This window comes from Leptodactylus fuscus, unplaced genomic scaffold (assembly GCF_031893055.1).
Source record: "Leptodactylus fuscus isolate aLepFus1 unplaced genomic scaffold, aLepFus1.hap2 HAP2_SCAFFOLD_244, whole genome shotgun sequence".
Taxonomy (NCBI): Eukaryota; Metazoa; Chordata; class Amphibia; order Anura; family Leptodactylidae; genus Leptodactylus; species Leptodactylus fuscus.
The window spans coordinates 113340-164443 of record NW_027440267.1 but is presented as its reverse complement, the minus strand read 5'-3'; the positions used below and the strand labels follow the sequence as shown (position 1 = coordinate 164443).

General features: G+C 52.6%; 1 protein-coding gene across 1 annotated transcript; it reads left to right on the top strand.

Annotated features, from left to right (window-relative positions):
• Positions 1 to 31484: 31484 nt before the first annotated feature.
• Positions 31485 to 50487, top strand: LOC142187820 (cytochrome c oxidase subunit 6A, mitochondrial-like). The gene is made up of 3 exons (XM_075261644.1): positions 31485 to 31653; positions 47905 to 48047; positions 50316 to 50487. Exons 1-3 carry the CDS (start codon positions 31569 to 31571, stop codon positions 50409 to 50411), a joined length of 324 nt encoding a protein of 107 aa, XP_075117745.1. The 5' UTR covers positions 31485 to 31568; the 3' UTR covers positions 50412 to 50487.
• Positions 50488 to 51104: the final 617 nt, after the last annotated feature.

Sequence of the window (51104 nt, the reverse complement as noted above, 5' to 3'; positions counted from 1 at the left end):
TGTCTAGAAGGTTAACCGTCCTGTCTTGAGTAAGGCTGAGGGTCTAGAAGGTTCATGTCTTGGGTAAGTTGAATGTCAGCTTGGTTGGAGACAATAGAGGACTAGAAGGTCCATTACATGTTTGGGTCCACAGTGGATAGTTTTGGGTGGATCTGTACTGTTCTACTCTTCCTCTTGTTACTCGTCACTATTTATCTTGCAGGATATGGGAACGGTGCCGGATTCTTTCCGAGTTCTGCTGGTCTACAAGGTCAGTGCCCAGATCCTGCTGCCTACAGTTTGCCCCACCATGTTATACCTGAGGGCGGGGGCTGCATTGGGGGTAGTTATGTAATATGATGTATTGTTATGTAATGTTCATATATTTTGTATTTCAGGTGGACTTGGAAAACCTTCTAAAGCAGGTGCGTACCATGTGTACCCTGTGATGGAACAGTCAGGCACCCATCACTAAAACGGGGTCCAGTTCAAGATGCCCCTGACCCTTGTCATTAATGATGAAGCCCTGTCCATCTCCATGTGCGTCCCCTGTAGACTCATCATTGTCTCTTCTGTCTCTGCAGCTGCTGCTGGATACCCAAACAGCTTCTACCCACAAGGTAATGCTGGGTGTAATGGGGGCTCTATAGGAGAGGTCACCGGTATATAGGTGGGGACTGTTATAGGAGAGGTCACCGGTATATAGGTGGGGACTGTTATAGGAGAGGTCACCGGTATATAGGTGGGGACTGTTATAGGAGAGGTCACCGGTATATAGGTGGGGACTGTTATAGGAGAGGTCACCGGTATATAGGTGGGGACTGTTATAGGAGAGGTCACCGGTATATAGGTGGGGACTGTTATAGGAGAGGTCACCGGTATATAGGTGGGGACTGTTATAGGAGATGTCCCTGGTATATAGGTGGGGACTGTTATAGGGAGAAAGTCACTGGTATATAGGTGGGGGCTCTTATAGGAGATGTCCCCGGTATATAGGTGGGGACTCTTATAGGAGATGTCCCCGGTATATAGGTGGGGGACTCTTATAGGAGATGTCACTGGTATATAGGTGGGGACTCTTATAGGAGATGTCACTGGTATATAGGTGGGGACTCTATAGGAGATGTCACTGGTATATAGGTGGGGACTCTTATAGGAGATGTCACTGGTATATAGGTGGGGACTCTTATAGGAGATGTCACTGGTATATAGGTGGGGACTCTATAGGAGAGGTCACCGGTATATAGGTGGGGGCTCTATAGGAGATGTCACTGGTATATAGGTGGGGACTCTATAGGAGAGGTCACCGGTATATAGGTGGGGGCTCTATAGGAGAGGTCACTGGTATATAGGTGGGGACTGTTATAGGAGAGGTCACTGGTATATAGGTGGGGGCTCTTATAGGAGATGTCACCGTATATAGGTGGGGACCCTTATAAATGATGTCGCCAGTGACCGGTATATAGGTGGGGACTCTTATAGGAAATGTCACCGGTATATAGGTGGGGACTCTTATAGGAGGGGTCGCAAGTGACTAGTATATAGGTGGGGACCCTTATAAATGATGTCGCCAGTATACAGCTTCTCATTTTGTTTCTTACAGGTCTGGGAGCCAAACCAGCAAAAGCAGGTAACATAGAGATTCCCCCTCCCCAATTGTACAAGAGACTATACTCCCCCCTATTACCCTCACATCCTCCTAAATCTCCCGGTGTTACCCCTCATAGTTATCCCTGCCCTACTGTTTTATCCCACCAATGGCGTCTGATCTCTCAACCTCCTTTTTCTCTAGGTCTGAATCAGCAACCTTACCCTAATGGTAAGTCACCCCCCCATTATGTCATAACACCTGATGATATGTAACCCCGTTACCACTGACCAGTGTCCATTGTCTCTCCTCTCATTTCAGGTTTGTCCAATTTTCAAGCCAATGGGAAAGGTCAGTCTAAATAATCCATAACATCATCTAAAGATGTATATATATTAACGGGGTGGAAACCCTAGAGAACCAGAATCAGTCGCCCATCATGGAAGTGTTTAGACAACCTGACATGGCTGATAACAGATAGTAATAGATTGTATTCCCCTGTCCTACAGTCGGCCTCTCCTCTCCTGACATGGCTGATAACAGATAGTAATAGATTGTATTCCCCTGTCCTACAGTCGGCCTCTCCCCTCCTGACATGGCTGATAACAGATAGTAATAGATTGTATTCCCCTGTCCTACAGTCGGCCTCTCCTCTCCTGACATGGCTGATAACAGATAGTAATAGATTGTATTCTCCTGTCCTACAGTCGGCCTCTCCTGACATGGCTGATAACAGATAGTAATAGATTGTATTCTCCTGTCCTACAGTCGGCCTCTCCTCTCCTGACATGGCTGATAACAGATAGTAATAGATTGTATTCTCCTGTCCTACAGTCGGCCTCTCCTCTCCTGACATGGCTGATAACAGATAGTAATAGATTGTATTCTCCTGTCCTACAGTCGGCCTCTCCTGACATGGCTCATAACAGATAGTAATAGATTGTATTCTCCTGTCCTACAGTCGGCCTCTCCTGACATGGCTGATAACAGATAGTAATAGATTGTATTCTCCTGTCCTACAGTCGGCCTCTCCTGACATGGCTGATAACAGATAGTAATAGATTGTATTCTCCTGTCCTACAGTCGGCCTCTCCTCTCCTGACATGGCAGATAACAGATAGTAATAGATTGTATTCTCCTGTCCTACAGTCGGCCTCTCCTGACATGGCTGATAACAGATAGTAATAGATTGTATTCTCCTGTCCTACAGTCGGCCTCTCCTCTCCTGACATGGCTGATAACAGATAGTAATAGATTGTATTCTCCTGTCCTACAGTCGGCCTCTCCTCTCCTGACATGGCTGATAACAGATAGTAATAGATTGTATTCTCCTGTCCTACAGTCGGCTTCTCCTCTCCTGACATGGCTGATAACAGATAGTAATAGATTGTATTCCCCTGTCCTACAGTCGGCCTCTCCTCTCCTGACATGGCTGATAACAGATAGTAATAGATTGTATTCTCCTGTCCTACAGTCGGCTTCTCCTCTCCTGACATGGCTGATAACAGATAGTAATAGATTGTATTCTCCTGTCCTACAGTCGGCCTCTCCTCTCCTGACATGGCTGATAACAGATAGTAATAGATTGTATTCCCCTGTCCTACAGTCGGCCTCTCCTCTCCTGACATGGCTGATAACAGATAGTAATAGATTGTATTCCCCTGTCCTACAGTCGGCCTCTCCTCTCCTGACATGGCTGATAACAGATAGTAATAGATTGTATTCCCCTGTCCTACAGTCGGCCTCTCCTCTCCTGACATGGCTGATAACAGATAGTAATAGATTGTATTCCCCTGTCCTACAGTCGGCCTCTCCTCTCCTGACATGGCTGATAACAGATAGTAATAGATTGTATTCCCCTGTCCTACAGTCGGCCTCTCCTCTCCTGACATGGCTGATAACAGATAGTAATAGATTGTATTCTCCTGTCCTACAGTCGGCCTCTCCTCTCCTGACATGGCTGATAACAGATAGTAATAGATTGTATTCTCCTGTCCTACAGTCGGCCTCTCCTGACATGGCTGATAACAGATAGTAATAGATTGTATTCCCCTGTCCTACAGTCGGCCTCTCCTCTCCTGACATGGCTGATAACAGATAGTAATAGATTGTATTCCCCTGTCCTACAGTCGGCCTCTCCTCTCCTGACATGGCTGATAACAGATAGTAATAGATTGTATTCTCCTGTCCTACAGTCAGCCTCTCCTGACATGGCTGACACCAGAGAGCAGAGGGGTTAATCAGACTGTTCTCTGTCGCCCTCTATAGGGATAAAGTCTCCCCTCGGCGCCTTCCAGGGTCCTGCAGGAGAAGGCACAAAGCCTGGTAAGTCTCTTCTGCTTTCTTCCACCTCCTTCTTCCTCCCAGTATTTCCTCACCACGTCCTTCCTCCATTACAGGCGGCTTTGGGAAACTTCCATACAGGTCCCAACCTCTGGCTGCAGATTCACTGGGTTATGACACCAAATCTACCAAATCAGGTGAGGAGATGACAAAGCCCTAAAGAGGTCACTGCTGCCTGGAGCGGTCAGTCTCATGTGCTCGCTCTGTCTCCAGCAGGAATGAAGTCTCCTTATGGCTCTCAGGCAGCATATCCAGATCCAGCCAGCAGTAAATATGGTGAGATATCTGCTGTATACCCTATGGATAGGACACTATATACAATCTGCTCCTCTATAACCTGTAGATAGGACACTATATACACCCTATAGACAGGACACTATATACACCCTATAGACAGGACACTATATACACCCTATAGACAGGACACTATATACACCCTATAGATAGGACACTATATACTCCCTATAGACAGGACACTATATACACCCTATAGACAGGACACTATATACTCCCTATAGATAGGACACTATATACTCCCTATAGACAGGACACTATATACTCCCTATAGACAGGACACTATATACACCCTATAGACAGGACACTATATACACCCTATAGACAGGACACTATATACACCCTATAGATAGGACACTATATACTCCCTATAGACAGGACACTATATACACCCTATAGACAGGACACTATATACACCCTATAGACAGGACACTATATACAATCTGCTCCTTCCTTACAGCTGGGGCCGGACAGATCCCGTTCTCCTCTCCGCCGCTATCTCAGGGTGCACTAGAAGGTAATGTAACCTCTGGAGTCTCTGTCTAAATATTTCAGCTTCTCTTCCTAGGCAATAGTGAAATGATGGCTGACGCCCCCCGTCCCCCCCCCCCCCCCCCCACTCTGACACGTGTCCCCCTCCTCAGGACCCTCGTTTCCCCCGCCCTTTCAGACCCATGTCCCCCCCGGCCACTTCTTCTTTTGTTGTTGGTTATTATGAATACTGCTCCATCCCCACCTTAAAGGGGTTGTTCAGGAATGTGTTGTTGAGGACCAGTCCTTATGATAAACAATGGCACCTACTAAGGGGCCCGACTTCAGACACCTCTGCTGATCAGCTGTTTGCAGTGTAGCAGATCTAGCGCCATGTGGTGTATAGTGTCCGGGGAAGGTACTGCAAGCTCTGTCCCATCAAGTCAAACCTCTGACTGGCAGCTGGCTGGCTAAGAGAGGTCGTCAGGGTCGATTCCTGGACAATCCCTTTAAGAGACTGCAGACTCTGATCTCTCCCTAAGAGCCTGTGACCACTGCCGCCGCCGCAGTTCACCCTCCACCTACCTGAGCCCCCTTAGGACCTTAATGGGACTCCGACACCTGAAAACTGCCCCCTGTGCCCCCCTATAAGTGGCCCCATCTCCTGCGTCCTTACTTCCTCCTCCTCGCTGTAACCTTGTTTTTGTCTTCACAGAAGAAGTGACGGCTGCGTCTCCAGTGGACGGTAAGTGACGGCTGCGGCATTTGTCCTGGCACTTGTAGTTCTCCACATCTCGGCTGTCTGACTCCCTCCCCATATATATATATATATATATATATATATATATATATATATATATATATATATATCCTTAGATCCCATAGTGTATCAGAGTCTGGGACACTAGTCCCCCAAATATGTCCCCCACACCCAGTATCCCGAAACCTCAGAATGGGAAGTCTTATCAGGGCAAGCCAGGCTGGACCCCCCCCCCCCCACACACATCTAAACTGTACCCCACTCATCATACAGACCCCACTAGACTGGACCCCACTCATCATACAGACCCCACTAGACTGGACCCCCACTCATCATACAGACCCCACTAGACTGGACCCCACTCATCATACAGACCCCACTAGACTGGACCCCCACTCATCATACAGACCCCACTAGACTGGACCCCCACTCATCATACAGACCCCACTAGACTGGACCCCCACTCATCATACAGACCCCACTAGACTGGACCTCCACTCATCATACAGACCCCACTAGACTGGACCCCACTCATCATACAGACCCCCACTAGACTGGACCCCACTCATCATACAGACCCCACTAGACTGGACCCCCACTCATCATACAGACCCCACTAGACTGGACCCCACTCATCATATAGACCCCACTAGACTGGACCCCACTAATCCTACAGACCCCACTAGACTGGACCCCCACTCATCATACAGACCACACTAGACTGGACCCCACTCATCATACAGACCCCACTAGACTGGACCCCACTCATCATACAGACCCCACTAGACTGGACCCCCACTCATCATACAGACCCCACTAGACTGGACCCCACTCATCATATAGACCCCACTAGACTGGACCCCACTAATCCTACAGACCCCACTAGACTGGACCCCCACTCATCATACAGACCACACTAGACTGGACCCCACTCATCATACAGACCCCACTAGACTGGACCCCACTCATCATACAGACCCCACTAGACTGGACCCCCACTCATCATACAGACCCCACTAGACTGGACCCCCACTCATCATACAGACCCCACTAGACTGGACCCCACTCATCATACAGACCCCACTAGACTGGACCCCCACTCATCATACAGACCCCACTAGACTGGACCTCACTCATCATACAGACCCCACTAGACTGGACCCCACTCATCATACAGACCCCACTAGACTGGACCCCCACTCATCATACAGACCCCACTAGACTGGACCTCACTCATCATACAGACCCCACTAGACTGGACCCCACTCATCATACAGACCCCACTAGACTGGACCCCCACTAATCATACAGATCCCACTAGACTGGACCCCACTCATCATACAGACCCCACTAGACTGGACCCCACTCATCATACAGACCCAACTAGACTGAACCCCACTAGACTGGACCCCCACTCATCATACAGACCCCACTAGACTGGACCCCCACTCATCATACAGACCCCACTAGACTGGACCCCACTCATCATACAGACCCCACTAGACTGGACCCCCACTAATCATACAGACCCCACTAGACTGGACCCCCACTAATCATACAGACCCCACTAGACTGGACCCCCACTAATCATACAGACCCCACTAGACTGGACCCCCACTAATCATACAGACCCCACTAGACTGGACCCCCACTAATCATACAGACCCCACTAGACTGGACCCCACTCATCATACAGACCCCACTAGACTGGACCCCACTCATCATGTAGACCCCACTAGACTGGACCCCCACTCATCATACAGACCCCACTAGACTGGACCCCCACTCATCATACAGACCCCACTAGACTGGACCCCACTCATCATACAGACCCCACTAGACTGGACCCCACTCATCATGTAGACCCCACTAGACTGGACCCCCACTCATCATACAGACCCCACTAGACTGGACCCCACTAATCCTACAGACCCCACTAGACTGTACCCCACTCATCATACAGACCCCACTAGACTGGACCCCCACTAATCATACAGACCCCACTAGACTGGACCCCCACTAATCATACAGACCCCACTAGACTGGACCCCCACTAATCATACAGACCCCACTAGACTGGACCCCCACTAATCATACAGACCCCACTAGACTGGACCCCACTAATCCTACAGACCCCACTAGACTGGACCCCACTCATCATACAGACCCCACTAGACTGGACCCCCATTAATCATACAGACCCCACTAGACTGGACCCCACTAATCCTACAGACCCAAGTAGACTGGACCCCCACTAATCATACAGACCCCACTAGACTGGACCCCACTAATCATACAGACCCCACTAGACTGGACCCCACTAATCCTACAGACCCAAGTAGACTGGACCCCCACTAATCATACAGACCCCACTAGACTGGACCCCACTAATCATACAGACCCCACTAGACTGGACCCCACTAATCATACAGACCCCACTAGACTGGACCCCACTCATCATACAGACCCCACTAGACTGGACCCCACTCATCATACAGACCCCACTAGTTATACTGTACCGTCGCCCACCATATGCTCTGTCCTATAGGTGGATATCAGCAGCTCGGAGGAGGTCAGAGCCCCTGGACGTTTGGTACGTAATACTTGTGTGATATTACCGGTCCGCTACGGGCTGTCCTGTCCTGTGACCTGGGTGCGGCTCTCAGGGGCCGATTCACTCCACTTGCTCATAGAGCGTAACTTGTACCCCAACACAGTCTACACACCCCAAATACACGCTGGCTCCACCTATTGTATTCAGGATCAATAGGAAACCAGGCCACACAGGCAGACTGCGGAATACACAAGAGGAGCATGGTCTGACACCACATATATACACACCCCTAACCTATATATATACTGCACTAGGGGTATATACAGGTGTACGCCGATGACACATATATACACAATATGTACCTGCAGGGTTCTTTCATTAGAGGGGTAAGCGGGGGATTTCTGCCTTGTCTCACAGTTTGGGGTTTGTTGTGCAATGAGACAGTGCTGGGGGGGGGGGTGACCCCGATGTGTACGGTGGGGGGCCGCACTAATCAATATTTATTATTCCAGCCCCCGAGGAATCTTCATATGGACAGACTGGATATTATGGAAATGGATACAGAGGTGAGAGAACTAGAGGAATAGGAAGACGGTATACGGTATATAGAGCAGGAGGGCAGTATATAGGGCAGAGGAGGAGGGCGGTATACGGTATATAGGGCAGAGGAGGAGGACGGTATACGGTATATAGAGCAGAGCAGGAGGGCAGTATATAGGGCAGAGGAGGAGGGCGGTATACGGTATATAGGGCAAAGGAGGAGGGCGGTATACGGTATATAGGGCAGAGGAGGAGGGCGGTATATGGTATATAGGGCAGAGGAGGAGGGCGGTATACGGTATATAGGGCAGAGGAGGAGGGCGGTATACGGTATATAGGGCAGAGGAGGAGGGCGGTATACGGTATATAGGGCAGAGGAGGAGGGCGGTATACGGTATATAGGGCAGAGGAGGAGGGCGGTATACGGTATATAGGGCAGAGGAGGAGGGCGGTATACGGTATATAGGGCAGAGGAGGAGGGCGGTATACGGTATATAGGGCAGAGGAGGAGGGCGGTATACGGTATATAGGGCAGAGGAGGAGGGCGGTATACGGTATATAGGGCAGAGGAGGAGGGCGGTATACGGTATATAGGGCAGAGGAGGAGGGCGGTATACGGTATATAGGGTAGAGGAGGGCGGTATACGGTATATAAGGCAGAGCAGGAGGGCAGTATACAGTAGATAGGGTAGAGGAGGAGAATAGCTGTATACAGTATATAGGGCAGAGGAGGGGGCTGTGAGTATGGGGTCTATAGGAGATGGGGTTGCGTCTGGTCCTTTTTGGGGTGTCTGATTATCTGACCTCTCTTTGCAGGCTGCTCGGGGAAGTGCTGAGCCGGTGATTGGGGCGCTGCAGTCTCCGCCCTGCGCGGGTATTTGGGGTGTCATTGTACATACGGAGGGAGATCAATAAAATGTGGTGTAATGCGGGCGAGTCTTAGTTTGTGATATCCGCGGAGGAGATTCTTACCAGAGTGTAGGCTGGTCGCCGCCCATGAGGAGCCACAGTGAGGAGGGAGAACCTTCTAGAAGGCATTAGATGACAACATGAACTGAACCAAGAAGATTCTGGGCCCCTGAGCCGGAGCCGCATCAAAGCACCAAGGATGTCCTGCAATGTGAATGTGATGCCAAACGTGTGGACTCTGTATACAATAATAAAACCATGTGACCTCAAAGCCACGCCCTCTGCCGTATGTCAGAATAGCACCCCAGGATGGCGCCCTCTGCTGTATGTCAGAATAGCACCCCAGGATGGCGCCCTCTGCTGTATGTCAGAATAGCACCCCAGGATGGCGCCCTCTGCTGTATGTCAGAATAGCACCCCAGGATGGCGCCCTCTGCTGTATGTCAGAATAGCACCCCAGGATGGCGCCCTCTGCCGTATGTCAGAATAGCACCCCAGGATGGCGCCCTCTGCAGTATGTCAGAATAGCACCCCAGGATGGCGCCCTCTGCCGTATGCCAAAATAGCACCCCAGGATGGCGCCCACTGCCGTATGCCAGAATAGCACCCCAGGATGGCGCCCTCTGCCGTATGCCAGAATAGCACCCCAGGATGGCGCCCTCTGCCGTATGTCAGAATAGCACCCCAGGATGGCGCCCTCTGCCGTATGCCAGAATAGCACCCCAGGATGGCGCCCTCTGCCGTATGTCAGAATAGCACCCCAGGATGGCGCCCTCTGCCGTATGTCAGAATAGCACCCCAGGATGGCGCCCTCTGCCGTATGTCAGAATAGCACCCCAGGATGGCGCCCTCTGCCGTATGTCAGAATAGCACCCCAGGATGGCGCCCTCTGCCGTATGTCAGAATAGCACCCCAGGATGGCGCCCCCTGCCGTATGTCAGAATAGCACCCCAGGATGGCGCCCTCTGCCGTATGTCAGAATAGCACCCCAGGATGGCGCCCTCTGCCGTATGCCAGAATAGCACCCCAGGATGGCGCCCTCTGCCGTATGCCAGAATAGCACCCCAGGATGGCGCCCTCTGTTGTATGCCAGAATAGCACCCCAGGATGGCGCCCTCTGCCGTATGTCAGAATAGCACCCCAGGATGGCGCCCTCTGCCGTATGTCAGAATAGCACCCCCAGGATGGCGCCCTCTGCCGTATGTCAGAATAGCACCCCAGGATGGCGCCCCCTGCCGTATGTCAGAATAGCACCCCAGGATGGCGCCCTCTGCTGTATGTCAGAATAGCACCCCAGGATGGCGCCCTCTGCCGTATGTCAGAATAGCACCCCAGGATGGCGCCCTCTGCTGTATGTCAGAATAGCACCCCAGGATGGCGCCCTCTGCTGTATGCCAGAATAGCACCCGAGGATGGCGCCCCCTGCCGTATGTCAGAATAGCACCCGAGGATGGCGCCCCCTGCCGTATGTCAGAATAGCACCCCAGGATGGCGCCCCCTGCCGTATGTCAGAATAGCACCCCAGGATGGCGCCCTCTGCCGTATGTCAGAATAGCACCCCAGGATGGCGCCCTCTGCCGTATGCCAGAATAGCACCCCAGGATGGCGCCCTCTGTTGTATGCCAGAATAGCACCCCAGGATGGCGCCCTCTGCCGTATGTCAGAATAGCACCCCAGGATGGCGCCCTCTGCCGTATGTCAGAATAGCACCCCCAGGATGGCGCCCTCTGCCGTATGTCAGAATAGCACCCCAGGATGGCGCCCCCTGCCGTATGTCAGAATAGCACCCCAGGATGGCGCCCTCTGCCGTATGTCAGAATAGCACCCCAGGATGGCGCCCACTGCCGTATGCCCGAATAGCACCCCAGGATGGCGCCCTCTGCCGTATGCCAGAATAGCACCCCAGGATGGCGCCCTCTGCCGAATGTCAGAATAGCACCCCAGGATGGCGCCCTCTGCCGTATGCCAGAATAGCACCCCAGCATGGCGCCCTCTGCCGTATGTCAGAATAGCACCCCAGGATGGCGCCCTCTGCCGTATGTCAGAATAGCACCCCAGGATGGCGCCCTCTGCCGTATGTCAGAATAGCACCCCAGGATGGCGCCCCCTGCCGTATGTCAGAATAGCACCCCAGGATGGCGCCCCCTGCCGTATGTCAGAATAGCACCCCAGGATGGCGCCCTCTGCAGTATGTCAGAATAGCACCCCAGGATGGCGCCCTCTGCCGTATGTCAGAATAGCACCCCAGGATGGCGCCCTCTGCCGTATGTCAGAATAGCACCCCAGGATGGCGCCCTCTGCCGTATGTCAGAATAGCACCCCAGGATGGCGCCCTCTGCCGTATGCCAGAATAGCACCCCAGGATGGCGCCCTCTGCCGTATGTCAGAATAGCACCCCAGGATGGCGCCCTCTGCCGTATGTCAGAATAGCACCCCAGGATGGCGCCCTCTGCAGTATGTCAGAATAGCACCCCAGGATGGCGCCCTCTGCTGTATGTCAGAATAGCACCCCAGGATGGCGCCCTCTGCTGTATGTCAGAATAGCACCCCAGGATGGCGCCCTCTGCTGTATGCCAGAATAGCACCCCAGGATGGCGCCCTCTGCAGTATGTCAGAATAGCACCCCAGGATGGCGCCCTCTGCAGTATGTCAGAATAGCACCCCAGGATGGCGCCCTCTGCTGTATGTCAGAATAGCACCCCAGGATGGCGCCCTCTGCTGTATGTCAGAATAGCACCCCAGGATGGCGCCCTCTGCTGTATGTCAGAATAGCACCCCAGGATGGCGCCCTCTGCCGTATGTCAGAATAGCACCCCAGGATGGCGCCCTCTGCCGTATGCCAAAATAGCACCCCAGGATGGCGCCCACTGCCGTATGCCAGAATAGCACCCCAGGATGGCGCCCTCTGCCGTATGCCAGAATAGCACCCCAGGATGGCGCCCTCTGCTGTATGTCAGAATAGCACCCCAGGATGGCGCCCTCTGCCGTATGCCAGAATAGCACCCCAGGATGGCGCCCTCTGCCGTATGTCAGAATAGCACCCCAGGATGGCGCCCTCTGCCGTATGTCAGAATAGCACCCCAGGATGGCGCCCTCTGCCGTATGCCAGAATAGCACCCCAGGATGGCGCCCTCTGCCGTATGTCAGAATAGCACCCCAGGATGGCGCCCCCTGCCGTATGTCAGAATAGCACCCCAGGATGGCGCCCTCTGCTGTATGTCAGAATAGCACCCCCAGGATGGCGCCCTCTGCTGTATGTCAGAATAGCACCCCCAGGATGGCGCCCTCTGCTGTATGTCAGAATAGCACCCCCAGGATGGCGCCCCCTGCCGTATGTCAGAATAGCACCCCAGGATGGCGCCCTCTGCTGTATGCCAGAATAGCACCCGAGGATGGCGCCCCCTGCCGTATGTCAGAATAGCACCCCAGGATGGCGCCCTCTGCTGTATGTCAGAATAGCACCCCAGGATGGCGCCCTCTGCCGTATGTCAGAATAGCACCCCAGGATGGCGCCCTCTGCCGTATGCCAGAATAGCACCCCCAGGATGGCGCCCTCTGCCGTATGCCAGAATAGCACCCCAGGATGGCGCCCTCTGCCGTATGTCAGAATAGCACCCCAGGATGGCGCCCTCTGCCGTATGTCAGAATAGCACCCCAGGATGGCGCCCTCTGCCGTATGCCAGAATAGCACCCCCAGGATGGCGCCCTCTGCCGTATGTCAGAATAGCACCCCAGGATGGCGCCCTCTGCCGTATGTCAGAATAGCACCCCAGCATGGCGCCCTCTGCCGTATGTCAGAATAGCACCCCTGGATGGCGCCCTCTGCCGTATGTCAGAATAGCACCCCAGGATGGCGCCCTCTGCTGTATGTCAGAATAGCACCCCAGGATGGCGCCCTCTGCCGTATGTCAGAATAGCACCCCAGGATGGCGCCCTCTGCCGTATGTCAGAATAGCACCCCAGGATGGCGCCCTCTGCCGTATGTCAGAATAGCACCCCAGGATGGCGCCCCCTGCTGTATGTCAGAATAGCACCCCAGGATGGCGCCCTCTGCTGAATGCCAGAATAGCACCCCAGGATGGCGCCCTCTGCCGTATGTCAGAATAGCACCCCAGGATGGCGCCCTCTGCTGTATGTCAGAATAGCACCCCAGGATGGCGCCCTCTGCTGTATGTCAGAATAGCACCCCAGGATGGCGCCCTCTGCTGTATGTCAGAATAGCACCCCAGGATGGCGCCCTCTGCTGTATGTCAGAATAGCACCCCAGGATGGCGCCCTCTGCTGAATGCCAGAATAGCACCCCAGGATGGCGCCCTCTGCTGTATGTCAGAATAGCACCCCAGGATGGCGCCCTCTGCTGTATGTCAGAATAGCACCCCAGGATGGCGCCCTCTGCTGTATGTCAGAATAGCACCCCAGGATGGCGCCCTCTGCTGTATGTCAGAATAGCACCCCAGGATGGCGCCCTCTGCTGTATGTCAGAATAGCACCCCAGGATGGCGCCCTCTGCTGTATGTCAGAATAGCACCCCAGGATGGCGCCCTCTGCAGTATGTCAGAATAGCACCCCAGGATGGCGCCCTCTGCTGTATGCCAGAATAGCACCCCAGGATGGCGCCCTCTGCTGTATGTCAGAATAGCACCCCAGGATGGCGCCCTCTGCTGTATGTCAGAATAGCACCCCAGGATGGCGCCCTCTGCTGTATGTCAGAATAGCACCCCAGGATGGCGCCCTCTGCTGTATGCCAGAATAGCACCCCAGGATGGCGCCCTCTGCTGTATGTCAGAATAGCACCCCAGGATGGCGCCCTCTGCTGTATGTCAGAATAGCACCCCAGGATGGCGCCCCCTGCTGTATGTCAGAATAGCACCCCAGGATGGCGCCCTCTGCTGTATGTCAGAATAGCACCCCAGGATGGCGCCCTCTGCTGTATGTCAGAATAGCACCCCCAGGATGGCGCCCCCTGCTGTATGTCAGAATAGCACCCCAGGATGGCGCCCTCTGCTGTATGCCAGAATAGCACCCCAGGATGGCGCCCTCTGCTGTATGTCAGAATAGCACCCCAGGATGGCGCCCTCTGCTGTATGTCAGAATAGCACCCCAGGATGGCGCCCTCTGCTGTATGTCAGAATAGCACCCCAGGATGGCGCCCTCTGCCCTATGTCAGAATAGCACCCCAGGATGGCGCCCCCTGCTGTATGTCAGAATAGCACCCCAGGATGGCGCCCTCTGCTGTATGTCAGAATAGCACCCCAGGATGGTGCCCTCTGCTGTATGTCAGAATAGCACCCCAGGATGGCGCCCTCTGCTGTATGCCAGAATAGCACCCCAGGATGGCGCCCTCTGCAGTATGTCAGAATAGCACCCCCAGGATGGCGCCCTCTGCAGTATGTCAGAATAGCACCCCAGGATGGCGCCCTCTGCCGTATGTCAGAATAGCACCCCAGCATGGCGCCCTCTGCCGTATGTCAGAATAGCACCCCAGCATGGCGCCCTCTGCAGTATGTCAGAATAGCACCCCAGGATGGCGCCCTCTGCAGTATGTCAGAATAGCACCCCAGGATGGCGCCCTCTGCTGTATGCCAGAATAGCACCCCAGGATGGCGCCCTCTGCAGTATGTCAGAATAGCACCCCAGGATGGCGCCCTCTGCAGTATGTCAGAATAGCACCCCAGGATGGCGCCCTCTGCAGTATGTCAGAATAGCACCCCAGGATGGCGCCCTCTGCCCTATGTCAGAATAGCACCCCAGGATGGCGCCCTCTGCAGTATGTCAGAATAGCACCCCAGGATGGCGCCCTCTGCCCTATGTCAGAATAGCACCCCAGGATGGCGCCCTCTGCCGTATGTCAGAATAGCACCCCAGGATGGCGCCCTCTGCCGTATGTCAGAATAGCACCCCAGGATGGCGCCCCCTGCCGTATGTCAGAATAGCACCCCAGGATGGCGCCCTCTGCCGTATGTCAGAATAGCACCCCAGGATGGCGCCCTCTGCCGTATGCCAGAATAGCACCCCAGGATGGCGCCCTCTGCCGTATGCCAGAATAGCACCCCAGGATGGCGCCCTCTGTTGTATGCCAGAATAGCACCCCAGGATGGCGCCCTCTGCCGTATGTCAGAATAGCACCCCAGGATGGCGCCCTCTGCCGTATGTCAGAATAGCACCCCCAGGATGGCGCCCTCTGCCGTATGTCAGAATAGCACCCCAGGATGGCGCCCCCTGCCGTATGTCAGAATAGCACCCCAGGATGGCGCCCTCTGCTGTATGTCAGAATAGCACCCCAGGATGGCGCCCTCTGCCGTATGTCAGAATAGCACCCCAGGATGGCGCCCTCTGCTGTATGTCAGAATAGCACCCCAGGATGGCGCCCTCTGCTGTATGCCAGAATAGCACCCGAGGATGGCGCCCCCTGCCGTATGTCAGAATAGCACCCGAGGATGGCGCCCCCTGCCGTATGTCAGAATAGCACCCCAGGATGGCGCCCCCTGCCGTATGTCAGAATAGCACCCCAGGATGGCGCCCTCTGCCGTATGTCAGAATAGCACCCCAGGATGGCGCCCTCTGCCGTATGCCAGAATAGCACCCCAGGATGGCGCCCTCTGTTGTATGCCAGAATAGCACCCCAGGATGGCGCCCTCTGCCGTATGTCAGAATAGCACCCCAGGATGGCGCCCTCTGCCGTATGTCAGAATAGCACCCCCAGGATGGCGCCCTCTGCCGTATGTCAGAATAGCACCCCAGGATGGCGCCCCCTGCCGTATGTCAGAATAGCACCCCAGGATGGCGCCCTCTGCCGTATGTCAGAATAGCACCCCAGGATGGCGCCCACTGCCGTATGCCCGAATAGCACCCCAGGATGGCGCCCTCTGCCGTATGCCAGAATAGCACCCCAGGATGGCGCCCTCTGCCGAATGTCAGAATAGCACCCCAGGATGGCGCCCTCTGCCGTATGCCAGAATAGCACCCCAGCATGGCGCCCTCTGCCGTATGTCAGAATAGCACCCCAGGATGGCGCCCTCTGCCGTATGTCAGAATAGCACCCCAGGATGGCGCCCTCTGCCGTATGTCAGAATAGCACCCCAGGATGGCGCCCCCTGCCGTATGTCAGAATAGCACCCCAGGATGGCGCCCCCTGCCGTATGTCAGAATAGCACCCCAGGATGGCGCCCTCTGCAGTATGTCAGAATAGCACCCCAGGATGGCGCCCTCTGCCGTATGTCAGAATAGCACCCCAGGATGGCGCCCTCTGCCGTATGTCAGAATAGCACCCCAGGATGGCGCCCTCTGCCGTATGTCAGAATAGCACCCCAGGATGGCGCCCTCTGCCGTATGCCAGAATAGCACCCCAGGATGGCGCCCTCTGCCGTATGTCAGAATAGCACCCCAGGATGGCGCCCTCTGCCGTATGTCAGAATAGCACCCCAGGATGGCGCCCTCTGCAGTATGTCAGAATAGCACCCCAGGATGGCGCCCTCTGCTGTATGTCAGAATAGCACCCCAGGATGGCGCCCTCTGCTGTATGTCAGAATAGCACCCCAGGATGGCGCCCTCTGCTGTATGCCAGAATAGCACCCCAGGATGGCGCCCTCTGCAGTATGTCAGAATAGCACCCCAGGATGGCGCCCTCTGCAGTATGTCAGAATAGCACCCCAGGATGGCGCCCTCTGCTGTATGTCAGAATAGCACCCCAGGATGGCGCCCTCTGCTGTATGTCAGAATAGCACCCCAGGATGGCGCCCTCTGCTGTATGTCAGAATAGCACCCCAGGATGGCGCCCTCTGCCGTATGTCAGAATAGCACCCCAGGATGGCGCCCTCTGCCGTATGCCAAAATAGCACCCCAGGATGGCGCCCACTGCCGTATGCCAGAATAGCACCCCAGGATGGCGCCCTCTGCCGTATGCCAGAATAGCACCCCAGGATGGCGCCCTCTGCTGTATGTCAGAATAGCACCCCAGGATGGCGCCCTCTGCCGTATGCCAGAATAGCACCCCAGGATGGCGCCCTCTGCCGTATGTCAGAATAGCACCCCAGGATGGCGCCCTCTGCCGTATGTCAGAATAGCACCCCAGGATGGCGCCCTCTGCCGTATGCCAGAATAGCACCCCAGGATGGCGCCCTCTGCCGTATGTCAGAATAGCACCCCAGGATGGCGCCCCCTGCCGTATGTCAGAATAGCACCCCAGGATGGCGCCCTCTGCTGTATGTCAGAATAGCACCCCCAGGATGGCGCCCTCTGCTGTATGTCAGAATAGCACCCCCAGGATGGCGCCCTCTGCTGTATGTCAGAATAGCACCCCCAGGATGGCGCCCCCTGCCGTATGTCAGAATAGCACCCCAGGATGGCGCCCTCTGCTGTATGCCAGAATAGCACCCGAGGATGGCGCCCCCTGCCGTATGTCAGAATAGCACCCCAGGATGGCGCCCTCTGCTGTATGTCAGAATAGCACCCCAGGATGGCGCCCTCTGCCGTATGTCAGAATAGCACCCCAGGATGGCGCCCTCTGCCGTATGCCAGAATAGCACCCCCAGGATGGCGCCCTCTGCCGTATGCCAGAATAGCACCCCAGGATGGCGCCCTCTGCCGTATGTCAGAATAGCACCCCAGGATGGCGCCCTCTGCCGTATGTCAGAATAGCACCCCAGGATGGCGCCCTCTGCCGTATGCCAGAATAGCACCCCCAGGATGGCGCCCTCTGCCGTATGTCAGAATAGCACCCCAGGATGGCGCCCTCTGCCGTATGTCAGAATAGCACCCCAGCATGGCGCCCTCTGCCGTATGTCAGAATAGCACCCCTGGATGGCGCCCTCTGCCGTATGTCAGAATAGCACCCCAGGATGGCGCCCTCTGCTGTATGTCAGAATAGCACCCCAGGATGGCGCCCTCTGCCGTATGTCAGAATAGCACCCCAGGATGGCGCCCTCTGCCGTATGTCAGAATAGCACCCCAGGATGGCGCCCTCTGCCGTATGTCAGAATAGCACCCCAGGATGGCGCCCCCTGCTGTATGTCAGAATAGCACCCCAGGATGGCGCCCTCTGCTGAATGCCAGAATAGCACCCCAGGATGGCGCCCTCTGCCGTATGTCAGAATAGCACCCCAGGATGGCGCCCTCTGCTGTATGTCAGAATAGCACCCCAGGATGGCGCCCTCTGCTGTATGTCAGAATAGCACCCCAGGATGGCGCCCTCTGCTGTATGTCAGAATAGCACCCCAGGATGGCGCCCTCTGCTGTATGTCAGAATAGCACCCCAGGATGGCGCCCTCTGCTGAATGCCAGAATAGCACCCCAGGATGGCGCCCTCTGCTGTATGTCAGAATAGCACCCCAGGATGGCGCCCTCTGCTGTATGTCAGAATAGCACCCCAGGATGGCGCCCTCTGCTGTATGTCAGAATAGCACCCCAGGATGGCGCCCTCTGCTGTATGTCAGAATAGCACCCCAGGATGGCGCCCTCTGCTGTATGTCAGAATAGCACCCCAGGATGGCGCCCTCTGCTGTATGTCAGAATAGCACCCCAGGATGGCGCCCTCTGCAGTATGTCAGAATAGCACCCCAGGATGGCGCCCTCTGCTGTATGCCAGAATAGCACCCCAGGATGGCGCCCTCTGCTGTATGTCAGAATAGCACCCCAGGATGGCGCCCTCTGCTGTATGTCAGAATAGCACCCCAGGATGGCGCCCTCTGCTGTATGTCAGAATAGCACCCCAGGATGGCGCCCTCTGCTGTATGCCAGAATAGCACCCCAGGATGGCGCCCTCTGCTGTATGTCAGAATAGCACCCCAGGATGGCGCCCTCTGCTGTATGTCAGAATAGCACCCCAGGATGGCGCCCCCTGCTGTATGTCAGAATAGCACCCCAGGATGGCGCCCTCTGCTGTATGTCAGAATAGCACCCCAGGATGGCGCCCTCTGCTGTATGTCAGAATAGCACCCCCAGGATGGCGCCCCCTGCTGTATGTCAGAATAGCACCCCAGGATGGCGCCCTCTGCTGTATGCCAGAATAGCACCCCAGGATGGCGCCCTCTGCTGTATGTCAGAATAGCACCCCAGGATGGCGCCCTCTGCTGTATGTCAGAATAGCACCCCAGGATGGCGCCCTCTGCTGTATGTCAGAATAGCACCCCAGGATGGCGCCCTCTGCCCTATGTCAGAATAGCACCCCAGGATGGCGCCCCCTGCTGTATGTCAGAATAGCACCCCAGGATGGCGCCCTCTGCTGTATGTCAGAATAGCACCCCAGGATGGTGCCCTCTGCTGTATGTCAGAATAGCACCCCAGGATGGCGCCCTCTGCTGTATGCCAGAATAGCACCCCAGGATGGCGCCCTCTGCAGTATGTCAGAATAGCACCCCCAGGATGGCGCCCTCTGCAGTATGTCAGAATAGCACCCCAGGATGGCGCCCTCTGCCGTATGTCAGAATAGCACCCCAGCATGGCGCCCTCTGCCGTATGTCAGAATAGCACCCCAGCATGGCGCCCTCTGCAGTATGTCAGAATAGCACCCCAGGATGGCGCCCTCTGCAGTATGTCAGAATAGCACCCCAGGATGGCGCCCTCTGCTGTATGCCAGAATAGCACCCCAGGATGGCGCCCTCTGCAGTATGTCAGAATAGCACCCCAGGATGGCGCCCTCTGCAGTATGTCAGAATAGCACCCCAGGATGGCGCCCTCTGCAGTATGTCAGAATAGCACCCCAGGATGGCGCCCTCTGCCCTATGTCAGAATAGCACCCCAGGATGGCGCCCTCTGCAGTATGTCAGAATAGCACCCCAGGATGGCGCCCTCTGCCCTATGTCAGAATAGCACCCCAGGATGGCGCCCACTGCCGTATGTCAGAATAGCACCCCAGGATGGCGCCCTCTGCAGTATGTCAGAATAGCACCCCAGGATGGCGCCCTCTGCAGTATGTCAGAATAGCACCCCAGGATGGCGCCCTCTGCAGTATGTCAGAATAGCACCCCAGGATGGCGCCCTCTGCTGTATGCCAGAATAGCACCCCAGGATGGCGCCCTCTGCAGTATGTCAGAATAGCACCCCAGGATGGCGCCCTCTGCAGTATGTCAGAATAGCACCCCAGGATGGCGCCCTCTGCAGTATGTCAGAATAGCACCCCAGGATGGCGCCCTCTGCCCTATGTCAGAATAGCACCCCAGGATGGCGCCCTCTGCAGTATGTCAGAATAGCACCCCAGGATGGCGCCCTCTGCCCTATGTCAGAATAGCACCCCAGGATGGCGCCCACTGCCGTATGTCAGAATAGCACCCCAGGATGGCGCCCTCTGCAGTATGTCAGAATAGCACCCCAGGATGGCGCCCTCTGCAGTATGTCAGAATAGCACCCCAGGATGGCGCCCTCTGCAGTATGTCAGAATAGCACCCCAGGATGGCGCCCTCTGCCCTATGTCAGAATAGCACCCCAGGATGGCGCCCACTGCCGTATGTCAGAATAGCACCCCAGGATGGCGCCCTCTGCTGTATGCCAGAATAGCACCCCAGGATGGCGCCCTTTGCAGTATGTCAGAATAGCACCCCAGGATGGAGCCCTCTGCTGTATGTCAGAATAGCACCCCAGGATGGCGCCCTCTGCTGTATGCCAGAATAGCACCCCAGGATGGCGCCCTCTGCTGTATGTCAGAATAGCACCCCCAGGATGGCGCCCTCTGCTGTATGTCAGAATAGCACCCCAGGATGGCGCCCCCTGCCGTATGTCAGAATAGCACCCCAGGATGGCGCCCTCTGCTGTATGTCAGAATAGCACCCCAGGATGGCGCCCTCTGCTGTATGTCAGAATAGCACCCCAGGATGGCGCCCCCTGCTGTATGTCAGAATAGCACCCCAGGATGGCGCCCTCTGCTGTATGCCAGAATAGCACCCCAGGATGGCGCCCTCTGCTGTATGTCAGAATAGCACCCCAGGATGGCGCCCTCTGCTGTATGTCAGAATAGCACCCCAGGATGGCGCCCCCTGCTGTATGTCAGAATAGCACCCCAGGATGGCGCCCTCTGCTGTATGTCAGAATAGCACCCCAGGATGGCGCCCCCTGCTGTATGCCAGAATAGCACCCCAGGATGGCGCCCTCTGCCCTATGTCAGAATAGCACCCCAGGATGGCGTCCTCTGCTGTATGTCAGAATAGCACCCCAGGATGGCGCCCTCTGCTGTATGTCAGAATAGCACCCCAGGATGGCGCCCTCTGCTGTATGCCAGAATAGCACCCCAGGATGGCGCCCTCTGCAGTATGTCAGAATAGCACCCCAGGATGGCGCCCTCTGCTGTATGCCAGAATAGCACCCCAGGATGGCGCCCTCTGCTGTATGTCAGAATAGCACCCCAGGATGGCGCCCCCTGCCGTATGTCAGAATAGCACCCCAGGATGGCGCCCTCTGCTGTATGTCAGAATAGCACCCCAGGATGGCGCCCTCTGCTGTATGTCAGAATAGCACCCCAGGATGGCGCCCCCTGCTGTATGTCAGAATAGCACCCCAGGATGGCGCCCTCTGCTGTATGTCAGAATAGCACCCCAGGATGGCGCCCTCTGCTGTATGTCAGAATAGCACCCCAGGATGGCGCCCTCTGCTGTATGCCAGAATAGCACCCCAGGATGGCGCCCTCTGCTGTATGCCAGAATAGCACCCCAGGATGGCGCCCTCTGCAGTATGTCAGAATAGCACCCCAGGATGGCGCCCCCTGCTGTATGCCAGAATAGCACCCCAGGATGGCGCCCTCTGCTGTATGTCAGAATAGCACCCCTGGATGGCGCCCTCTGCCGTATGTCAGAATAGCACCCCTGGATGGCGCCCTCTGCTGTATGTCAGAATAGCACCCCAGGATGGCGCCCTCTGCTGTATGTCAGAATAGCACCCCAGGATGGCGCCCTCTGCCGTATGTCAGAATAGCACCCCAGGATGGCGCCCTCTGCTGTATGTCAGAATAGCACCCCAGGATGGCGCCCTCTGCTGTATGTCAGAATAGCACCCCAGGATGGCGCCCTCTGCTGTATGTCAGAATAGCACCCCAGGATGGCGCCCTCTGCTGTATGCCAGAATAGCACCCCAGGATGGCGCCCTCTGCTGTATGTCAGAATAGCACCCCCAGGATGGCGCCCTCTGCTGTATGTCAGAATAGCACCCCAGGATGGCGCCCCCTGCCGTATGTCAGAATAGCACCCCAGGATGGCGCCCTCTGCTGTATGTCAGAATAGCACCCCAGGATGGCGCCCTCTGCTGTATGTCAGAATAGCACCCCAGGATGGCGCCCCCTGCTGTATGTCAGAATAGCACCCCAGGATGGCGCCCTCTGCTGTATGCCAGAATAGCACCCCAGGATGGCGCCCTCTGCTGTATGTCAGAATAGCACCCCAGGATGGCGCCCTCTGCTGTATGTCAGAATAGCACCCCAGGATGGCGCCCTCTGCTGTATGTCAGAATAGCACCCCAGGATGGCGCCCTCTGCTGTATGCCAGAATAGCACCCCAGGATGGCGCCCCCTGCTGTATGTCAGAATAGCACCCCAGGATGGCGCCCTCTGCTGTATGTCAGAATAGCACCCCAGGATGGCGCCCCCTGCTGTATGCCAGAATAGCACCCCCAGGATGGCGCCCTCTGCAGTATGTCAGAATAGCACCCCAGGATGGCGCCCTCTGCTGTATGTCAGAATAGCACCCCAGGATGGCGCCCTCTGCAGTATGTCAGAATAGCACCCCAGGATGGCGCCCTCTGCTGTATGCCAGAATAGCACCCCAGGATGGCGCCCTCTGCTGTATGTCAGAATAGCACCCCAGGATGGCGCCCTCTGCTGTATGTCAGAATAGCACCCCAGGATGGCGCCCTCTGCTGTATGTCAGAATAGCACCCCAGGATGGCGCCCCCTGCTGTATGCCAGAATAGCACCCCCAGGATGGCGCCCTCTGCAGTATGTCAGAATAGCACCCCAGGATGGCGCCCTCTGCAGTATGTCAGAATAGCACCCCAGGATGGCGCCCTCTGCTGTATGCCAGAATAGCACCCCAGGATGGCGCCCTCTGCAGTATGTCAGAATAGCACCCCAGGATGGCGCCCTCTGCCGTATGTCAGAATAGCACCCCCAGGATGGCGCCCTCTGCCGTATGTCAGAATAGCACCCCAGGATGGCGCCCCCTGCCGTATGTCAGAATAGCACCCCAGGATGGCGCCCTCTGCCGTATGTCAGAATAGCACCCCAGGATGGCGCCCACTGCCGTATGCCCAAATAGCACCCCAGGATGGCGCCCTCTGCTGTATGCCAGAATAGCACCCCAGGATGGCGCCCTCTGCCGTATGTCAGAATAGCACCCCCAGGATGGCGCCCTCTGCCGTATGTCAGAATAGCACCCCAGGATGGCGCCCCCTGCCGTATGTCAGAATAGCACCCCAGGATGGCGCCCTCTGCCGTATGTCAGAATAGCACCCCAGGATGGCGCCCACTGCCGTATGCCCAAATAGCACCCCAGGATGGCGCCCTCTGCCGTATGCCAGAATAGCACCCCAGGATGGCGCCCTCTGCCCTATGCCAGAATAGCACCCCAGCATGGCGCCCTCTGCCGTATGTCAGAATAGCACCCCAGGATGGCGCCCTCTGCCGTATGTCAGAATAGCACCCCAGGATGGCGCCCTCTGCCGTATGTCAGAATAGCACCCCAGGATGGCGCCCCCTGCCGTATGTCAGAATAGCACCCCAGGATGGCGCCCCCTGCCGTATGTCAGAATAGCACCCCAGGATGGCGCCCTCTGCAGTATGTCAGAATAGCACCCCAGGATGGCGCCCTCTGCCGTATGTCAGAATAGCACCCCAGGATGGCGCCCTCTGCCGTATGTCAGAATAGCACCCCAGGATGGCGCCCTCTGCCGTATGTCAGAATAGCACCCCAGGATGGCGCCCTCTGCCGTATGCCAGAATAGCACCCCAGGATGGCGCCCTCTGCCGTATGTCAGAATAGCACCCCAGGATGGCGCCCTCTGCCGTATGTCAGAATAGCACCCCAGGATGGCGCCCTCTGCAGTATGTCAGAATAGCACCCCAGGATGGCGCCCTCTGCTGTATGTCAGAATAGCACCCCAGGATGGCGCCCTCTGCTGTATGTCAGAATAGCACCCCAGGATGGCGCCCTCTGCTGTATGTCAGAATAGCACCCCAGGATGGCGCCCTCTGCTGTATGCCAGAATAGCACCCCAGGATGGCGCCCTCTGCTGTATGTCAGAATAGCACCCCCAGGATGGCGCCCTCTGCTGTATGTCAGAATAGCACCCCAGGATGGCGCCCCCTGCCGTATGTCAGAATAGCACCCCAGGATGGCGCCCTCTGCTGTATGTCAGAATAGCACCCCAGGATGGCGCCCTCTGCTGTATGCCAGAATAGCACCCCAGGATGGCGCCCTCTGCCGTATGCCAAAATAGCACCCCAGGATGGCGCCCACTGCCGTATGCCAGAATAGCACCCCAGGATGGCGCCCTCTGCCGTATGCCAGAATAGCACCCCAGGATGGCGCCCTCTGCTGTATGTCAGAATAGCACCCCAGGATGGCGCCCTCTGCCGTATGCCAGAATAGCACCCCAGGATGGCGCCCTCTGCCGTATGTCAGAATAGCACCCCAGGATGGCGCCCTCTGCCGTATGTCAGAATAGCACCCCAGGATGGCGCCCTCTGCCGTATGCCAGAATAGCACCCCAGGATGGCGCCCTCTGCCGTATGTCAGAATAGCACCCCAGGATGGCGCCCCCTGCCGTATGTCAGAATAGCACCCCAGGATGGCGCCCTCTGCTGTATGTCAGAATAGCACCCCCAGGATGGCGCCCTCTGCTGTATGTCAGAATAGCACCCCCAGGATGGCGCCCTCTGCTGTATGTCAGAATAGCACCCCCAGGATGGCGCCCCCTGCCGTATGTCAGAATAGCACCCCAGGATGGCGCCCTCTGCTGTATGCCAGAATAGCACCCGAGGATGGCGCCCCCTGCCGTATGTCAGAATAGCACCCCAGGATGGCGCCCTCTGCTGTATGTCAGAATAGCACCCCAGGATGGCGCCCTCTGCCGTATGTCAGAATAGCACCCCAGGATGGCGCCCTCTGCCGTATGCCAGAATAGCACCCCCAGGATGGCGCCCTCTGCCGTATGCCAGAATAGCACCCCAGGATGGCGCCCTCTGCCGTATGTCAGAATAGCACCCCAGGATGGCGCCCTCTGCCGTATGTCAGAATAGCACCCCAGGATGGCGCCCTCTGCCGTATGCCAGAATAGCACCCCCAGGATGGCGCCCTCTGCCGTATGTCAGAATAGCACCCCAGGATGGCGCCCTCTGCCGTATGTCAGAATAGCACCCCAGCATGGCGCCCTCTGCCGTATGTCAGAATAGCACCCCTGGATGGCGCCCTCTGCCGTATGTCAGAATAGCACCCCAGGATGGCGCCCTCTGCTGTATGTCAGAATAGCACCCCAGGATGGCGCCCTCTGCCGTATGTCAGAATAGCACCCCAGGATGGCGCCCTCTGCCGTATGTCAGAATAGCACCCCAGGATGGCGCCCTCTGCCGTATGTCAGAATAGCACCCCAGGATGGCGCCCCCTGCTGTATGTCAGAATAGCACCCCAGGATGGCGCCCTCTGCTGAATGCCAGAATAGCACCCCAGGATGGCGCCCTCTGCCGTATGTCAGAATAGCACCCCAGGATGGCGCCCTCTGCTGTATGTCAGAATAGCACCCCAGGATGGCGCCCTCTGCTGTATGTCAGAATAGCACCCCAGGATGGCGCCCTCTGCTGTATGTCAGAATAGCACCCCAGGATGGCGCCCTCTGCTGTATGTCAGAATAGCACCCCAGGATGGCGCCCTCTGCTGAATGCCAGAATAGCACCCCAGGATGGCGCCCTCTGCTGTATGTCAGAATAGCACCCCAGGATGGCGCCCTCTGCTGTATGTCAGAATAGCACCCCAGGATGGCGCCCTCTGCTGTATGTCAGAATAGCACCCCAGGATGGCGCCCTCTGCTGTATGTCAGAATAGCACCCCAGGATGGCGCCCTCTGCTGTATGTCAGAATAGCACCCCAGGATGGCGCCCTCTGCTGTATGTCAGAATAGCACCCCAGGATGGCGCCCTCTGCAGTATGTCAGAATAGCACCCCAGGATGGCGCCCTCTGCTGTATGCCAGAATAGCACCCCAGGATGGCGCCCTCTGCTGTATGTCAGAATAGCACCCCAGGATGGCGCCCTCTGCTGTATGTCAGAATAGCACCCCAGGATGGCGCCCTCTGCTGTATGTCAGAATAGCACCCCAGGATGGCGCCCTCTGCTGTATGCCAGAATAGCACCCCAGGATGGCGCCCTCTGCTGTATGTCAGAATAGCACCCCAGGATGGCGCCCTCTGCTGTATGTCAGAATAGCACCCCAGGATGGCGCCCCCTGCTGTATGTCAGAATAGCACCCCAGGATGGCGCCCTCTGCTGTATGTCAGAATAGCACCCCAGGATGGCGCCCTCTGCTGTATGTCAGAATAGCACCCCCAGGATGGCGCCCCCTGCTGTATGTCAGAATAGCACCCCAGGATGGCGCCCTCTGCTGTATGCCAGAATAGCACCCCAGGATGGCGCCCTCTGCTGTATGTCAGAATAGCACCCCAGGATGGCGCCCTCTGCTGTATGTCAGAATAGCACCCCAGGATGGCGCCCTCTGCTGTATGTCAGAATAGCACCCCAGGATGGCGCCCTCTGCCCTATGTCAGAATAGCACCCCAGGATGGCGCCCCCTGCTGTATGTCAGAATAGCACCCCAGGATGGCGCCCTCTGCTGTATGTCAGAATAGCACCCCAGGATGGCGCCCTCTGCTGTATGTCAGAATAGCACCCCAGGATGGCGCCCTCTGCTGTATGCCAGAATAGCACCCCAGGATGGCGCCCTCTGCAGTATGTCAGAATAGCACCCCCAGGATGGCGCCCTCTGCAGTATGTCAGAATAGCACCCCAGGATGGCGCCCTCTGCCGTATGTCAGAATAGCACCCCAGCATGGCGCCCTCTGCCGTATGTCAGAATAGCACCCCAGGATGGCGCCCTCTGCAGTATGTCAGAATAGCACCCCAGGATGGCGCCCTCTGCAGTATGTCAGAATAGCACCCCAGGATAGCGCCCTCTGCTGTATGCCAGAATAGCACCCCAGGATGGCGCCCTCTGCAGTATGTCAGAATAGCACCCCAGGATGGCGCCCTCTGCAGTATGTCAGAATAGCACCCCAGGATGGCGCCCTCTGCAGTATGTCAGAATAGCACCCCAGGATGGCGCCCTCTGCCCTATGTCAGAATAGCACCCCAGGATGGCGCCCTCTGCCGTATGTCAGAATAGCACCCCAGGATGGCGCCCTCTGCAGTATGTCAGAATAGCACCCCAGGATGGCGCCCTCTGCCCTATGTCAGAATAGCACCCCAGGATGGCGCCCACTGCCGTATGTCAGAATAGCACCCCAGGATGGCGCCCTCTGCAGTATGTCAGAATAGCACCCCAGGATGGCGCCCTCTGCAGTATGTCAGAATAGCACCCCAGGATGGCGCCCTCTGCCCTATGTCAGAATAGCACCCCAGGATGGCGCCCACTGCCGTATGTCAGAATAGCACCCCAGGATGGCGCCCTCTGCTGTATGCCAGAATAGCACCCCAGGATGGCGCCCTTTGCAGTATGTCAGAATAGCACCCCAGGATGGAGCCCTCTGCTGTATGTCAGAATAGCACCCCAGGATGGCGCCCTCTGCTGTATGCCAGAATAGCACCCCAGGATGGCGCCCTCTGCTGTATGTCAGAATAGCACCCCCAGGATGGCGCCCTCTGCTGTATGTCAGAATAGCACCCCAGGATGGCGCCCCCTGCCGTATGTCAGAATAGCACCCCAGGATGGCGCCCTCTGCTGTATGTCAGAATAGCACCCCAGGATGGCGCCCTCTGCTGTATGTCAGAATAGCACCCCAGGATGGCGCCCTCTGCTGTATGCCAGAATAGCACCCCAGGATGGCGCCCTCTGCTGTATGTCAGAATAGCACCCCAGGATGGCGCCCTCTGCTGTATGTCAGAATAGCACCCCAGGATGGCGCCCCCTGCTGTATGTCAGAATAGCACCCCAGGATGGCGCCCTCTGCTGTATGTCAGAATAGCACCCCAGGATGGCGCCCTCTGCTGTATGTCAGAATAGCACCCCAGGATGGCGCCCTCTGCTGTATGCCAGAATAGCACCCCAGGATGGCGCCCTCTGCTGTATGCCAGAATAGCACCCCAGGATGGCGCCCTCTGCTGTATGCCAGAATAGCACCCCAGGATGGCGCCCTCTGCTGTATGCCAGAATAGCACCCCAGGATGGCGCCCTCTGCTGTATGTCAGAATAGCACCCCAGGATGGCGTCCTCTGCTGTATGTCAGAATAGCACCCCAGGATGGCGCCCTCTGCTGTATGTCAGAATAGCACCCCAGGATGGCGCCCTCTGCTGTATGCCAGAATAGCACCCCAGGATGGCGCCCTCTGCAGTATGTCAGAATAGCACCCCAGGATGGCGCCCTCTGCTGTATGCCAGAATAGCACCCCAGGATGGCGCCCTCTGCTGTATGTCAGAATAGCACCCCAGGATGGCGCCCCCTGCCGTATGTCAGAATAGCACCCCAGGATGGCGCCCTCTGCTGTATGTCAGAATAGCACCCCAGGATGGCGCCCCCTGCCGTATGTCAGAATAGCACCCCAGGATGGCGCCCTCTGCTGTATGTCAGAATAGCACCCCAGGATGGCGCCCCCTGCTGTATGTCAGAATAGCACCCCAGGATGGCGCCCTCTGCTGTATGTCAGAATAGCACCCCAGGATGGCGCCCTCTGCTGTATGTCAGAATAGCACCCCAGGATGGCGCCCTCTGCTGTATGCCAGAATAGCACCCCAGGATGGCGCCCTCTGCTGTATGCCAGAATAGCACCCCAGGATGGCGCCCTCTGCAGTATGTCAGAATAGCACCCCAGGATGGCGCCCCCTGCTGTATGCCAGAATAGCACCCCAGGATGGCGCCCTCTGCTGTATGTCAGAATAGCACCCCAGGATGGCGCCCTCTGCCGTATGTCAGAATAGCACCCCAGGATGGCGCCCTCTGCTGTATGTCAGAATAGCACCCCAGGATGGCGCCCTCTGCTGTATGTCAGAATAGCACCCCAGGATGGCGCCCTCTGCTGTATGTCAGAATAGCACCCCAGGATGGCGCCCTCTGCTGTATGTCAGAATAGCACCCCAGGATGGCGCCCTCTGCTGTATGTCAGAATAGCACCCCCAGGATGGCGCCCTCTGCTGTATGTCAGAATAGCACCCCAGGATGGCGCCCCCTGCCGTATGTCAGAATAGCACCCCAGGATGGCGCCCTCTGCTGTATGTCAGAATAGCACCCCAGGATGGCGCCCTCTGCTGTATGTCAGAATAGCACCCCAGGATGGCGCCCCCTGCTGTATGTCAGAATAGCACCCCAGGATGGCGCCCTCTGCTGTATGCCAGAATAGCACCCCAGGATGGCGCCCTCTGCTGTATGTCAGAATAGCACCCCAGGATGGCGCCCTCTGCTGTATGTCAGAATAGCACCCCAGGATGGCGCCCTCTGCTGTATGTCAGAATAGCACCCCAGGATGGCGCCCTCTGCTGTATGCCAGAATAGCACCCCCAGGATGGCGCCCCCTGCTCTATGTCAGAATAGCACCCCAGGATGGCGCCCTCTGCAGTATGTCAGAATAGCACCCCAGGATGGCGCCCTCTGCTGTATGCCAGAATAGCACCCCAGGATGGCGCCCTCTGCTGTATGTCAGAATAGCACCCCAGGATGGCGCCCTCTGCTGTATGTCAGAATAGCACCCCAGGATGGCGCCCTCTGCTGTATGTCAGAATAGCACCCCAGGATGGCGCCCCCTGCTGTATGCCAGAATAGCACCCCCAGGATGGCGCCCTCTGCAGTATGTCAGAATAGCACCCCAGGATGGCGCCCTCTGCAGTATGTCAGAATAGCACCCCAGGATGGCGCCCTCTGCTGTATGCCAGAATAGCACCCCAGGATGGCGCCCTCTGCTGTATGTCAGAATAGCACCCCAGGATGGCGCCCCCTGCCGTATGTCAGAATAGCACCCCAGGATGGCGCCCTCTGCCGTATGTCAGAATAGCACCCCAGGATGGCGCCCTCTGCTGTATGCCAGAATAGCACCCCAGGATGGCGCCCTCTGCTGTATGTCAGAATAGCACCCCAGGATGGCGCCCTCTGCTGTATGTCAGAATAGCACCCCAGGATGGCGCCCCCTGCTGTATGCCAGAATAGCACCCCAGGATGGCGCCCTCTGCTGTATGTCAGAATAGCACCCCAGGATGGCGCCCTCTGCTGTATGTCAGAATAGCACCCCAGGATGGCGCCCTCTGCTGTATGCCAGAATAGCACCCCAGGATGGCGCCCTCTGCTGTATGCCAGAATAGCACCCCAGGATGGCGCCCTCTGCAGTATGTCAGAATAGCACCCCAGGATGGCGCCCCCTGCTGTATGCCAGAATAGCACCCCAGGATGGCGCCCTCTGCTGTATGTCAGAATAGCACCCCAGGATGGCGCCCTCTGCCGTATGTCAGAATAGCACCCCAGGATGGCGCCCTCTGCTGTATGTCAGAATAGCACCCCAGGATGGCGCCCTCTGCTGTATGTCAGAATAGCACCCCAGGATGGCGCCCTCTGCTGTATGTCAGAATAGCACCCCAGGATGGCGCCCTCTGAATGTCCTTCCTGATTGCACAACGTCACGATTACACTGGAAATACATGAGGACCAGAGATGAAGAAATGTCCGGTTACTTCAAAGACTGTGCAGACACAGGAGCGCAGTACACGCACATATATGAAGGAGGAGCAGTGTATGCACATATATGACGGGCGGGGGGGGGGGGGGGGGGTCAGTGTGTGCACACGTATGAAGGCCAGGGTGCCTCCAGACGCTCTGAAGGATGGTCACAGCTGGAGACTTGGCTGGGGCCCAGGACATGACTCTTGGCCTCAGCCCCGAGCTGGAGCAGTTTATTACAAGATCCAGTGACCTTCACGGACAGTGCACACAAAACCCCAACAAGATCTGCAGCATTAAATTTGGGGATCACCATGGCAAATCCAGGGGCTCGTCTAACCCTACAGATATTTAGAAGACACATGACAATGGGATCCCAGGAACATGGGCCCGGGGGTGGTGAGTAAAGGGCAAGGTGACCCCAAAATCCTGCACCCCCTTATTTCTAAAGCCCTGTACTTTCACTGCTGATAACAGATAGTAATAGATTGTATTCTCCTGTCCTACAGTCGGCCTCTAATCTCCTGACATGGCTGATAACAGATAGTAATAGATTGTATTCCCCTGTCCTACAGTCGGCCTCTCCTCTCCTGACATGGCTGATAACAGATAGTAATAGATTGTATTCCCCTGTCCTACAGTCGGCCTCTAATCTCCTGACATGACTGATAACAGATAGTAATAGATTGTATTCCCCTGTCCTACAGTCGGCCTCTCCTGACATGGCTGATAACAGATAGTAATAGATTGTATTCCCCTGTCCTACAGTCGGCCTCTCCTCTCCTGACATGGCTGATAACAGATAGTAATAGATTGTATTCTCCTGTCCTACAGTCAGCCTCTCCTGACATGGCTGATAACAGATAGTAATAGATTGTATTCTCCTGTCCTACAGTCGGCCTCTCCTCTCCTGACATGGCTGATAACAGATAGTAATAGATTGTATTCTCCTGTCCTACAGTCGGCCTCTCCTCTCCTGACATGGCTGATAACAGATAGTAATAGATTGTATTCTCCTGTCTTGCAGTCGGCCTCTAATCTCCTGACATGACTGATAACAGATAGTAATAGATTGTATTCCCCTCTCCTACAGTCGGCCTCTCCTGACATGGCTGATAACAGATAGTAATAGATTGTATTCCCCTGTCCTACAGTCGGCCTCTCCTCTCCTGACATGGCTGATAACAGATAGTAATAGATTGTATTCTCCTGTCCTACAGTCAGCCTCTCCTGACATGGCTGATAACAGATAGTAATAGATTGTATTCTCCTGTCCTACAGTCGGCCTCTCCTCTCCTGACATGGCTGATAACAGATAGTAATAGATTGTATTCTCCTGTCTTGCAGTCGGCCTCTAATCTCCTGACATGACTGATAACAGATAGTAATAGATTGTATTCCCCTCTCCTACAGTCGGCCTCTCCTGACATGGCTGATAACAGATAGTAATAGATTGTATTCCCCTATCCTACAGTCGGCCTCTCCTCTCCTGACATGGCTGATAACAGATAGTAATAGATTGTATTCCCCTGTCCTACAGTCGGCCTCTCCTCTCCTGACATGGCTGATAACAGATAGTAATAGATTGTATTCCCCTGTCCTACAGTCGGCCTCTCCTGACATGGCTGATAACAGATAGTAATAGATTGTATCCCCTGTCCTACAGTCGGCCTCTCCTGACATGGCTGATAACAGATAGTAATAGACTGTATTCCCCTGTCCTACAGTCGGCCTCTCCTCTCCTGACATGGCTGATAACAGATAGTAATAGATTGTATTCCCCTATCCTACAGTCGGCCTCTCCTCTCCTGACATGGCTGATAACAGATAGTAATAGATTGTATTCCCCTGTCCTACAGTCGGCCTCTCCTCTCCTGACATGGCTGATACCAGATAGTAATAGATTGTATTCTCCTGTCCTACAGTCGGCCTCTCCTCTCCTGACATGGCTGATAACAGATAGTAATAGATTGTATTCTCCTGTCCTACAGTCGGCCTCTCCTCTCCTGACATGGCTGATAACAGATAGTAATAGATTGTATTCCCCTGTCCTACAGTCGGCCTCTCCTCTCCTGACATGGCTGATAACAGATAGTAATAGATTGTATTCTCCTGTTCCTACAGTCGGCCTCTCCTCTCCTGACATGGCTGATAACAGATAGTAATAGATTGTATTCTCCTGTCCTACAGTCGGCCTCTCCTCTCCTAACATGGCTGATAACAGATAGTAATAGATTGTATTCCCCTGTCCTACAGTCGGCCTCTCCTCTCCTGACATGGCTGATAACAGATAGTAATAGATTGTATTCCCCTGTCCTACAGTCAGCCTCTCTTCTCCTGACATGGCTGATAACAGATAGTAATAGATTGTATTCTCCTGTCCTACAGTCGGCCTCTCCTCTCCTGACATGGCTGATAACAGATAGTAATAGATTGTATTCTCCTGTCCTACAGTCGGCCTCTCCTCTCCTGACATGGCTGATAACAGATAGTAATAGATTGTATTCCCCTGTCCTACAGTCGGCCTCTCCTGACATGGCTGATAACAGATAGTAATAGATTGTATTCCCCTGTCCTACAGTCGGCCTCTCCTCTCCTGACATGGCTGATAACAGATAGTAATAGATTGTATTCTCCTGTCCTACAGTCGGCCTCTCCTCTCCTGACATGGCTGATACCAGATAGTAATAGATTGTATTCTCCTGTCCTACAGTCGGCCTCTCCTCTCCTGACATGGCTGATAACAGATAGTAATAGATTGTATTCTCCTGTCCTACAGTCGGCCTCTCCTGACATGGCTGATAACAGATAGTAATAGATTGTATTCTCCTGTCCTACAGTCGGCCTCTCCCCTCCTGACATGGCTGATAACAGATAGTAATAGATTGTATTCCCCTGTCCTACAGTTGGCCTCTCCTCTCCTGACGTGGCTGATAACAGATAGTAATAGATTGTATTCTCCTGTCCTACAGTCGGCCTCTCCTGACATGGCTGATAACAGATAGTAATAGATTGTATTCCCCTGTCCTACAGTCGGCCTCTCCTCTCCTGACATGGCTGATAACAGATAGTAATAGATTGTATTCCCCTGTCCTACAGTCAGCCTCTCCCCTCCTGACATGGCTGATAACAGATAGTAATAGATTGTATTCTCCTGTCCTACAGTCGGCCTCTCCTCTCCTGACATGGCTGATAACAGATAGTAATAGATTGTATTCTCCTGTCCTACAGTCGGCCTCTCCTCTCCTGACATGGCTGATAACAGATAGTAATAGATTGTATTCCCCTGTCCTACAGTCGGCCTCTCCTCTCCTGACATGGCTGATAACAGATAGTAATAGATTGTATTCTCCTGTCCTACAGTCGGCCTCTCCTCTCCTGACATGGCTGATAACAGATAGTAATAGATTGTATTCTCCTGTTCCTACAGTCGGCCTCTCCTCTCCTGACATGGCTGATAACAGATAGTAATAGATTGTATTCCCCTGTCCTACAGTCGGCCTCTCCTCTCCTGACATGGCTGATAACAGATAGTAATAGATTGTATTCTCCTGTCCTACAGTCGGCCTCTCCTCTCCTAACATGGCTGATAACAGATAGTAATAGATTGTATTCCCCTGTCCTACAGTCGGCCTCTCCTCTCCTGACATGGCTGATAACAGATAGTAATAGATTGTATTCTCCTGTGCTACAGTCAGCCTCTCTTCTCCTGAGATGGCTGATAACAGATAGTAATAGATTGTATTCTCCTGTCCTACAGTCGGCCTCTCCTCTCCTGACATGGCTGATAACAGATAGTAATAGATTGTATTCCCCTGTCCTACAGTCGGCCTCTCCTCTCCTGACATGGCTGATACCAGATAGTAATAGATTGTATTCCCCTGTCCTACAGTCGGCCTCTCCTCTCCTGACATGGCTGATAACAGATAGTAATAGATTGTATTCTCCTGTCCTACAGTCGGCCTCTCCTCTCCTGACGTGGCTGATACCAGATAGTAATAGATTGTATTCTCCTGTCCTACAGTCGGCCTCTCCTGACATGGCTGATAACAGATAGTAATAGATTGTATTCTCCTGTCCTACAGTCGGCCTCTCCTCTCCTGACATGGCTGATAACAGATAGTAATAGATTGTATTCTCCTGTCCTACAGTCGGCCTCTCCTCTCCTGACATGGCTGATAACAGATAGCAATAGATTGTATTCTCCTGTCCTACAGTCGGCCTCTCCTCTCCTGACATGGCTGATAACAGATAGTAATAGATTGTATTCTCCTGTCCTACAGTCGGCCTCTCCTCTACTGACATGGCTGATAACAGATAGTAATAGATTGTATTCTCCTGTCCTACAGTCGGCCTCTCCTGACATGGCTGATAACAGATAGTAATAGATTGTATTCCCCTGTCCTACAGTCGGCCTCTCCTCTCCTGACATGGCTGATAACAGATAGTAATAGATTGTATTCCCCTGTCCTACAGTCGGCCTCTCCTCTCCTGACATGGCTGATAACAGATAGTAATAGATTGTATTCTCCTGTCCTACAGTCGGCCTCTCCTCTCCTGACATGGCTGATACCAGATAGTAATAGATTGTATTCTCCTGTCCTACAGTCGGCCTCTCCTCTCCTGACATGGCTGATAACAGATAGTAATAGATTGTATTCCCCTGTCCTACAGTCGGCCTCTCCTGACATGGCTGATAACAGATAGTAATAGATTGTATTCTCCTGTCCTACAGTCGGCCTCTCCCCTCCTGACATGGCTGATAACAGATAGTAATAGATTGTATTCCCCTGTCCTACAGTTGGCCTCTCCTCTCCTGACGTGGCTGATAACAGATAGTAATAGATTGTATTCCCCTGTCCTACAGTCGCCTCTCCTCTCCTGACATGGCTGATAACAGATAGTAATAGATTGTATTCCCCTGTCCTACAGTCGGCCTCTCCTCTCCTGACATGGCTGATAACAGATAGTAATAGATTGTATTCCCCTGTCCTACAGTCAGCCTCTCCCCTCCTGACATGGCTGATAACAGATAGTAATAGATTGTATTCTCCTGTCCTACAGTCGGCCTCTCCTCTCCTGACATGGCTGATAACAGATAGTAATAGATTGTATTCCCCTGTCCTACAGTCGGCCTCTCCTCTCCTGACATGGCTGATAACAGATAGTAATAGATTGTATTCCCCTGTCCTACAGTCGGCCTCTCCTCTCCTGACATGGCTGATAACAGATAGTAATAGATTGTATTCTCCTGTCCTACAGTCGGCCTCTCCTCTCATGACATGGCTGATAACAGATAGTAATAGATTGTATTCCCCTGTTCTACAGTCGGCCTCTCCTCTCCTGACATGGCTGATAACAGATAGCAATAGATTGTATTCTCCTGTCCTACAGTTGGCCTCTCCTCTCCTGACATGGCTGATAACAGATAGTAATAGATTGTATTCTCCTGTCCTACAGTCGGCCTCTCCTCTCATGACATGGCTGATAACAGATAGTAATAGATTGTATTCCCCTGTCCTACAGTCGGCCTCTCCTGACATGGCTGATACCAGATAATAATAGATTGTATTCCCCTGTCCTACAGTCGGCCTCTCCTCTCCTGACATGGCTGATACCAGATAGTAATAGATTGTATTCTCCTGTCCTACAGTCGGCCTCTCCTCTCCTGACATGGCTGATAACAGATAGTAATAGATTGTATTCTCCTGTCCTACAGTCGGCCTCTCCTCTCCTGACATGGCTGATAACAGATAGTAATAGATTGTATTCTCCTGTTCCTACAGTCGGCCTCTCCTCTCCTGACATGGCTGATAACAGATAGTAATAGATTGTATTCCCCTGTCCTACAGTCGGCCTCTCCTCTCCTGACATGGCTGATAACATATAGTAATAGATTGTATTCCCCTGTCCTACAGTCGGCCTCTCCTCTCCTGACATGGCTGATAACAGATAGTAATAGATTGTATTCCCCTGTTCCTACAGTCGGCCTCTCCTCTCCTGACATGGTTGATAACAGATAGTAATAGATTGTATTCCCCTGTCCTACAGTCGGCCTCTCCTCTCCTGACATGGCTGATAACAGATAGTAATAGATTGTATTCTCCTGTCCTACAGTCGGCCTCTCCTCTCCTGACATGGCTGATAACAGATAGTAATAGATTGTATTCCCCTGTCCTACAGTCGGCCTCTCCTGACATGGCTGATAACAGATAGTAATAGATTGTATTCCCCTGTCCTACAGTCGGCCTCTCCTCTCCTGACATGGCTGATAACAGATAGTAATAGATTGTATTCTCCTGTCCTACAGTCGGCCTCTCCTCTCCTGACATGGCTGATAACAGATAGTAATAGATTGTATTCCCCTGTCCTACAGTCGGCCTCTCCTGACATGGCTGATAACAGATAGTAATAGATTGTATTCCCCTGTCCTACAGTCGGCCTCTCCTGACATGGCTGATAACAGATAGTAATAGATTGTATTCCCCTGTCCTACAGTCGGCCTCTCCTGACATGGCTGATAACAGATAGTAATAGATTGTATTCCCCTGTCCTACAGTCGGCCTCTCCTGACATGGCTGATAACAGATAGTAATAGATTGTATTCCCCTGTCCTACAGTCGGCCTCTCCTCTCCTGACATGGCTGATAACAGATAGTAATAGATTGTATTCCCCTGTCCTACAGTCGGCCTCTCCCCTCCTGACATGGCTGATAACAGATAGTAATAGATTGTATTCTCCTGTCCTACAGTCGGCCTCTCCTCTCCTGACATGGCTGATAACAGATAGTAATAGATTGTATTCCCCTGTCCTACAGTCGGCCTCTCCTGACATGGCTGATAAAAGATAGTAATAGATTGTATTCCCCTGTCCTACAGTCGGCCTCTCCTGACATGGCTGATAACAGATAGTAATAGATTGTATTCCCCTGTCCTACAGTCGGCCTCTCTTCTCCTGACATGGCTGATAACAGATAGTAATAGATTGTATTCTCCTGTCCTACAGTCGGCCTCTCCTCTCCTGACATGGCTGATAACAGATAGTAATAGATTGTATTCTCCTGTCCTACAGTCGGCCTCTCCTCTCCTGACATGGCTGATAACAGATAGTAATAGATTGTATTCTCCTGTCCTACAGTCGGCCTCTCCTCTCCTGACATGGCTGATAACAGATAGTAATAGATTGTATTCTCCTGTCCTACAGTCGGCCTCTCCTCTCCTGACATGGCTGATAACAGATAGTAATAGATTGTATTCCCCTGTCCTACAGTCGGCCTCTCCTCTCCTGACATGGCTGATAACAGATAGTAATAGATTGTATTCTCCTGTCCTACAGTCGGCCTCTCCTCCCCTGACATGGCTGATAACAGATAGTAATAGATTGTATTCCCCTGTCCTACAGTCGGCCTCTCCTCTCCTGACATGGCTGATAACAGATAGTAATAGACTGTATTCCCCTGTCCTACAGTCGGCCTCTCCTCTCCTGACGTGGCTGATAACAGATAGTAATAGATTGTATTCTCCTGTCCTACAGTCGGCCTCTCCTCTCCTGACATGGCTGATACCAGATAGTAATAGATTGTATTCCCCTGTCCTACAGTCGGCCTCTCCTCTCCTGACATGGCTGATAACAGATAGTAATAGATTGTATTCCCCTGTCCTACAGTCGGCCTTTCCTCTCCTGACATGGCTGATACCAGATAGTAATAGATTGTATTCTCCTGTCCTACAGTCGGCCTCTCCTCTCCTGACATGGCTGATAACAGATAGTAATAGATTGTATTCCCCTGTCCTACAGTCGGCCTCTCCTGACATGGCTGATAACAGATAGTAATAGATTGTATTCTCCTGTCCTACAGTCGGCCTCTCCTGACATGGCTGATAACAGATAGTAATAGATTGTATTCTCCTGTCCTACAGTCGGCCTCTCCTCTCCTGACATGGCTGATAACAGATAGCAATAGATTGTATTCTCCTGTCTTGCAGTCGGCCTCTCCTCTCCTGACATGGCTGATAACAGATAGTAATAGATTGTATTCTCCTGTCCTACAGTCGGCCTCTCCTGACAATGCTGATAACAGATAGCAATAGATTGTATTCTCCTGTCTTGCAGTCGGCCTCTCCTCTCCTGACATGGCTGATAACAGATAGTAATAGATTGTATTCCCCTGTCCTACAGTCGGCCTCTCCTGACACGGCTGATAACAGATAGTAATAGATTGTATTCTCCTGTCCTACAGTCGGCCTCTCCTCTCCTGACATGGCTGATAACAGATAGTAATAGATTGTATTCTCCTGTCCTACAGTCGGCCTCTCCTCTCCTGACATGGCTGATAACAGATAGTAATAGATTGTATTCCCCTGTCCTACAGTCGGCCTCTCCTGACATGGCTGATAAAAGATAGTAATAGATTGTATTCCCCTGTCCTACAGTCGGCCTCTCCTGACATGGCTGATAACAGATAGTAATAGATTGTATTCCCCTGTCCTACAGTCGGCCTCTCCTCTCCTGACATGGCTGATAACAGATAGTAATAGATTGTATTCTCCTGTCCTACAGTCGGCCTCTCCTCTCCTGACATGGCTGATAACAGATAGTAATAGATTGTATTCTCCTGTCCTACAGTCGGCCTCTCCTCTCCTGACATGGCTGATAACAGATAGTAATAGATTGTATTCTCCTGTCCTACAGTCGGCCTCTCCTCTCCTGACATGGCTGATACCAGATAGTAATAGATTGTATTCCCCTGTCCTACAGTCGGCCTCTCCTCTCCTGACATGGCTGATAACAGATAGTAATAGATTGTATTCCCCTGTCCTACAGTCGGCCTCTCCTCTCCTGACATGGCTGATACCAGATAGTAATAGATTGTATTCTCCTGTCCTACAGTCGGCCTCTCCTCTCCTGACATGGCTGATAACAGATAGTAATAGATTGTATTCTCCTGTCCTACAGTCGGCCTCTCCTCTCCTGACATGGCTGATAACAGATAGTAATAGATTGTATTCCCCTGTCCTACAGTCGGCCTCTCCTGACATGGCTGATAACAGATAGTAATAGATTGTATTCTCCTGTCCTACAGTCGGCCTCTCCTCTCCTGACATGGCTGATAACAGATAGTAATAGATTGTATTCTCCTGTCCTACAGTCGGCCTCTCCTCTTCTGACATGGCTGATAACAGATAGTAATAGATTGTATTCCCCTGTCCTACAGTCGGCCTCTCCTGACATGGCTGATAACAGATAGTAATAGATTGTATTCTCCTGTCCTACAGTCGGCCTCTCCTGACATGGCTGATAACAGATAGTAATAGATTGTATTCTCCTGTCCTACAGTCGGCCTCTCCTGACATGGCTGATAACAGATAGTAATAGATTGTATTCTCCTGTCCTACAGTCGGCCTCTCCTGACATGGCTGATAACAGATAGTAATAGATTGTATTCTCCTGTCTTGCAGTCGGCCTCTCCTCTCCTGACATGGCTGATAACAGATAGTAATAGATTGTATTCCCCTGTCCTACAGTCGGCCTCTCCTGACACGGCTGATAACAGATAGTAATAGATTGTATTCTCCTGTCCTACAGTCGGCCTCTCCTCTCCTGACATGGCTGATAACAGATAGCAATAGATTGTATTCTCCTGTCTTGCAGTCGGCCTCTCCTCTCCTGACATGGCTGATAACAGATAGTAATAGATTGTATTCCCCTGTCCTACAGTCGGCTTCTCCTCTCCTGACATGGCTGATAACAGATAGTAATAGATTGTATTCTCCTGTCCTACAGTCGGCCTCTCCTCTCCTGACATGGCTGATAACAGATAGTAATAGATTGTATTCTCCTGTCCTACAGTCGGCCTCTCCTCTCCTGACATGGCTGATAACAGATAGTAATAGATTGTATTCCCCTGTCCTACAGTCGGCCTCTCCTGACATGGCTGATAACAGATAGTAATAGATTGTATTCCCCTGTCCTACAGTCGGCCTCTCCTCTCCTGACATGGCTGATAACAGATAGTAATAGATTGTATTCTCCTGTCCTACAGTCGGCCTCTCCTCTCCTGACATGGCTGATAACAGATAGTAATAGATTGTATTCCCCTGTCCTACAGTCGGCCTCTCCTCTCCTGACGTGGCTGATAACAGATAGTAATAGATTGTATTCCCCTGTCCTACAGTCGGCCTCTCCTGACATGGCTGATACCAGATAGTAATAGATTGTATTCTCCTGTCCTACAGTCGGCCTCTCCTGACATGGCTGATACCAGATAGTAATAGATTGTATTCTCCTGTCCTACAGTCGGCCTCTCCTCTCCTGACATGGCTGATAACAGATAGTAATAGATTGTATTCTCCTGTCCTACAGTCGGCCTCTCCTCTCCTGACATGGCTGATACCAGATAGTAATAGATTGTATTCTCCTGTCCTACAGTCGGCCTCTCCTCTCCTGACATGGCTGATAACAGATAGTAATAGATTGTATTCCCCTGTCCTACAGTCGGCCTCTCCTGACATGGCTGATAACAGATAGTAATAGATTGTATTCTCCTGTCCTACAGTCGGCCTCTCCCCTCCTGACATGGCTGATAACAGATAGTAATAGATTGTATTCCCCTGTCCTACAGTTGGCCTCTCCTCTCCTGACGTGGCTGATAACAGATAGTAATAGATTGTATTCCCCTGTCCTACAGTCGCCTCTCCTCTCCTGACATGGCTGATAACAGATAGTAATAGATTGTATTCCCCTGTCCTACAGTCGGCCTCTCCTCTCCTGACATGGCTGATAACAGATAGTAATAGATTGTATTCCCCTGTCCTACAGTCAGCCTCTCCCCTCCTGACATGGCTGATAACAGATAGTAATAGATTGTATTCTCCTGTCCTACAGTCGGCCTCTCCTCTCCTGACATGGCTGATAACAGATAGTAATAGATTGTATTCCCCTGTCCTACAGTCGGCCTCTCCTCTCCTGACATGGCTGATAACAGATAGTAATAGATTGTATTCCCCTGTCCTACAGTCGGCCTCTCCTCTCCTGACATGGCTGATAACAGATAGTAATAGATTGTATTCTCCTGTCCTACAGTCGGCCTCTCCTCTCATGACATGGCTGATAACAGATAGTAATAGATTGTATTCCCCTGTTCTACAGTCGGCCTCTCCTCTCCTGACATGGCTGATAACAGATAGCAATAGATTGTATTCTCCTGTCCTACAGTTGGCCTCTCCTCTCCTGACATGGCTGATAACAGATAGTAATAGATTGTATTCTCCTGTCCTACAGTCGGCCTCTCCTCTCATGACATGGCTGATAACAGATAGTAATAGATTGTATTCCCCTGTCCTACAGTCGGCCTCTCCTGACATGGCTGATACCAGATAATAATAGATTGTATTCCCCTGTCCTACAGTCGGCCTCTCCTCTCCTGACATGGCTGATACCAGATAGTAATAGATTGTATTCTCCTGTCCTACAGTCGGCCTCTCCTCTCCTGACATGGCTGATAACAGATAGTAATAGATTGTATTCTCCTGTCCTACAGTCGGCCTCTCCTCTCCTGACATGGCTGATAACAGATAGTAATAGATTGTATTCTCCTGTTCCTACAGTCGGCCTCTCCTCTCCTGACATGGCTGATAACAGATAGTAATAGATTGTATTCCCCTGTCCTACAGTCGGCCTCTCCTCTCCTGACATGGCTGATAACATATAGTAATAGATTGTATTCCCCTGTCCTACAGTCGGCCTCTCCTCTCCTGACATGGCTGATAACAGATAGTAATAGATTGTATTCCCCTGTTCCTACAGTCGGCCTCTCCTCTCCTGACATGGTTGATAACAGATAGTAATAGATTGTATTCCCCTGTCCTACAGTCGGCCTCTCCTCTCCTGACATGGCTGATAACAGATAGTAATAGATTGTATTCTCCTGTCCTACAGTCGGCCTCTCCTCTCCTGACATGGCTGATAACAGATAGTAATAGATTGTATTCCCCTGTCCTACAGTCGGCCTCTCCTGACATGGCTGATAACAGATAGTAATAGATTGTATTCCCCTGTCCTACAGTCGGCCTCTCCTCTCCTGACATGGCTGATAACAGATAGTAATAGATTGTATTCTCCTGTCCTACAGTCGGCCTCTCCTCTCCTGACATGGCTGATAACAGATAGTAATAGATTGTATTCCCCTGTCCTACAGTCGGCCTCTCCTGACATGGCTGATAACAGATAGTAATAGATTGTATTCCCCTGTCCTACAGTCGGCCTCTCCTGACATGGCTGATAACAGATAGTAATAGATTGTATTCCCCTGTCCTACAGTCGGCCTCTCCTGACATGGCTGATAACAGATAGTAATAGATTGTATTCCCCTGTCCTACAGTCGGCCTCTCCTGACATGGCTGATAACAGATAGTAATAGATTGTATTCCCCTGTCCTACAGTCGGCCTCTCCTCTCCTGACATGGCTGATAACAGATAGTAATAGATTGTATTCCCCTGTCCTACAGTCGGCCTCTCCCCTCCTGACATGGCTGATAACAGATAGTAATAGATTGTATTCTCCTGTCCTACAGTCGGCCTCTCCTCTCCTGACATGGCTGATAACAGATAGTAATAGATTGTATTCCCCTGTCCTACAGTCGGCCTCTCCTGACATGGCTGATAAAAGATAGTAATAGATTGTATTCCCCTGTCCTACAGTCGGCCTCTCCTGACATGGCTGATAACAGATAGTAATAGATTGTATTCCCCTGTCCTACAGTCGGCCTCTCTTCTCCTGACATGGCTGATAACAGATAGTAATAGATTGTATTCTCCTGTCCTACAGTCGGCCTCTCCTCTCCTGACATGGCTGATAACAGATAGTAATAGATTGTATTCTCCTGTCCTACAGTCGGCCTCTCCTCTCCTGACATGGCTGATAACAGATAGTAATAGATTGTATTCTCCTGTCCTACAGTCGGCCTCTCCTCTCCTGACATGGCTGATAACAGATAGTAATAGATTGTATTCTCCTGTCCTACAGTCGGCCTCTCCTCTCCTGACATGGCTGATAACAGATAGTAATAGATTGTATTCCCCTGTCCTACAGTCGGCCTCTCCTCTCCTGACATGGCTGATAACAGATAGTAATAGATTGTATTCTCCTGTCCTACAGTCGGCCTCTCCTCCCCTGACATGGCTGATAACAGATAGTAATAGATTGTATTCCCCTGTCCTACAGTCGGCCTCTCCTCTCCTGACATGGCTGATAACAGATAGTAATAGACTGTATTCCCCTGTCCTACAGTCGGCCTCTCCTCTCCTGACGTGGCTGATAACAGATAGTAATAGATTGTATTCTCCTGTCCTACAGTCGGCCTCTCCTCTCCTGACATGGCTGATACCAGATAGTAATAGATTGTATTCCCCTGTCCTACAGTCGGCCTCTCCTCTCCTGACATGGCTGATAACAGATAGTAATAGATTGTATTCCCCTGTCCTACAGTCGGCCTTTCCTCTCCTGACATGGCTGATACCAGATAGTAATAGATTGTATTCTCCTGTCCTACAGTCGGCCTCTCCTCTCCTGACATGGCTGATAACAGATAGTAATAGATTGTATTCCCCTGTCCTACAGTCGGCCTCTCCTGACATGGCTGATAACAGATAGTAATAGATTGTATTCTCCTGTCCTACAGTCGGCCTCTCCTGACATGGCTGATAACAGATAGTAATAGATTGTATTCTCCTGTCCTACAGTCGGCCTCTCCTCTCCTGACATGGCTGATAACAGATAGCAATAGATTGTATTCTCCTGTCTTGCAGTCGGCCTCTCCTCTCCTGACATGGCTGATAACAGATAGTAATAGATTGTATTCTCCTGTCCTACAGTCGGCCTCTCCTGACAATGCTGATAACAGATAGCAATAGATTGTATTCTCCTGTCTTGCAGTCGGCCTCTCCTCTCCTGACATGGCTGATAACAGATAGTAATAGATTGTATTCCCCTGTCCTACAGTCGGCCTCTCCTGACACGGCTGATAACAGATAGTAATAGATTGTATTCTCCTGTCCTACAGTCGGCCTCTCCTCTCCTGACATGGCTGATAACAGATAGTAATAGATTGTATTCTCCTGTCCTACAGTCGGCCTCTCCTCTCCTGACATGGCTGATAACAGATAGTAATAGATTGTATTCCCCTGTCCTACAGTCGGCCTCTCCTGACATGGCTGATAAAAGATAGTAATAGATTGTATTCCCCTGTCCTACAGTCGGCCTCTCCTGACATGGCTGATAACAGATAGTAATAGATTGTATTCCCCTGTCCTACAGTCGGCCTCTCCTCTCCTGACATGGCTGATAACAGATAGTAATAGATTGTATTCTCCTGTCCTACAGTCGGCCTCTCCTCTCCTGACATGGCTGATAACAGATAGTAATAGATTGTATTCTCCTGTCCTACAGTCGGCCTCTCCTCTCCTGACATGGCTGATAACAGATAGTAATAGATTGTATTCTCCTGTCCTACAGTCGGCCTCTCCTCTCCTGACATGGCTGATACCAGATAGTAATAGATTGTATTCCCCTGTCCTACAGTCGGCCTCTCCTCTCCTGACATGGCTGATAACAGATAGTAATAGATTGTATTCCCCTGTCCTACAGTCGGCCTCTCCTCTCCTGACATGGCTGATACCAGATAGTAATAGATTGTATTCTCCTGTCCTACAGTCGGCCTCTCCTCTCCTGACATGGCTGATAACAGATAGTAATAGATTGTATTCTCCTGTCCTACAGTCGGCCTCTCCTCTCCTGACATGGCTGATAACAGATAGTAATAGATTGTATTCCCCTGTCCTACAGTCGGCCTCTCCTGACATGGCTGATAACAGATAGTAATAGATTGTATTCTCCTGTCCTACAGTCGGCCTCTCCTCTCCTGACATGGCTGATAACAGATAGTAATAGATTGTATTCTCCTGTCCTACAGTCGGCCTCTCCTCTTCTGACATGGCTGATAACAGATAGTAATAGATTGTATTCCCCTGTCCTACAGTCGGCCTCTCCTGACATGGCTGATAACAGATAGTAATAGATTGTATTCTCCTGTCCTACAGTCGGCCTCTCCTGACATGGCTGATAACAGATAGTAATAGATTGTATTCTCCTGTCCTACAGTCGGCCTCTCCTCTCCTGACATGGCTGATAACAGATAGCAATAGATTGTATTCTCCTGTCTTGCAGTCGGCCTCTCCTCTCCTGACATGGCTGATAACAGATAGTAATAGATTGTATTCCCCTGTCCTACAGTCGGCCTCTCCTGACACGGCTGATAACAGATAGTAATAGATTGTATTCTCCTGTCCTACAGTCGGCCTCTCCTCTCCTGACATGGCTGATAACAGATAGCAATAGATTGTATTCTCCTGTCTTGCAGTCGGCCTCTCCTCTCCTGACATGGCTGATAACAGATAGTAATAGATTGTATTCCCCTGTCCTACAGTCGGCTTCTCCTCTCCTGACATGGCTGATAACAGATAGTAATAGATTGTATTCTCCTGTCCTACAGTCGGCCTCTCCTCTCCTGACATGGCTGATAACAGATAGTAATAGATTGTATTCTCCTGTCCTACAGTCGGCCTCTCCTCTCCTGACATGGCTGATAACAGATAGTAATAGATTGTATTCCCCTGTCCTACAGTCGGCCTCTCCTGACATGGCTGATAACAGATAGTAATAGATTGTATTCCCCTGTCCTACAGTCGGCCTCTCCTCTCCTGACATGGCTGATAACAGATAGTAATAGATTGTATTCTCCTGTCCTACAGTCGGCCTCTCCTCTCCTGACATGGCTGATAACAGATAGTAATAGATTGTATTCCCCTGTCCTACAGTCGGCCTCTCCTCTCCTGACGTGGCTGATAACAGATAGTAATAGATTGTATTCCCCTGTCCTACAGTCGGCCTCTCCTGACATGGCTGATACCAGATAGTAATAGATTGTATTCTCCTGTCCTACAGTCGGCCTCTCCTGACATGGCTGATACCAGATAGTAATAGATTGTATTCTCCTGTCCTACAGTCAGCCTCTCTTCTCCTGACATGGCTGATAACAGATAGTAATAGATTGTATTCTCCTGTCCTACAGTCGGCCTCTCCTCTCCTGACATGGCTGATACCAGATAGTAATAGATTGTATTCTCCTGTCCTACAGTCGGCCTCTCCTGACATGGCTGATACCAGATAATAATAGATTGTATTCCCCTGTCCTACAGTCGGCCTCTCCTGACATGGCTGATAACAGATAGTAATAGATTGTATTCCCCTGTCCTACAGTCGGCCTCTCCTCTCCTGACATGGCTGATAACAGATAGTAATAGATTGTATTCTCCTGTCCTACAGTCGGCCTCTCCTGACATGGCTGATAACTGATAGTAATAGATTGTATTCCCCTGTCCTACAGTCGGCCTCTCCTCTCCTGACATGGCTGATAACAGATAGTAATAGATTGTATTCCCCTGTCCTACAGTCGGCCTCTCCTGACATGGCTGATAACAGATAGTAATAGATTGTATCCCCTGATAGTAACACTTTATCCTCTCCGGTATTTCCGGCCTCCGCAGATTGTCAGGGAATTATTTTGGTGTTTTCCATTCTCTTCTCTCCTCAGCTCGCACATGGAAGATCCTGACGTTTGTTGTTGCCCTTCCTGGGGTCGGGGTCTGTATGTTGAACGCCTGGCTCCAGAAACAGAATCACTCGCATGCGACCCCAGAGTTCCGAGCCTATGATCACCTGCGCATCCGTACCAAAGTGAGTACAAGATCCTCACAATACGCAATAGGGCTGTAGAAGGGCTGGAGGTGACGTATCGCAGTCTGAAGCTTTGTTGTGATGTGATAGTTCTGCACATGACACTGGATCCCTCAGTAGGAGACAATCGGTATGACCACAGTCTGTATGACCACAGTCTGTATGAGCACGATCTGTATGACCACAGTCTGTATAACCACAGTCTGTATGAGCACGATCTGTATGACCACAGTCTGTATAACCACGATCTGTATGACCACAGTCTGTATGACCACAGTCTGTATAACCATGATCTGTATGACCACAGTCTGTATAACCACGATCTGTATGACCACAGTCTGTATAACCACAGTCTGTATAACCACGATCTGTATGACCACAGTCTGTATAACCACGATCTGCATGACCACAGTCTGTATAACCACGATCTGTATGACCACAGTCTGTATAACCACGATCTGTATGACCACAGTCTGTATGACCACAGTCTGTATGACCACGATCTGTATGACCACAATCTGTATGACCACAGTCTGTATGACCACGATCTGTATGACCACATTCTGTATGACCACAATCTGTATGACCACAGTCTGTATGACCATGATCTGTATGACCACAAACTGTATGACCACAGTCAGTATGACCACAAACTGTATGACCACAACCTGTATGAGCACGATCTGTATGACCACAGTTTGTATGACCATGATCTGTATGACCACGATCTGTATGACCACAGTCTATATAACCACGATCTGTATGACCACAGTCTGTATGACCACAGTCTGTATGACCACGATCTGTATGACCACAGTCTGTATAACCACGATCTGTATGACCACGATCTGTATGACCACGATCTGTATGACCACAATCTGTATGACCACGATCTGTATGACCACAGTCTGTATAACCACGATCTGTATGACCATGATCTGTATGACCACGATCTGTATGACCACAATCTGTATGACCACGATCTGTATGACCACAGTCTGTATGAGCACGATCTGTATAACCACGATCTGTATGACCACAGTCTGTATGACCACGATCTGTATGACCACAGTCTGTATGACCACAGTCTGTATGACCACGATCTGTATGACCACAGTCTGTATAACCATGATCTGTATGACCACAGTCTGTATGACCACAATCTGTATGACCACAGTCTGTATGACCATGATCTGTATGACCACAAACTGTATGACCACAGTCTGCATAACCACAGTCTGTATGACCACAGTCTGTATGACCACGATCTGTATGGCCACAGTCTATATGACCATGATCTGTATGACCACAGTCTGTATAACCACGATCTGTATAACCACGATCTGTATGACCACAGTCTATATGAGCACAGTCTGTATGACCACGATCTGTATAACCACAGTCTGTATGACCACGATCTGTATGACCACAGTCTGTATGACCACAGTCTGTATGACCACGATCTGTATGACCACAGTCTGTATAACCACGATCTGTATAACCACAGTCTGTATGACCATGATCTGTATGACCACAGTCTGTATGACCACGATCTGTATGACCACAGTCTGTATGAGCACGATCTGTATGACCACAGTCTGTATAACCACGATCTGTATGACCACAGTCTGTATAACCACGATCTGTATGACCACAGTCTGTATAACCACGATCTGTATGACCACAGTCTGTATAACCTCGATCTGTATGACCACAGTCTATATGAGCAGTCTGTATGACCACGATCTGTATGACCACAGTCTGTATGACCACAGTCTGTATGACCACGATCTGTATGACCACAGTCTGTATGATCACGATCTGTATGACCACGATCTGTATGACCACAGTCTGTATGACCACGATCTGTATGACCACGGTCTGTATGACCACGGTCTGTATGACCACAGTCTGTATGGCCACGGTCTGTATGACCACGGTCTGTATGACCACAGTCTATATGAGCAGTCTGTATGACCACGATCTGTATGACCACAGTCTGTATGACCACAGTCTGTATGACCACGATCTGTATGACCACAGTCTGTATGATCACGATCTGTATGACCACGATCTGTATGACCACAGTCTGTATGACCACGATCTGTATGACCACGGTCTGTATGACCACGGTCTGTATGACCACAGTCTGTATGGCCACGGTCTGTATGACCACGGTCTGTATGACCACAGTCTGTATGACCATAAACTGTATGATCACAATCTGTATGACCACAATCTGTATGACCACATGTTTTTTCTTTGCAGCGCTTCCCGTGGGGTGATGGGAATCACTCGCTTTTCCATAATCCACATGCCAACCCTCTTCCTTCTGGATATGAGGAGGCTGCACACAAGCACTGACGTCTCCACTGGCGCGGATCATGTAATATCATCTAATATAAATTCTATCTGCAATAAAGTGATTTAGCGCAGCGGCCGCCGTGTGGACTCATTCATGATGCCAATCTAATCCTGAAGGTGACGGCACCAATAACACCCAAGGAGTCTCCAACAGCACCCCTGAAACTGGGGGTACCCACCTGTAACCCCAGGAACCCCACCACTACCTCACACAATAGGAGCCAGGAGATACCGGCCTTCTCCTGGACATTACTGGGGCCCTCCTACCAGGTGCTGGAATTATAAGAGACCCCAGCCATATAGTCTGGGATTATAAGAGACCCCGCCCTTATAGTCTGGGATTATAAGAGACCCCGGCCATATAGTCTGGGATTATAAGAGACCCCGCCCTTATAGTCTGGGATTATAAGAGACCCCGGCCATATAGTCTGGGATTATAAGAGACCCCGCCCTTATAGTCTGGGATTATAAGAGACCCCGGCCATATAGTCTGGGATTATAAGAGACCCCGGCCATATAGTCTGGGATTATAAGAGACCGCGGCCATATAGTCTGGGATTATAAGAGACCCCGCCCTTATAGTCTGGGATTATAAGAGACCCCTCCCTTATAGTCTGGGATTATAAGAGACCGCGGCCATATAGTCTGGGATTATAAGAGACCCCGGCCATATAGTCTGGGATTATAAGAGAC

Bases quoted from the DNA above. Each gene is read 5' to 3' on its own strand.
- LOC142187820 (XM_075261644.1), top strand. From the start codon at position 31,569: ATGGCAAATCCAGGGGCTCGTCTAACCCTACAGATATTTAGAAGACAC. The intron at 31,654-47,904 runs GTGAGTAAAGGG...TTCTCTCCTCAG, and splicing joins GGAACATGGGCCCGGGGGTG to CTCGCACATGGAAGATCCTG. The intron at 48,048-50,315 runs GTGAGTACAAGA...TTTTCTTTGCAG, and splicing joins ACCTGCGCATCCGTACCAAA to CGCTTCCCGTGGGGTGATGG.